The sequence below is a fragment of the Eupeodes corollae genome, chromosome 1 (genome assembly GCF_945859685.1).
Source record: "Eupeodes corollae chromosome 1, idEupCoro1.1, whole genome shotgun sequence".
Classification (NCBI taxonomy): domain Eukaryota; kingdom Metazoa; phylum Arthropoda; class Insecta; order Diptera; family Syrphidae; genus Eupeodes; species Eupeodes corollae.
Window position 1 is genome coordinate 171,754,560 of NC_079147.1, and position 53,439 is coordinate 171,807,998.

The following is a 53,439-nucleotide window of genomic DNA, read 5'->3' on the forward strand; positions in this document are numbered from 1 at the left end:
AGATTTGAAAATGCTACTTTTTCGGCAATGGGTTAGCCCACGATTTTCTCGAAAAACTGAAAAAAAATCATTTTTGTGATTTATGCATCAATTGAAAGGTGGGTCGATGCTCTGTATTTTAGTGAAAACCGCATCATGTTTGGAGGCTTGGTTGAGGAAATAGAGCAACCGAAAGATAATTTGTGATGAGCTGGGTCGAAATTCTGTAATTTTACTTTTTGACTATTTTTTCGGAACGAGCGATTGTATAACATTTTGGTTTGCAGTTGTGGGTAGAGCATTTAAATACCTTTCTTTTGATGTGCATTTTGATTGGGTGGGAAATAGTTTTGAAAATACTACTTTTTTCGGCAAGGGTTATCCCACGATTTTCTCGAAAAACTGAAAAAAAATCATTTTTGTGATTTATGCATCAATTGAAAGGTGGGTCGATGCTCTGTATTTTAGTGAAAACCGCATCATGTTTGGAGGCTTGGTTGAGGAAATAGAGCAACCGAAAGATAATTTGTGATGAGCTGGGTCGAAATTCTGTAATTTTACTTTTTGACTAATTTTTCGGAAAAGAGAGATCGTATAACATTTTGGTTTGCAGTTGTGGGTAGAGCATTTAAATACCTTTCTTTTGATGTGTATTTTGATTGGTTGGGAAATAATTTTGAAAATACTACTTTTTTCGCCAAGGGTAAGCCCACGATTTTCTCGAAAAACTGAAAAAAAAATCATTTTTGTGATTTATGCATCAATTGAAAGGTGGGTCGATGCTCTGTATTTTAGTGAAAACCGCATCATGTTTGGAGGCTTGGTTGAGGAAATAGAGCAACCGAAAGATAATTTGTGATGAGCTGGGTCGAAATTCTGTAATTTTACTTTTTGACTAATTTTTCGGAAAAGAGAGATCGTATAACATTTTGGTTTGCAGTTGTTGGTAGAGCATTTAAATACCTTTCTTTTGATGTGCATTTTGATTGGGTGGGAAATAGTTTTGAAAATACTACTTTTTTCGGCAAGGGTTATCCCACGATTTTCTCGAAAAACTGAAAAAAAATCATTTTTGTGATTTATGCATCAATTGAAAGGTGGGTCGATGCTCTGTATTTTAGTGAAAACCGCATCATGTTTGGAGGCTTGGTTGAGGAAATAGAGCAACCGAAAGATAATTTGTGATGAGCTGGGTCGAAATTCTGTAATTTTACTTTTTGACTAATTTTTCGGAAAAGAAAGATCGTATAACATTTTAGTTTGCAGTTGTTGGTAGAGCATTTAAATACCTTTCTTTTGATGTGCATTTTGATTGGGTGGGAAATAGTTTTGAAAATACTACTTTTTTCGGCAAGGGTTATCCCACGATTTTCTCGAAAAACTGAAAAAAAATCATTTTTGTGATTTATGCATCAATTGAAAGGTGGGTCGATGCTCTGTATTTTAGTGAAAACCGCATCATGTTTGGAGGCTTGGTTGAGGAAATAGAGCAACCGAAAGATAATTTGTGATGAGCTGGGTCGAAATTCTGTAATTTTACTTTTTGACTATTTTTTCGGAAACGAGCGATTGTATAACATTTTGGTTTGCAGTTGTGGGTAGAGCATTTAAATACCTTTCTTTTGATGTGCATTTTGATTGGGTGGGAAATAGTTTTGAAAATACTACTTTTTTCGGCAAGTGTTATCCCACGATTTTCTCGAAAAACTGAAAAAAAATCATTTTTGTGATTTATGCATCAATTGAAAGGTGGGTCGATGCTCTGTATTTTAGTGAAAACCGCATCATGTTTGGAGGCTTGGTTGAGGAAATAGAGCAACCGAAAGATAATTTGTGATGAGCTGGGTCGAAATTCTGTAATTTTACTTTTTGACTAATTTTTCGGAAACGAGCGATTGTATAACATTTTGGTTTGCAGTTGTGGGTAGAGCATTTAAATACCTTTCTTTTGATGTGCATTTTGATTGGGTGGGAAATAGATTTGAAAATGCTACTTTCTCGGCAATGGGTTAGCCCACGATTTTCTCGAAAAACTGAAAAAAAATCATTTTTGTGATTTATGCATCAATTGAAAGGTGGGTCGATGCTCTGTATTTTAGTGAAAACCGCATCATGTTTGGAAGCTTGGTTGAGGAAATAGAGCAACCGAAAGATAATTTGTGATGAGCTGGGTCGAAATTCTGTAATTTTACTTTTTGACTAATTTTTCGGAAACGAGAGATCGTATAACATTTTGGTTTGCAGTTGTGGGTAGAGCATTTAAATACCTTTCTTTTGATGTGCATTTTGATTGGGTGGGAAATAGATTTGAAAATGCTACTTTTTCGGCAATGGGTTAGCCCACGATTTTCTCGAAAAACTGAAAAAAAATCATTTTTGTGATTTATGCATCAATTGAAAGGTGGGTCGATGCTCTGTATTTTAGTGAAAACCGCATCATGTTTGGAGGCTTGGTTGAGGAAATAGAGCAACCGAAAGATAATTTGTGATGAGCTGGGTCGAAATTCTGTAATTTTACTTTTTGACTAATTTTTCGGAAACGAGCGATCTTATAACATTTTGGATTGCAGTTGTGGGTAGAGCATTTAAATACCTTTCTTTTGATGTGCATTTTGATTGGGTGGGAAATAGATTTGAAAATGCTACTTTTTTGGCAATGGGTTAGCCCACGATTTTCTCGAAAAACTGAAAAAAAATCATTTTTGTGATTTATGCATCAATTGAAAGGTGGGTCGATGCTCTGTATTTTAGTGAAAACCGCATCATGTTTGGAGGCTTGGTTGAGGAAATAGAGCAACCGAAAGATAATTTGTGATGAGCTGGGTCGAAATTCTGTAATTTTACTTTTTGACTAATTTTTCGGAAAAGAGAGATCGTATAACATTTTGGTTTGCAGTTGTTGGTAGAGCATTTAAATACCTTTCTTTTGATGTGCATTTTGATTGGGTGGGAAATAGTTTTGAAAATACTACTTTTTTCGGCAAGGGTTATCCCACGATTTTCTCGAAAAACTGAAAAAAAATCATTTTTGTGATTTATGCATCAATTGAAAGGTGGGTCGATGCTCTGTATTTTAGTGAAAACCGCATCATGTTTGGAGGCTTGGTTGAGGAAATAGAGCAACCGAAAGATAATTTGTGATGAGCTGGGTCGAAATTCTGTAATTTTACTTTTTGACTAATTTTTCGGAAACGAGCGATTGTATAACATTTTGGTTTGCAGTTGTGGGTAGAGCATTTAAATACCTTTCTTTTGATGTGTATTTTGATTGGGTGGGAAATAGTTTTGAAAATACTACTTTTTTCGGCAAGGGTTAGCCCACGATTTTCTCGAAAAACTGAAAAAAAATCATTTTTGAGATTTATGCATCAATTGAAAACTGGGTCGATGCTCTGTATTTTAGTGAAAACCGCATCATGTTTGGAGTCTTGGTTGAGGAAATAGAGCAACCGAAAGATAATTTGTGATGAGCTGGGTCGAAATTCTGTAATTTTACTTTTTGACTAATTTTTCGGAAACGAGCGATCGTATAACATTTTGGTTTGCAGTTGTGGGTGGAGCATTTAAATACCTTTCTTTTGATGTGTATTTTGATTGGGTGGGAAATAGTTTTGAAAATACTACTTTTTCGGCAAGGGTTAGCCCACGATTTTCTCGAAAACTGAAATAAAATCATTTTTGTGATTTATGCATCAATTGAAAGGTGGGTCAATGCTCTGTATTTTAGTGAAAACCGCATCATGTTTGGAGGCTTGGTTGAGGAAATAGAGCAACCGAAAGATAATTTGTGATGAGCTGGGTCGAAATTCTGTAATTTTACTTTTTGACTAATTTTTCGGAAAAGAGAGATCGTATAACATTTTGGTTTGCAGTTGTGGGTAGAGCATTTAAATATCTTTCTTTTGATGTGTATTTTGATTAGTTGGGAAATAATTTTGAAAATACTACTTTTTTCGGCAAGGGTTAGCCCACGATTTTCTCGAAAAACTGAAAAAAAAATCATTTTTGTGATTTATGCATCAATTGAAAGGTGGGTCGATGCTCTGTATTTTAGTGAAAACCGCATCATGTTTGGAGGCTTGGTTGAGGAAATAGAGCAACCGAAAGATAATTTGTGATGAGCTGGGTCGAAATTCTGTAATTTTACTTTTTGACTAATTTTTCGGAAACGAGCGATCGTATAACATTTTGGTTTGCAGTTGTGGGTAGAGCATTTAAATACCTTTCTTTTGATGTGCATTTTGATTGGGTGGGAAATAGTTTTGAAAATACTACTTTTTTCGGCAAGGGTTAGCCCACGATTTTCTCGAAAAACTGAAAAAAAATAATTTTTGTGATTTATGCATCAATTGAAAGGTGGGTCGATGCTCTGTATTTTAGTGAAATCCGCATCATGTTTGGAGGCTTGGTTGAGGAAATAGAGCAACCGAAAGATAATTTGTGATGAGCTGGGTCGAAATTCTGTAATTTTACTTTTTGACTAATTTTTCGGAAAAGAGAGATCGTATAACATTTTTGTTTGAAGTTGTTGGTAGAGCATTTATATACCTTTCTTTTGATGTGCATTTTGATTGGGTGGGAAATAATTTTGAAAATACTACTTTTTTCGGCAAGGGTTATCCCACGATTTTCTCGAAAAACTGAAAAAAAATCATTTTTGTGATTTATGCATCAATTGAAAGGTGGGTCGATGCTCTGTATTTTAGTGAAAACCGCATCATGTTTGGAGGCTTGGTTGAGGAAATAGAGCAACCGAAAGATAATTTGTGATGAGCTGGGTCGAAATTCTGTAATTTTACTTTTTGACTAATTTTTCGGAAAAGAGAGATCGTATAACATTTTGGTTTGCAGTTGTTGGTAGAGCATTTAAATACCTTTCTTTTGATGTGCATTTTGATTGGGTGGGAAATAGTTTTGAAAATACTACTTTTTTCGGCAAGGGCTAGCCCACGATTTTCTCGAAAAGCTGGAAAAAAATCATCAATCCTTTCTTTTGATGTGCATTTTGATTGGGTGGGAAATAGTTTTGAAAATACTACTTTCTTCGGCAAGGGTTAGCCCACGATTTTCTCGAAAAACTGAAAAAAAAATCATTTTTGTGATTTATGCATCAATTGAAAGGTGGGTCGATGCTCTGTATTTTAGTGAAAATCGCATCATGTTTGGAGGCTTGGTTGAGGAAATAGAGCAACCGAAAGATAATTTGTGATGAGCTGGGTCGAAATTCTGTAATTTTACTTTTTGACTAATTTTTCGGAAACGAGCGATCGTATAACATTTTGGTTTGCAGTTGTGGGTAGAGCATTTAAATACCTTTCTTTTGATGTGTATTTTGATTAGTTGGGAAATAATTTTGAAAATACTACTTTTTTCGGCAAGGGTTAGCCCACGATTTTCTCGAAAAACTGAAAAAAAAATCATTTTTGTGATTTATGCATCAATTGAAAGGTGGGTCGAAGCTCTGTATTTTAGTGAAAATACTACTTTTTTCGGCAAGGGTTAGCCCACGATTTTCTCGAAAAACTGAAAAAAAATCATTTTTGTGATTTATGCATCAATTGAAAGGTGGGTCGATGCTCTGTATTTTAGTGAAAACCACATCATGTTTGGAGGCTTGGTTGAGGAAATAGAGCAACCGAAAGATAATTTGTGATGAGCTGGGTCGAAATTCTGTAATTTTACTTTTTGACTAATTTTTCGGAAACGAGCGATCGTATAACATTTTGGTTTGCAGTTGTGGGTAGAGCATTTAAATACCTTTCTTTTGATGTGCATTTTGATTGGGTGGGAAATAGTTTTGAAAATACTACTTTTTCGGCAAGGGTTAGCCCACGATTTTCTCGAAAAACTGAAAAAAAATCATTTTTGTGATTTATGCATCAATTGAAAGGTGGGTCGATGCTCTGTATTTTAGTGAAATCCGCATCATGTTTGGAGGCTTGGTTGAGGAAATAGATCAACCGAAAGATAATTTGTGATGAGCTGGGTCGTAATTCTGTAATTTTACTTTTTGACTAATTTTTCGGAAACGAGCGATCGTATAACATTTTGGTTTGCAGTTGTGGGTAGAGCATTTAAATACCTTTCTTTTGATGTGCATTTTGATTGGGTGGGAAATAGTTTTGAAAATACTACTTTCTTCGGCAAGGGTTAGCCCACGATTTTCTCGAAAAACTGAAAAAAAATCATTTTTGTGATTTATGCATCAATTGAAAGGTGGGTCGATGCTCTGTATTTTAGTGAAAACCGCATCATGTTTGGAGGCTTGGTTGAGGAAATAGAGCAACCGAAAGATAATTTGTGATGAGCTGGGTCGAAATTCTGTAATTTTACTTTTTGACTAATTTTTCGGAAACGAGCGATCGTATAACATTTTGGTTTGCAGTTGTGGGTAGAGCATTTAAATACCTTTCTTTTGATGTGCATTTTGATTGGGTGGGAAATAGTTTTGAAAATACTACTTTTTTCGGCAAGGGTTAGCCCACGATTTTCTCGAAAAACTGAAAAAAAATCATTTTTGAGATTTATGCATCAATTGAAAGGTGGGTCGATGCTCTGTATTTTAGTGAAAACCGCATCATGTTTGGAGGCTTGGTTGAGGAAATAGAGCAACCGAAAGATAATTTGTGATGAGCTGGGTCGAAATTCTGTAATTTTACTTTTTGACTAATTTTTCGGAAACAAGCGATCGTATAACATTTTGGTTTGCAGTTGTGGGTAGAGCATTTAAATACCTTTCTTTTGATGTGCATTTTGATTGGGTGGGAAATAGTTTTGAAAATACTACTTTTTTCGGCAAGGGTTAGCCCACGATTTTCTCGAAAAACTGAAAAAAAATCATTTTTTGAGATTTATGCATCAATTGAAAGGTGGGTCGATGCTCTGTATTTTAGTGAAAACCGCATTATGTTTGGAGGCTTGGTTGAGGAAATAGAGCAACCGAAAGATAATTTGTGATGAGCTGGGTCGAAATTCTGTAATTTTACTTTTTGACTAATTTTTCGGAAAAGAGAGATCGTATAACATTTTGGTTTGCAGTTGTGGGTAGAGCACTTAAATACCTTTCTTTTGATGTGCATTTTGATTGGGTGGGAAATAGTTTTGAAAATACTACTTTTTTCGGCAAGGGTTAGCCCACGATTTTCTCGAAAAACTGAAAAAAAATCATTTTTGTGATTTATGCATCAATTGAAAGGTGGGTCGATGCTCTGTATTTTAGTGAAAACCGCATCATGTTTGGAGGCTTGGTTGAGGAAATAGAGCAACCGAAAGATAATTTGTGATGAGCTGGGTCGAAATTCTGTAATTTTACTTTTTGACTAATTTTTCGGAAACGAGCGATCGTATAACATTTTGGTTTGCAGTTGTGGGTAGAGCATTTAAATACCTTTCTTTTGATGTGCATTTTGATTGGGTGGGAAATAGTTTTGAAAATACTACTTTTTTCGGCAAGGGTTAGCCCACGATTTTCTCGAAAAACTGAAAAAAAATCATTTTTGTGATTTATGCATCAATTGAAAGGTGGGTCGATGCTCTGTATTTTAGTGAAAACCGCATCATGTTTGGAGGCTTGGTTGAGGAAATAGAGCAACCGAAAGATAATTTGTGATGAGCTGGGTCGAAATTCTGTAATTTTACTTTTTGACTAATTTTTCGGAAAAGAGAGATCGTATAACATTTTGGTTTGCAGTTGTTGGTAGAGCATTTAAATACCTTTCTTTTGATGTGCATTTTGATTGGGTGGGAAATAGTTTTGAAAATACTACTTTTTTCGGCAAGGGTTATCCCACGATTTTCTCGAAAAACTGAAAAAAAATCATTTTTGTGATTTATGCATCAATTGAAAGGTGGGTCGATGCTCTGTATTTTAGTGAAAACCGCATCATGTTTGGAGGCTTGGTTGAGGAAATAGAGCAACCGAAAGATAATTTGTGATGAGCTGGGTCGAAATTCTGTAATTTTACTTTTTGACTATTTTTTCGGAAACGAGCGATTGTATAACATTTTGGTTTGCAGTTGTGGGTAGAGCATTTAAATACCTTTCTTTTGATGTGCATTTTGATTGGGTGGGAAATAGTTTTGAAAATACTACTTTTTTCGGCAAGGGTTATCCCACGATTTTCTCGAAAAACTGAAAAAAAATCATTTTTGTGATTTATGCATCAATTGAAAGGTGGGTCGATGCTCTGTATTTTAGTGAAAACCGCATCATGTTTGGAGGCTTGGTTGAGGAAATAGAGCAACCGAAAGATAATTTGTGATGAGCTGGGTCGAAATTCTGTAATTTTACTTTTTGACTAATTTTTCGGAAACGAGCGATCGTATAACATTTTGGTTTGCAGTTGTGGGTAGAGCATTTAAATACCTTTCTTTTGATGTGCATTTTGATTGGGTGGGAAATAGTTTTGAAAATACTACTTTTTTCGGCAAGGGTTATCCCACGATTTTCTCGAAAAACTGAAAAAAAATCATTTTTGAGATTTATGCATCAATTGAAAGGTGGGTCGATGCTCTGTATTTTAGTGAAAACCGCATCATGTTTGGAGGCTTGGTTGAGGAAATAGAGCAACCGAAAGATAATTTGTGATGAGCTGGGTCGAAATTCTGTAATTTTACTTTTTGACTAATTTTTCGGAAACAAGCGATCGTATAACATTTTGGTTTGCAGTTGTGGGTAGAGCATTTAAATACCTTTCTTTTGATGTGCATTTTGATTGGGTGGGAAATAGTTTTGAAAATACTACTTTTTTCGGCAAGGGTTAGCCCACGATTTTCTCGAAAAACTGAAAAAAAATCATTTTTGAGATTTATGCATCAATTGAAAGGTGGGTCGATGCTCTGTATTTTAGTGAAAACCGCATTATGTTTGGAGGCTTGGTTGAGGAAATAGAGCAACCGAAAGATAATTTGTGATGAGCTGGGTCGAAATTCTGTAATTTTACTTTTTGACTAATTTTTCGGAAACGAGCGATCGTATAACATTTTGGTTTGCAGTTGTGGGTAGAGCATTTAAATACCTTTCTTTTGATGTGTATTTTGATTGGTTGGGAAATAATTTTGAAAATACTACTTTTTTCGGCAAGGGTTAGCCCACGATTTTCTCGAAAAACTGAAAAAAAATCATTTTTGTGATTTATGCATCAATTGAAAGGTGGGTCGATGCTCTGTATTTTAGTGAAAACCGCATCATGTTTGGAGGCTTGGTTGAGGAAATAGAGCAACCGAAAGATAATTTGTGATGAGCTGGGTCGAAATTCTGTAATTTTACTTTTTGACTAATTTTTCGGAAACGAGCGATCGTATAACATTTTGGTTTGCAGTTGTGGGTAGAGCATTTAAATACCTTTCTTTTGATGTGTATTTTGATTAGTTGGGAAATAATTTTGAAAATACTACTTTTTTCGGCAAGGGTTAGCCCACGATTTTCTCGAAAAACTGAAAAAAAAATCATTTTTGTGATTTATGCATCAATTGAAAGGTGGGTCGATGCTCTGTATTTTAGTGAAAACCGCATCATGTTTGGAGGCTTGGTTGAGGAAATAGAGCAACCGAAAGATAATTTGTGATGAGCTGGGTCGAAATTCTGTAATTTTACTTTTTGACTAATTTTTCGGAAACGAGCGATCGTATAACATTTTGGTTTGCAGTTGTGGGTAGAGCATTTAAATACCTTTCTTTTGATGTGCATTTTGATTGGGTGGGAAATAGTTTTGAAAATACTACTTTTTTCGGCAAGGGTTAGCCCACGATTTTCTCGAAAAACTGAAAAAAAATAATTTTTGTGATTTATGCATCAATTGAAAGGTGGGTCGATGCTCTGTATTTTAGTGAAATCCGCATCATGTTTGGAGGCTTGGTTGAGGAAATAGAGCAACCGAAAGATAATTTGTGATGAGCTGGGTCGAAATTCTGTAATTTTACTTTTTGACTAATTTTTCGGAAAAGAGAGATCGTATAACATTTTTGTTTGAAGTTGTTGGTAGAGCATTTATATACCTTTCTTTTGATGTGCATTTTGATTGGGTGGGAAATAATTTTGAAAATACTACTTTTTTCGGCAAGGGTTATCCCACGATTTTCTCGAAAAACTGAAAAAAAATCATTTTTGTGATTTATGCATCAATTGAAAGGTGGGTCGATGCTCTGTATTTTAGTGAAAACCGCATCATGTTTGGAGGCTTGGTTGAGGAAATAGAGCAACCGAAAGATAATTTGTGATGAGCTGGGTCGAAATTCTGTAATTTTACTTTTTGACTAATTTTTCGGAAAAGAAAGATCGTATAACATTTTGGTTTGCAGTTGTTGGTAGAGCATTTAAATACCTTTCTTTTGATGTGCATTTTGATTGGGTGGGAAATAGTTTTGAAAATACTACTTTTTTCGGCAAGGGTTATCCCACGATTTTCTCGAAAAACTGAAAAAAAATCATTTTTGTGATTTATGCATCAATTGAAAGGTGGGTCGATGCTCTGTATTTTAGTGAAAACCGCATCATGTTTGGAGGCTTGGTTGAGGAAATAGAGCAACCGAAAGATAATTTGTGATGAGCTGGGTCGAAATTCTGTAATTTTACTTTTTGACTAATTTTTCGGAAAAGAGAGATCGTATAACATTTTGGTTTGCAGTTGTTGGTAGAGCATTTAAATACCTTTCTTTTGATGTGCATTTTGATTGGGTGGGAAATAGTTTTGAAAATACTACTTTTTTCGGCAAGGGTTATCCCACGATTTTCTCGAAAAACTGAAAAAAAATCATTTTTGTGATTTATGCATCAATTGAAAGGTGGGTCGATGCTCTGTATTTTAGTGAAAACCGCATCATGTTTGGAGGCTTGGTTGAGGAAATAGAGCAACCGAAAGATAATTTGTGATGAGCTGGGTCGAAATTCTGTAATTTTACTTTTTGACTAATTTTTCGGAAACGAGCGATTGTATAACATTTTGGTTTGCAGTTGTGGGTAGAGCATTTAAATACCTTTCTTTTGATGTGCATTTTGATTGGGTGGGAAATAGATTTGAAAATGCTACTTTCTCGGCAATGGGTTAGCCCACGATTTTCTCGAAAAACTGAAAAAAAATCATTTTTGTGATTTATGCATCAATTGAAAGGTGGGTCGATGCTCTGTATTTTAGTGAAAACCGCATCATGTTTGGAAGCTTGGTTGAGGAAATAGAGCAACCGAAAGATAATTTGTGATGAGCTGGGTCGAAATTCTGTAATTTTACTTTTTGACTAATTTTTCGGAAACGAGAGATCGTATAACATTTTGGTTTGCAGTTGTGGGTAGAGCATTTAAATACCTTTCTTTTGATGTGCATTTTGATTGGGTGGGAAATAGATTTGAAAATGCTACTTTTTCGGCAATGGGTTAGCCCACGATTTTCTCGAAAAACTGAAAAAAAATCATTTTTGTGATTTATGCATCAATTGAAAGGTGGGTCGATGCTCTGTATTTTAGTGAAAACCGCATCATGTTTGGAGGCTTGGTTGAGGAAATAGAGCAACCGAAAGATAATTTGTGATGAGCTGGGTCGAAATTCTGTAATTTTACTTTTTGACTAATTTTTCGGAAACGAGCGATCTTATAACATTTTGGATTGCAGTTGTGGGTAGAGCATTTAAATACCTTTCTTTTGATGTGCATTTTGATTGGGTGGGAAATAGATTTGAAAATGCTACTTTTTTGGCAATGGGTTAGCCCACGATTTTCTCGAAAAACTGAAAAAAAATCATTTTTGTGATTTATGCATCAATTGAAAGGTGGGTCGATGCTCTGTATTTTAGTGAAAACCGCATCATGTTTGGAGGCTTGGTTGAGGAAATAGAGCAACCGAAAGATAATTTGTGATGAGCTGGGTCGAAATTCTGTAATTTTACTTTTTGACTAATTTTTCGGAAAAGAGAGATCGTATAACATTTTGGTTTGCAGTTGTTGGTAGAGCATTTAAATACCTTTCTTTTGATGTGCATTTTGATTGGGTGGGAAATAGTTTTGAAAATACTACTTTTTTCGGCAAGGGTTATCCCACGATTTTCTCGAAAAACTGAAAAAAAATCATTTTTGTGATTTATGCATCAATTGAAAGGTGGGTCGATGCTCTGTATTTTAGTGAAAACCGCATCATGTTTGGAGGCTTGGTTGAGGAAATAGAGCAACCGAAAGATAATTTGTGATGAGCTGGGTCGAAATTCTGTAATTTTACTTTTTGACTAATTTTTCGGAAACGAGCGATTGTATAACATTTTGGTTTGCAGTTGTGGGTAGAGCATTTAAATACCTTTCTTTTGATGTGTATTTTGATTGGGTGGGAAATAGTTTTGAAAATACTACTTTTTTCGGCAAGGGTTAGCCCACGATTTTCTCGAAAAACTGAAAAAAAATCATTTTTGAGATTTATGCATCAATTGAAAACTGGGTCGATGCTCTGTATTTTAGTGAAAACCGCATCATGTTTGGAGTCTTGGTTGAGGAAATAGAGCAACCGAAAGATAATTTGTGATGAGCTGGGTCGAAATTCTGTAATTTTACTTTTTGACTAATTTTTCGGAAACGAGCGATCGTATAACATTTTGGTTTGCAGTTGTGGGTGGAGCATTTAAATACCTTTCTTTTGATGTGTATTTTGATTGGGTGGGAAATAGTTTTGAAAATACTACTTTTTCGGCAAGGGTTAGCCCACGATTTTCTCGAAAACTGAAATAAAATCATTTTTGTGATTTATGCATCAATTGAAAGGTGGGTCAATGCTCTGTATTTTAGTGAAAACCGCATCATGTTTGGAGGCTTGGTTGAGGAAATAGAGCAACCGAAAGATAATTTGTGATGAGCTGGGTCGAAATTCTGTAATTTTACTTTTTGACTAATTTTTCGGAAAAGAGAGATCGTATAACATTTTGGTTTGCAGTTGTGGGTAGAGCATTTAAATACCTTTCTTTTGATGTGTATTTTGATTAGTTGGGAAATAATTTTGAAAATACTACTTTTTTCGGCAAGGGTTAGCCCACGATTTTCTCGAAAAACTGAAAAAAAAATCATTTTTGTGATTTATGCATCAATTGAAAGGTGGGTCGATGCTCTGTATTTTAGTGAAAACCGCATCATGTTTGGAGGCTTGGTTGAGGAAATAGAGCAACCGAAAGATAATTTGTGATGAGCTGGGTCGAAATTCTGTAATTTTACTTTTTGACTAATTTTTCGGAAACGAGCGATCTTATAACATTTTGGATTGCAGTTGTGGGTAGAGCATTTAAATACCTTTCTTTTGATGTGCATTTTGATTGGGTGGGAAATAGATTTGAAAATGCTACTTTTTTGGCAATGGGTTAGCCCACGATTTTCTCGAAAAACTGAAAAAAAATCATTTTTGTGATTTATGCATCAATTGAAAGGTGGGTCGATGCTCTGTATTTTAGTGAAAACCGCATCATGTTTGGAGGCTTGGTTGAGGAAATAGAGCAACCGAAAGATAATTTGTGATGAGCTGGGTCGAAATTCTGTAATTTTACTTTTTGACTAATTTTTCGGAAAAGAAAGATCGTATAACATTTTGGTTTGCAGTTGTTGGTAGAGCATTTAAATACCTTTCTTTTGATGTGCATTTTGATTGGGTGGGAAATAGTTTTGAAAATACTACTTTTTTCGGCAAGGGTTATCCCACGATTTTCTCGAAAAACTGAAAAAAAATCATTTTTGTGATTTATGCATCAATTGAAAGGTGGGTCGATGCTCTGTATTTTAGTGAAAACCGCATCATGTTTGGAGGCTTGGTTGAGGAAATAGAGCAACCGAAAGATAATTTGTGATGAGCTGGGTCGAAATTCTGTAATTTTACTTTTTGACTATTTTTTCGGAAACGAGCGATTGTATAACATTTTGGTTTGCAGTTGTGGGTTAGAGCATTTAAATACCTTTCTTTTGATGTGCATTTTGATTGGGTGGGAAATAGTTTTGAAAATACTACTTTTTTCGGCAAGGGTTATCCCACGATTTTCTCGAAAAACTGAAAAAAAATCATTTTTGTGATTTATGCATCAATTGAAAGGTGGGTCGATGCTCTGTATTTTAGTGAAAACCGCATGATGTTTGGAGGCTTGGTTGAGGAAATAGAGCAACCGAAAGATAATTTGTGATGAGCTGGGTCGAAATTCTGTAATTTTACTTTTTGACTAATTTTTCGGAAACGAGCGATCTTATAACATTTTGGATTGCAGTTGTGGGTAGAGCATTTAAATACCTTTCTTTTGATGTGCATTTTGATTGGGTGGGAAATAGATTTGAAAATGCTACTTTTTTGGCAATGGGTTAGCCCACGATTTTCTCGAAAAACTGAAAAAAAATCATTTTTGTGATTTATGCATCAATTGAAAGGTGGGTCGATGCTCTGTATTTTAGTGAAAACCGCATCATGTTTGGAGGCTTGGTTGAGGAAATAGAGCAACCGAAAGATAATTTGTGATGAGCTGGGTCGAAATTCTGTAATTTTACTTTTTGACTAATTTTTCGGAAAAGAAAGATCGTATAACATTTTGGTTTGCAGTTGTTGGTAGAGCATTTAAATACCTTTCTTTTGATGTGCATTTTGATTGGGTGGGAAATAGTTTTGAAAATACTACTTTTTTCGGCAAGGGTTATCCCACGATTTTCTCGAAAAACTGAAAAAAAATCATTTTTGTGATTTATGCATCAATTGAAAGGTGGGTCGATGCTCTGTATTTTAGTGAAAAACCGCATCATGTTTGGAGGCTTGGTTGAGGAAATAGAGCAACCGAAAGATAATTTGTGATGAGCTGGGTCGAAATTCTGTAATTTTACTTTTTGACTAATTTTTCGGAAAAGAGAGATCGTATAACATTTTGGTTTGCAGTTGTTGGTAGAGCATTTAAATACCTTTCTTTTGATGTGCATTTTGATTGGGTGGGAAATAGTTTTGAAAATTACTTTTTCGGCAATGGGTTAGCCCACGATTTTCTCGAAAAACTGAAAAAAAATCATTTTTGTGATTTATGCATCAATTGAAAGGTGGGTCGATGCTCTGTATTTTAGTGAAAACCGCATCATGTTTGGAGGCTTGGTTGAGGAAATAGAGCAACCGAAAGATAATTTGTGATGAGCTGGGTCGAAATTCTGTAATTTTACTTTTTGACTAATTTTTCGGAAACGAGCGATCGTATAACATTTTGGTTTGCAGTTGTGGGTAGAGCATTTAAATACCTTTCTTTTGATGTGCATTTTGATTGGGTGGGAAATAGTTTTGAAAATACTACTTTTTTCGGCAAGGGTTAGCCCACGATTTTCTCGAAAAACTGAAAAAAAATCATTTTTGTGATTTATGCATCAATTGAAAGGTGGGTCGATGCTCTGTATTTTAGTGAAAACCGCATCATGTTTGGAGGCTTGGTTGAGGAAATAGAGCAACCGAAAGATAATTTGTGATGAGCTGGGTCGAAATTCTGTAATTTTACTTTTTGACTAATTTTTCGGAAACGAGCGATCGTATAACATTTTGGTTTGCAGTTGTGGGTAGAGCATTTAAATACCTTTCTTTTGATGTGCATTTTGATTGGGTGGGAAATAGATTTGAAAATGCTACTTTTTCGGCAATGGGTTAGCCCACGATTTTCTCGAAAAACTGAAAAAAAAAATCATTTTTGTGATTTATGCATCAATTGAAAGGTGGGTCGATGCTCTGTATTTTAGTGAAAACCGCATCATGTTTGGAGGCTTGGTTGAGGAAATAGAGCAACCGAAAGATAATTTGTGATGAGCTGGGTCGAAATTCTGTAATTTTACTTTTTGACTAATTTTTCGGAAACGAGCGATCGTATAACATTTTGGTTTGTAGTTGTGGGTAGAGCATTTAAATACCTTTCTTTTGATGTGTATATTTTGATTGGTTGGGAAATAATTTTGAAAATACTACTTTTTCGGCAATGGGTTAGCCCACGATTTTCTCGAAAAACTGAAAAAAAATCATTTTTGTGATTTATGCATCAATTGAAAGGTGGGTCGATGCTCTGTATTTTAGTGAAAACCGCATCATGTTTGGAGGCTTGGTTGAGGAAATAGAGCAACCGAAAGATAATTTGTGATGAGCTGGGTCGAAATTCTGTAATTTTACTTTTTGACTAATTTTTCGGAAACGAGCGATCGTATAACATTTTGGTTTGTAGTTGTGGGTAGAGCATTTAAATACCTTTCTTTTGATGTGTATATTTTGATTGGTTGGGAAATAATTTTGAAAATACTACTTTTTCGGCAATGGGTTAGCCCACGATTTTCTCGAAAAACTGAAAAAAAATCATTTTTGTGATTTATGCATCAATTGAAAGCTGGGTCGAGCTCTGTATTTTAGTGAAAACCGCATCATGTTTGGAGGCTTGGTTGAGGAAATAGAGCAACCGAAAGATAATTTGTGATGAGCTGGGTCGAAATTCTGTAATTTTATTTTTTGACTAATTTTTCGGAAACGAGCGATCGTATAACATTTTGGTTTGCAGTTGTGGGTAGAGCATTTAAATACCTTTCTTTTGATGTGCATTTTGATTGGGTGGGAAATAGTTTTGAAAATACTACTTTTTTCGGCAAGGGTTAGCCCACGATTTTCTCGAAAAACTGAAAAAAAATCATTTTTGTGATTTATGCATCAATTGAAAGGTGGGTCGATGCTCTGTATTTTAGTGAAAACCGCATCATGTTTGGAGGCTTGGTTGAGGAAATAGAGCAACCGAAAGATAATTTGTAAGAGATAATCTAGGAATAATGAAAACCGATCACCCTGTACACATTTCTCATTTTTAGTACACAATTTATATTATTTATGTACACAACGTTCTCATATAAATCCATTATATATTACTGCTACTGTAAAATCGAATGATTTATATTGTATATAATATTGTACGTATTAATATGTTATGTACTCTCTTTGACAGAACTGTTAATTTTTAAATAAGAAAAGATCACTTGTAATAAAGCTTTCTCCAAGACAAGACGTGTCTTTTAATTTTCATGAAAACTTATTTTTAATTGTGCATGGTTTTTTGTGTTTGCATGATAATTTTTAGTATATGTACCTATATTAATCGGTTATAATATTCAGAAGTGAGATAAAAAACCTACTAAGTTGTGCATGCTGTAAAAAGTAGATTTTGCTGTTGGTTCGATTTAATTGAAAAATAATTATTTCAAATCACATGATGGATGCAAGTGCTCGTGCCGCTAAGTTTGTTCAGAGTGCGACTGTACCTAGCCTGAAAGCTAAGCTTGATGAGATGGGCTTATCTACAGTGGGATTGAAATCTGTGCTAGAATACGTTTAGAAGAGGGAATAGTTCTTCTCGATGATGGTCGATTAGAGGAGCTGTTCACACATGACGAGGTTTGTGCTGACGTGAATGATGATGAAAGTTTGTCAGGTTTGGAGGAGGAAAGTAGGGCTGTGTCTCAAAGATTGGAAAATTTGAGAGAGCTGGTTAAAAAGAAGGAAGAAATAGCGTTGCTAGAAAAAAGGCTGTCTGAATTGTGTCAGCCCCAAAAAATTGAACAATCGACATCATGCACGTTTCGTGATTTGGAAGACACGATTCCAACATTTTCTGGTGATGATAACTATCACGTAAAAAAGTGGATCAGTGGTTTTGACGATGCAAGGGTTTTGTACAAGTTTACTGATTCTGAAAGTTTTATATATGCCAAGAGACTTCTTCGTGGTACTGCAAAACTATTTTTGAGGTCAACATCACTGCGTTCTTGGGATGAGCTAAAAGCAGCTTTACTGGCTGAGTTTCACAACCATGCTTCAGCCACAGATGTCCACAACATGTTGAGAGGTCGTAAGAAACGTCGAGATGAAACCTTTCAACAATACTTATTGGCAATGCAGGAAATAGCATCACAAGTCGACATCGAAGAGCAAGATGTTATAAGCTATATAATCAAGGGAATTCCTGATTCTATTTTCAATAAACAAATTTTGCTAACTGCAAATAACATCGTTGAACTTAAAATAATATTACGAAAATACGAGAAGATGAAATATGAACCGCAGGCATTTGTTCAATCAAAAACGTCGCATCCAAAAAATATTTCAAATTCCAATTCGAAACCCACTGTGAAGTGCTTCAACTGTAATGAGGTTGGACATGTTTCCACTAGTTGTCCAAAACCTCCTAGAGAAAAAGGGTCCTGTTTTCGCTGTGGACAAAAAGGCCATGTCATAAAAGACTGTCCACAGTCATCATCAGTTCTTGTGGTCCAAAATGATGCAAAACATGAGTCACAAGAAGGAAATAAAAACTCATCTTGTTCCTACAAGGGCGACTTTCAAGAAGTGTTCGAGTATGGGTTCCAGACAGATGAATCTAGCCCTGTGTGTTTGACTATGCACGCAATGACATTAATCGATACAGGAAGTCCCATCAGTTTCGTGCAGCAGCGATACATTCCACAATTTTTGATGACATCGGTACAAACGCTTTATCAGGATTTTGTAGGTATTAATAATTCAAAGCTTGTTTTATATGGTAGTGTTTTATGTAAAGTTAAGGTTAAAAATGATTCTGTTAAATTATGTTTATTAGTTGTAAAAAATGATTCAATGCATAATGCCATAGTTTTAGGGCGAGACTTTTTACAAAAAAATAATATTAAGCTTGCTTTTGAAGATCAAAATAGTATTGAAAATAAGTGTTTGAACAAAACTATCGAAGTAATTGATAAAAATACTGATTTAGAAGATTCTGTTTGTGAAGGATTTAACAAAGAAATTTTAAGTATTGATATCGAAAGCGAAAATTCGGTGTGTTTAAAAATCAATGAGAATTTAAATTTTAGTGACCAAGATTTAGTTAGAAGTATAGTTATGAGAGATATGCCTACAGAAACGGAGTTTAAAGATAATTTTGAAATGAAAATCACAATGACAAATGAAAACAGTTTTTTTAATTGCACGCCTCGACGTTTACCATATACGCATAAGTTAGAACTTCAGAGAATTATTGATGATTTGCTAAAAAATAAAGTTATTCGGGAAAGCAACTCCCCCTTTGCCTCACCAATTGTCTTAGCAAGGAAAAAATCCGGTGAATTGCGACTCTGCATTGATTATCGTCAATTAAATAAGCTAACTATAAAAGATAATTTTCCAATTCCTCTTATTGAAGATCATCTTGATAGATTACGAGGTAAAAAGTATTTTTCATTGTTGGACATGAAAAGTGGATTTCATCATGTCAAGATGGCGGAAAACTCTGTGAAGTTTACGTCGTTTATAACTCCTTTAGGGCAATACGAATATTTGCGTATGCCCTTTGGCTTAAAAAACGCACCATCTGTTTTTCAACGATACATAAATTCACTTTTCAAGGATCTAATTAATGCAGGAAAATTGCTTGTATACATTGATGATTTGCTTATAGCAACCGAATCAAAGGAAAGTCATTTTGAAATTTTAAGAGAAGTTATGGATGTTGTTTTAAGACACAATTTGCAATTGCGCTATGATAAGTGTTTCTTTATGTTTGAGAAAATCACTTATTTAGGCTATGAGATTTCTGCTAACGGTATAGGGCCAAATGTAAGTGGTTTGAAAGCTATAGATGAGTTTCCGGTTCCTTCAAATGTAAAAAATCTGCATTCATTCTTGGGGTTAACTTCCTATTTTAGAAAGTTTATAAAGGACTTTTCCACCATTGCTAAGCCTTTATATGATCTCCTTAAAAAAGATGCAAAATTTATTTTCGGTGAAAAAGAGCTTTTAGTTTTTGAGTGCCTTAAACAAAAGTTATTGAATGCACCAATTCTAAGTATTTATAATCCTAATGCAGAAACGGAATTACATTGCGATGCGAGTAGTTTAGGGTTTGGTGCAGTGTTGATGCAACGCCAAGATGATAAGCATCTTCATCCCATTTTCTTTTATTCCAAGCGTACAACACCACAAGAAGAAAAATATCACTCATATGAGTTAGAAACTTTAGCTATTATATCTACTTTAAGAAGGTTTAAAATATACTTAACTGGTATTCGGTTTAAAATCATTACCGACTGTAAATCTCTCACTCTTACCCTTAGTAAAAAAATGCTAAACCCAAGAATTTCTAGGTGGGCTTTAGAGCTTCAAGATTTTGATTATGTTATTGAGCATAGGGGTGGGGAGAGAATGAAACATGTCGATGCTTTAAGCCGATGCCATAACGTTTTGATAATTGAATCAGATTCCTTTGAGAATGTTCTTGCAGCTTCACAACAAAAAGATCCTGTTGTGAAGAATCTAGTCAAAATGTTGGAAAAACGAGAAAGCCCGACTTATGAACTAATAAACGGTTTGGTGTACCGGAAAATCAACAAAAAAGTGTATTTCTTTGTTCCATCGCAAATGGAGAGAAATGTAATACAGACCCATCATGACGCATTGTGCCATGTCGGTGTTGAAAAATGTTACGATTTTTTAAGGAACACGTATTGGTTTCCCGGCATGAAAACCAAAATTAAAGCCTATATTAATAATTTTCTAAAATGTGTGCACTTCTCTCCACCATATGGTAAAAAGGAAGCTATTTTACATAGCATTCCTAAAGGCGATAAGCCATTTCATACGATACATGTCGACCATTATGGCCCATTACCATCATCCGTTCGTAATTCAAAAAAACATATTTTTCTAATTGTCGATGCATTTTCAAAGTATACGAAATTGTATGCAGTTAAAAGTACAAGTTCAAAGGAGGTGATCCAATGTCTTGAAACTTATTTTTCCAGCTATAGTAGGCCCAATCGTTTGATTTCGGATAGAGGTAGCTGCTTTACATCCGATGAGTTTTCCTTATTTTGCAAAAATAATAACATTCAACATATCAAGGTGGCTACTAGTTCCCCGCAGTCAAATGGACAAGTCGAACGTATCAATCGATGCCTCACTCCAATGTTGTCCAAGGAAAGTGACCCTGAACCAGGTGACTGGACTAAGCATTTGCATAAGGTTGAATTTGCGTTAAATAATACAATTAATAAGGGTACTGGTTTTTGTCCAAGTGTTTTACTTTTTGGTGTGGAGCAAAAGGGGATTGTTACTGATAACATAAGAGAGTTTTTAAATAATAGCATTATACCCGATAAACCCAGAGATTTGGAAACGTTAAGGCAAGAAGCAAATAAAAACACAGTTCAAAGTCAAGATAAAAATAAAGAATATTATGATAAGCATCATAAAAAACCAAATATTTATAATGTTGGTGATTTTGTAATGGTCAAAAACGTAGTAACGACTCCAGGTGTTAACAAAAAACTTCTTCCTAAATTTAAAGGTCCGTTTGAAGTTGTAAAAATTCTCCCAAACGATAGATACTTAATTAAAGATCTAGAAAACCTTCAGATTTCTAGAATTCCTTATGAAGGAGTTTCATGTCCTGAAAATATGAAACCATATGTTTCAACTTGATAAAAAAAAAATTTCACTCAATAATCAATACTTATAATCGAATGCCTATTTATCGTGTAAGAAAAATATAAATTATTAATTATGAAAAAAATATGTATATTTATGTATTATTCTTTTTATTAAAAATGACGTTCTTTAAACAATTCATTGTATTACTCATTGACTTAACATATAATACATTTAAAACTCTATGTTAATAGTTTGTTATAATTTCAAAGTTTTTGCTAATCGATATGTTATATTTATGTATATGTATGTTAAATTCGTATATAAATTTTTGTAAAAGAAAGAAATTCAGAAATATGTATGTAGTGCAAACAAAAAAAAAAAGAGATATCTAAATCGAGGACGATTTGTATTCAGGATGGTCGAGTTGTAAGAGATAATCTAGGAATAATGAAAACCGATCACCCTGTACACATTTCTCATTTTTAGTACACAATTTATATTATTTATGTACACAACGTTCTCATATAAATCCATTATATATTACTGCTACTGTAAAATCGAATGATTTTATGTTGTATATAATATTGTACGTATTAATATGTTATGTACTCTCTTTGACAGAACTGTTAATTTTTAAATAAGAAAAGTTCACTTGTAATAAAGCTTTCTCCAAGACAAGACGTGTCTTTTAATTTTCATGAAAACTTATTTTTAATTGTGCATGGTTTTTTTGTGTTTGCATGATAATTTTTAGTATATGTACCTATATTAATCGGTTATAAATTTGTGATGAGCTGGGTCGAAATTCTGTAATTTTACTTTTTGACTTATTTTTCGGAAAAGAGAGATCGTATAACATTTTGGTTTGCAGTTGTGGGTAGAGCATTTAAATACCTTTCTTTTGATGTGCATTTTGATTGGGTGGGAAATAGATTTGAAAATGCTACTTTTTCGGCAATGGGTTAGCCCACGATTTTCTCGAAAAACTGAAAAAAAATCATTTTTGTGATTTATGCATCAATTGAAAGGTGGGTCGATGCTCTGTATTTTAGTGAAAACCGCATCATGTTTGGAGGCTTGGTTGAGGAAATAGAGCAACCGAAAGATAATTTGTGATGAGCTGGGTCGAAATTCTGTAATTTTACTTTTTGACTAATTTTTCGGAAACGAGCGATCGTATAACATTTTGGTTTGCAGTTGTGGGTAGAGCATTTAAATGCCTTTCTTTTGATGTGCATTTTGATTGGGTGGGAAATAGTTTTGAAAATACTACTTTTTTCGGCAAGGGTTAGCCCTCGGAAACGAGCGATCGTATAACATTTTGGTTTGCAGTTGTGGGTAGAGCATTTAAATACCTTTCTTTTGATGTGCATTTTGATTGGGTGGGAAATAGATTTGGAAATGCTACTTTTTCGGCAATGGGTTAGCCCACGATTTTCTCGAAAAACTGAAAAAAAATCATTTTTGTGATTTATGCATCAATTGAAAGGTGGGTCGATGCTCTGTATTTTAGTGAAAACCGCATCATGTTTGGAGGCTTGGTTGAGGAAATAGAGCAACCGAAAGATAATTTGTGATGAGCTGGGTCGAAATTCTGTAATTTTACTTTTTGACTAATTTTTCGGAAACGAGCGATCGTATAACATTTTGGTTTGCAGTTGTGGGTAGAGCATTTAAATACCTTTCTTTTGATGTGCATTTTGATTGGGTGGGAAATAGTTTTGAAAATACTACTTTTTTCGGCAAGGGTTAGCCCACGATTTTCTCGAAAAACTGAAAAAAAATCATTTTTGTGATTTATGCATCAATTGAAAGGTGGGTCGATGCTCTGTATTTTAGTGAAAACCGCATCATGTTTGGAGGCTTGGTTGAGGAAATAGAGCAACCGAAAGACATTTTTTGATAGTCGTCGGAGAGAATAGACGTTGTTTTGTTTAGCTGAATAAATTTCTTTTCTTTTTAATATCATAATGGTTGAAAAATGTGCGAAATGTGAAAACATTATTTCGAACAATTTCGTAATTTGTGGCGGAATGTGTTCATTAAAATTTCATGACAATTGTACATTATTACCAGAAAATGTCTTAAAGATTATTAAATCTAGTTTGAATTGTTTTTGGAAGTGCAATTCATGTGCTAGTAATTCTTCACTCGCACTTGTGTCAAAAATAAGTGATTTAAACAAAATTGTCTTGAATTTGGCTGGTGAAATTCATAATCTTAAAGCTCTATCTGAAAATAAAAACCCTGAAGAAAATCGTCAAAATGTTGAAATTGAAAAAAGCCAACTTAATAAATTAAATATAAAAGATCATGGTGAGAAAAAGTGTGAAAATTCTATCTCGCTTCATGATAATGACCCTTGCTCTTCAAACGTCTTATTGAAAAATGCAAAGCCCTTCGCGCCCCGCAAAAACGCAAAAACAAAAAACAAAAATAATTTGTGCGTGATAGGTAGTGATGACTCTTCATCGGCGCTAGAAGTATTGCCCTCTTTAAAATGGATTCAGTTGTCTCGTTTTACCCCATTAACGACACCTGATGCTATAATTACTTATGCATCTAATAAACTAAATTTAGCTAAAAACACTCTGTCTTGTTTTCCCTTGTGTAAACAAAATACTGATGTGACTAAATTAAAACATATAACTTTTCGGCTCGGGATTCCTACAACAGCATTGGAAAATGCTTTGAAAGGAGAAAACTGGCCCACGAATGTAAATGTGAAAATGTTTCATTTTTTCCCAAAAAAAGAAATTGTACAATTAGCAAGTGTCAACAATTAAACTATGCAAATAATAAACAACTAATCCCTCAAGATAAAAAACAACAACATAATCTTCAAACTCCCTCTCCATTCTCTACATCTCTTTCTTATTCGTCATTACCATTATAATTCGCACAACCGTCGTCGTCATCGCTATCACTGTTACCCTCGCCATCGGTAACATTGCCATCGCTGCAGCCACCGAAACCACCATCATCACTTCATCCTTCTTCATCATCATCATCATCATCGCCGTCATCTTGTTCTCATGAAAAAAATACACTCTCAGAATGCTGGTGGTATTAGAACAAAAACTAAAGAAATTTTTCTCGCTTCATCGTTGCATGAATATGACGTCATTATCTTTACTGAGACTTGGCTCCATGGTCACATTCAATCAGCTGAGCTCTTTGATCACTTTTTTGATGTTTACCGCTCTGATAGATGTGAATTTTCAACTCAGAGAGGAGGAGGTGTACTTATTGCTGTGAATACAAAATTCTCAAGTAAGACTGTCAACCTGCGATTCAATGATAAAAAGGTTGAACAATTATGTGTCTTGGTTGGTGTACGTAATGAAGTAGGAATATTATACAGAAATTGTTTTTGTTGTAAGCTACATTCCTCCTAAGAGCTCTACGTTTATTTATGAAATGCATTTAAATAATATTTTTCATTTCATTTCATTTTGTTTTTTATTCATTCATATAAATTAATTAAAGCTAGATACAATTATACAAATTAAATTAAATTGAATGAAGTAAAAAATAGTAATCATTCTTTAACTTATTAAGTTAGTGTTGAATGACACGTTTCAATAAATAATTTCAATAAAGGTCTGATGTGGGGTGACAATCAGTACAAAGTAAATTCGTTATTATAATTATAATAAAAGAACACAATATTTTAATCATTATACAATTATTTAATTTAAGATACAAAAGTAGAATTAAAAGATAAAAATGAAGAAGAAAGATAAAAATGAAGAAAAAATCAAAAAACGTAGGAAGAAATAGAAAAAAATTAACTTAACAATTTCAAAAGGTAAATTAATTATTGTTATTTTGTGCTGATAATTAATTTGGGATTCTTAAAATGGATTCAATATGCTCAGTTTCAACAGTGAATAGCCAGTCCTTGACTTTTTTCAAAAAAGAACTCAACCGGGTAGTGTTTCTGATAAAAACAGGCAGTTTATTGAAAAATTTAGGTGCTGTAGCAATGTAAAAAAGTGAAAAATGTGTTCTACGAGTGAAAGGTTCATTCATAAGGTGCAAGCTGTTTGTGCGTAGATCATAAATTTCTGAGTTTCTACTGGGGATGTTGCCACTTTGTTTAAAAAATTCTTTGAGTACTTTAAAAACATAGAGATGTCTCATTGGTAGTATTTGCAATTCCTTGAATAGGGGCCAACTTGAAGCTAATCGATTTTTGTTAGAAATAATCCTTATCAAGTGTTTTTGTGCTATCAATAGAGGTCTCAAATTATTAGCATAGCACCCACCCCAACTGGTTATACCATATTGAAGTTTTGACTGTGCAAGACCGTTATAAATACATTTTAATACTTTTTTTGAGCAAAATGGTTTTATAAGATACATTTTCCGAGAAACCAACATCAAATGCGATTTTAAAGTGCGAGTATGTTGCTTCCAGTTCAAATTTGAATCAATTAAAACCCCTAAATATTTAAAATGCAATACTGATTCGATTTTAAAACAACTATTGGAGCATTGAAATCTAGGATTAAAGTTGCTCCTACCACACTTGTGAATAGGTAGACAAAATTTTTTGCAGTTATGAGCATGAAAGTATAGGTTGTAATCAGGAAGCCTATTTCCAGATACTTTGAAGGTCACCAATTTTGTTTTTTCGCTGATGATAAGCTTATGAGCAGTAAACCATGTCCTTAGTGTTTCTAGATCTTCTTCAATTTTTGTTATACAATCAAATAACGTGCTAAATTGATAAGTAAAGGCTATATCATCTGCAAAAGCAGTAGATGATCCATTAAGTTTTAACTCGAATATTGAGTTTATATAAATTAGGAAAAATAACGGACCAAGGACAGATCCTTGTGGAACACCATTTTTTAAATAACGCGAATCGCTATAAGTCCCATTTACAACAACTTTTTGTTCCCTTTCTATCAAATAGGATTGAAGCCATTCAAAAGTTTTTCCTCTAAAACCTGCACTGTAAAGTTTATCGAGAAGAATGCTGTGTTCAACCATGTCAAATGCTTTTGTCATGTCAACAAAAAGTGCAATGGTGGACTTATTTGCATTAAGGCTGCCATATAATTCACTACATAATCGTAGAATAGCATCTTCTGTAGACATGTTTTGTCTAAAACCAAATTGGTTTTTACTAAAAAAGTTATTTTTATCCAAAAACGACATGATTCGCACCTTCATAAGTTTTTCGAAAACTTTGGAGATAGTTGGAAGCAAAGATATCGGTCTATAGTTTGATATATTATTTTTTTTACCTTTTTTAAACAGCGGAATAACTTCGGCTCTTTTTAAATTTTTAGGAAAACAACCGCTTTCAACACTTGCATTAAATAAGTACATCAAAACATCCACAACATAAAATGCAATTTTTTTAAGAAGAGTACTAGAAATTCCATCAGAAGTACTTGAATTTTTGTTTTTAAGCGATAGAATAACTTTTAATATTTCTTGTGATGTTATAGAATTATAGACAAAACTATTACATTGTATACCAGACATTAAAATTGAACTCATCGAGCAATCACAACTACAGTAAGAATCAACTCTAGGCTTAATTTTATCAGATATTTCAGTGAAGTATTCATTAATTTGATTAGAAATTGAACTTGGATCAGTAAAGGAAACACCATCAACTTCTAAATTTTTTATTTCAATTGGTTGCCTTTCTTTACCTAAAATGTTATCAACAACTCTCCATTCCTCTCTGACATTTCCTCTAGCTTTTAAAAACGCATCCGTATAGAAATTATTTCGAGCTACCTCAATATGTTTCTTAACAGTTTTACAGAGAGAAATATAGTGTTTTCTAAGATTTTCATTAAGCGGATGTTTTTTACATTTTTTACTAAAAGCATTCTTCCTATTTATGAGTTTGAGGAGCCCTTTATTCATCCAAGGCTTTAAATGCTTTAACCTTGAACTTTTGGTTGACGAAGATGTACAAGATTTGATATGCTTTTCTAAGATTGAAAAGAATACATCAAAAGCTTCAGAAGGGTCACTTTCTAAAAACACTGGATCCCAGAATTCATATTTTAAGCACTCATTTAGTAAAAAGTAATCAATATAATTAATGGTTTTTTTGAGATTTTTTTGACGTGGCGTTAAGTCCGAATTCAAAAAATTAATCATCGCTATCATTCTGTGGTCTGTTATCATTAGATCATACACTTTTCCATTTGAAGATTTCTTGTAATTTTTAAACCTAGCAAATATGTGGTCTATACAAGTACTAGAGGAGTCTGTCACACGAGTTGCTTCGTTTATGTAACTTTTAAGACCATTAGCTGCCATAAGTAGTAAATAATTTTCAGAATCTTTATCCGTTTCATTTAAAATGTCAATATTTATGTCACCTAATAAGATTAAGTTCTTAGCCTTAGTTATACTCAAGACATTGCTCAATTCGTCAATGAAAATACTTTTACAAAAACTATGCAGCCTATATATACAATACATGACATAGCTATCATTTTTATAACAAAATGATAACTTCAATACATCCGCACTTGTAATTTCAACTTTTGAGCTTTCACAAAAAATATCATCTCTTACATAAACAGCTATACCACCTGAGGCATATACTTCATTGCAATTAGCAAACATTGAATAACCTTGAATATTATATAAACTTAATTCATTTTCGTAGATCCAAATCTCACTCAAAACAATAACAACAGGTAAGCTATTAAACGTTTCAATATGCGCTAAAAAAGATGAAAAATTTTTTCTTAAACTACGAATATTTTGATGTAAACAAAAACAATTATCAACAAAATTAGATGCAATGACTGGATAAACACATATTTCAGGGACTGAAGGAGGGACAGAAATAGAACTATTAATATTCATATTTTATCAAAATCAGCAGCACAAAATATTCTTACTGGTTTGTCACCCTCACTCCTACGCATATAAACTCTCCCATTCTTAGTCCAAACATATTTAAATCCCATCTCAGTTTTCAGTGATAATGCCTTGTTAAGCAATTGGCGAGTCTCATATGTTAAGCAATCGTTCACAAAAATATTTTCTGATTTTCTTTTCGCATCAAACAGATTAGTTGTAAGCTGATCTCTTCTTTCTCTTTTTGTTTTCATGATCTTTTCCTTCATCAGTTGTGAAACCAATTTTACACGAAGAATGTTGATGTTGGTGCTCTTTACATTTTTGTTAGTAGCATTAGCATTAGAAGATGGTTTTGTTGTTATTTTTTTCATATAACATTGATCGATGTCTGCTTTGTTTATGTTTACGTTTAAACCATCGCACAAGACTTTGAGAGCGATATCAACGTTCGTTAAGGTGTTGTTGTTATTTGGAACGTTATAAATTTCAATGCAGTTCGCAAGAAGCTGTTGCTCTAGGTTGTTGACCTTTTCTTCTAATGCAAGTATTTTTTTATCACTTTCAATGTTTTTGGCGACAAGTGCATCGATTTGTGTCTTGTGATATTGTTTCATCAAGACAACTTCAGAATAAATCATTTCTAAGGTCACAGCTTTTATTTCTTCTTCAGGCAATGGTGTGGTGATGAACTCGGTATTGGCGGGGGTTGCGGTGTTGGCGGTGTTGGCGGGGTTGGCGGTCTTGGTGATATTGGCGGTGATGGCGGTGTTGGCGGTGTTGGGGGGGTTGGCGGTGTTGGTGGTGTTGGCGGGGTTGGCGGTGTTGGTGGTGTTAGTAGTGGTGCTGGTAGCAGTAGCTGTGGTAGTAAAGGTTGATGATGAACCAGATTGTTGTGTTGAAGCAGAATTTGCAATAACAGTGGACGACAAGGTGGAAGGTGGAGAGTGCTGAGTACATGGGAGAGGTGACTCACATGACATAGAAGCTCGACGCTGTTTGCAGCAGGAAGGGCACCTATATGCTATTTTTTCTTTTGTCAGAAAGTCAATTTCGTTGGCTGTTAATTTAACGCATTTTGCATGAAAAAACTTTTGACATTCGGTGCACTCCACTTTCACTTCAGAACCACTGGTTTTTTTTGCGGCAAATTCGGCACGACATTGTTGTTTAATTAAGGTTTAGTTTATTTTTATAATTATAGTTGCTTAGATAAAGAATAATTACAAAGTACTAATGAAAAGCTCTCGACATGAGTGTACCCCACAACGTCACGTTTCAAACTGAATTTTTATTGGAAAGGTTACATGATTACCAACTGCCTTGTATTTTAGGAGATTTCAATTTATGTGATATTCATTGGAACTATTCCGGAGATGATAAATGCTTAATTCCTTATAATGTTAAAAAAGATTTTGAAATTTTATTTATTGATTCAATATTGTCTCTTAACTTAATTCAAGTAAATTGTATAAGCAATTCTATGCAAAGATATCTAGATTTACTCTTTTTGTATAATAACCTAGCTTATGAAGTTAAAGAATCTTTATTTCCAATTGTAAAAAATACTATTTATCATAAAGCGATATGCTTAAGTTTACGAATGTATAATAATAATGTTTCTAGTTCAATTAAACAATTCCGTTGTAATGATTTTAATTTTTTAAAAGGAGAATATGATAACTTGAATGATTACTTTTTATCAATAGATTGGTCATTATATCTTTTTGGAACAAATTTGGATGCTATTTATAAAAATTTTTTAGAATGTCTATTTGATGGTTTTTGTCGATTTATTCCAAAAAACAAAAATAGGTGTAATTCAAAATTGCCTTGAAGCAACAAAAGACTCCATAATGTTAAAAATATAAAAAATAAAGCTTTTAAAAAGTTTAAGAAAACCAAGTCTGATATTGATAAAGATCGATACTGTCAGATGCGACGTGAATACGATTTCTTAAATAAATTTTTATACAATATATCTTGGATACTCAATCAAAGATATCAAGAGACCCAAAATCATTCTGGGCTTTCATAAATTCTAAGAAGCAGAACTCGGTTATTTTCAATAATATGGAGTATGACGATCAATATTCTTCAGATTTAAATACAACATGTGATTTATTCGCGTCATTTTTTGAGAATGTTTATGTGGATCATTCACCTGTAATTATTTCAGACAGTTTAAATTATCAGTTACCTGTTTCCAACTTGGATTTAGGGCACCTTTTTTTGTCATTAGACGACGTTAAGGAAGGGATTTTGAATGTTAATTCAAGTCTAACTCCAGGTCCTGATGGTATTCCATCCTATGTAATTAAAAAATGTTTGTCTTTAGTTGAACCTCTTCAAATTATTTACAATTTGTCTCTTTCAAAAGGAGTTTTTTTAGATGACTGGAAGTTTTCGTTTATAAATGTAGAATCCTCTTGATCCCAACTGCTTATCAACAACAAAGAAACAAATCACTCTTAATTTCAATTTATACTTTTACTTTATTTATCTTAAAATTACAAAAGCACTAATCGTGTCACACATTCGTCTACTTCGATGGCGCAAATCAGACTGACTGGATGTTGGATGTGTTTTTGGTTACTGTCCGTTTTGTATGTGTATGATAGTATTCGTATGTTCATGTCATAGTATGTGTGTGATGGTATTCGTGTGTTAACGTCGTAGTATCGCTATCCCACATTCGGCTATCCTGACCTTTCGTTCGACCCGAACGACTGACCCCAAGCTTTCATGAACTCGGCTACGGTACTCGTTTTTTTAGGACCCTCATGGTTTCCCACCTTTTCTACCTCATACCTATCATGACTCAGCTCCTGAACAACCCTATATGGTCCTAGAAACTTTGGTCTTAGTTTCATCCCTGTCCCAAACTGTATGCGCTTAATGGCGACTAACTCTCCTACCCTATACTTTCTCGCTACAATTCTCGGTTTGTCAAAAGACTTTTTATTTTCCCGCTGAACCTCTTGAATGTTATTTCCAGCATCTGCTTTAGATCCGGATTATCTGGAATTCTCATCTCTAAACCCGTCAAAATCCTGAAAGGACTTATCTTGGTGCTTCTAGGAGGTGAACTGTTCAACGTCTGCTGCACCTTGTCTACGTGTTTATACCACCCTTTTGGATCGTTTGCACATAGTTTGGCCATCATAGAAACAACTATTTTGTGGATCCTCTCCACCTGTCCGTTCCCTCTAGGAACTCCAGTAGCATTCAACAGATGATTTACCCCTTCAGTTTCACAGTAATTCTTAAAACTGTTCGAGGTGAAAGCTACCCCTCTGTCGGAAATAATTCTTTTCGGATTCCCGAAAATAGCTGCTTGTTTCGTCAACCTTTGGATCGCCTCATCGGTACCTGTACTCTTTGTCGGATAAAGCCAAACAAATTTAGAGAAGGCATCGACTACTACTAATAGATAGTTATACAACTTCTTGGTGTCTTCCATTGGACCCACGTGATCAATATGATAGGTCTCTAGCGGTACATCTCCCTTGTCAATAGGAATGAGTAGTCCTTCTTTTCGCCCCTTCTTCGCCTCTATGATAATGCACGACAAACAACTCCGTACGCATTCTGTAACCTTCTTTGTCAGGTTGGGAATATAAAATGACTTCTCTACTATGTCTTGAGTTTTCTTGACTCCAAAATGTCCTTGCTGGTGTGCCATTTCAATAATTTCTCGTTCCATGAGCTCTGGTACAACAATGAGCTCTCGCACTGGATCTTTAAATAGAACATCTGCTTTAAAGAAATAATCTTCATACTCTTCTCTTTCGAGAACCTTTCGCACCGCTCTAGTCCATGAATCCCTTATCTGCGCCTCTTTGATTCGAAGGTTTAGCGACTCTTCTATCATCATTGAATAGACTCTACTCAAAGCGTCCACGTGTTTCATCTTTGTTCCGGAACGGTGTTCCACCTCATAATCAAATTCTTGCAAGAACATAGCCCAACGAGCTACTCTTAACGGAACATCACGCTTCTTCAAAGTCATCGTAAAGGCGTTGCAATTAGTTACGATTTTAAATCTTGTACCCATTAAATACATCCTCCATTTCTTAAGTGCTTCTATCACCGCTAGAACTTCCTGTTCGTAGGAATGGAATTTCTCTTCGGATGCTGTTGTCTTCCTGCTCATGTATTGAATGGCATGGAAAACTCCGCTCTCTGTATCTTGTTGAAGCAACACTGCTCCGTAGCCATACTTACAAGCGTCTGTATGTACCTCCGTAATTGCTCCGACTTTGAACAGCTTCAATACAGGTGCTTTGACGAGCATAGACTTCAGTTGCGTAAACGCGAGAGGACTGTTCGTTTCCAAACGTAAACCGTACGTCTTTCTTCAACAAATCTGATAATGGCTTAGCTGTCAACGCAAAATCTTTGACAAAACGTCTAAAATAGGAAGTAAGTCCTAAAAATCTTTGTAATGCCTTTTTATCCTTTGGTATCGGATAGTTTTCGATGGCCTTAGTCTTCTCTACTGATGGCTGTATACGCCCATTCTCAACAATATATCCTAAGAAGTCAACACGTCTCTTCAGGAATTGACTTTTTTCCCATTTAAACCTTAACCCATACTCTGCTGCTGTACCTAGTACTTGTTTAAGCTTTCTTATTCCTTCAGCTTCATCTAAAGATGGTATGATCATATCATCCATATAAACGATGACTACACCGGCTTGAATTAATGTTCTGAACACGGCGGACACAAACCTATAGAATACTGCTGGGGAATTTGAAATACCGAAAGGCACAAATAAAAATTCAAACTGCGAGTCTTGAGTGACAAAAGCAGTGTATTTTCTCGACTCTGGGTGCATAGGAACATGAAAGAAACCATTCCTCAAATCCAACGTACTAAATACCTTAGCTGCCTGCAGTTTGTCGACTACGTCATCAATGACTACCATAGGAAAACTGTCCCTAACGATCTTCTCATTCAATCTTCTATAGTCGCAACAAAGTCTCTTTGAACCATCCTTTTTCCCTACTAAAACAATCGGAGACGCGTATGGTGACACGCTCGGTTGTATGATCCCTTCCTCGAGCCACTTCGCGACTTGCTCATCAACGATCTTCTGATCCGGCCTAGTCATACGTCTAGGTCCTTGCCAAATAGGAATTTCGTCCCTTAGGACAAGCTTCATTTCCATTGGCGTCTTACAACCCATCTTCGGAGAATACTCCTCAATAATACACTGAACCTCCTTTTGCAAATCCATGCAAAGGTGACTTAAATCAACCTTGGAACAATCTTGAAATTCGCCATTACTGGCCGACAAACAAATATCTTGGAATGCTTCATCTAGGACAAACACATCTTTGGTTTTCCTACAAACCCAACTATGATCCTTGACTTCAACCTTAGCCAACTCACTAGGTTCAACAAAAATCGACCTACCGGATCCCACTTCAACCTTAGCTAACTCACTTGGTTCAACATTTGTCCTACCTGCATCCGCAATACTTTTGCCCGAAACCTTACATTCTATTGGTTTCCTCTTAGTACCTTTCATACTAATTTCAACTTCATCTCCTTCGATAAAAAGATCAACTTTCCTAAGTATATCATTCCCTATCACTGCAGAATATGGCATATCGGCCTCACCTAGAACATGAAAAGTCATTTCTATCTCACAACTATCGATGCTTACTGACACCGTAAAACTTCCTTTTGTAGCGACCTCCTTCTGTCCAATACCAAACAAACTTATTTTGGAAGGTTTCAACTCTACACCACTCATGAGGAGCAAAAAATCATTTCTGATTAGGCAAAGGTCACTGCCAGTATCGACAAGAGCAGATACAACTAGTCCCGCTACTTGAATAGTTATAAAAATTCTATTCGATCCAGTTGCGAAACATACCTTGGCCTCACCCTTTCCAGAAATACCTGTGCTTGTTGAAGCAATTTGCACACTACTTCTTTCTTTCTTTACTTGAGTTTGGCTCGACCTACAATCAGATGCTTTATGACCCGGTTGCCCACATTTAAAGCATTTGAAAACCCTTGCTTCGCACTCTTTAGCGAGATGATCAGCACTGCCGCATTTAAAGCATTTCCTTGTTTCAGTTTTGCTTTGGACATTACCTACTACATAACTAGTCGACTGACTTTGGACACTACTAGATTTAGTACTTCCTCGAATTTTCTCGTATAGCCTAATTTGTTCTTTTAATGTCTTCAACGTTTTCGCCTGATATAAGCACAACTTATTTTGTCTTGAATCAGGTATACTATCGGCGAAGTACTCTATCAAGCTCTCCTCATCGAGGTCTATTGGCTTGGACAGTTCCAAAAGAGAATAAAGGTATTCGTGATTAGTTTCACTACTCCTTTTCTTTCTCATCCTCAGTTGCCTATGGATTTCTATTGCCGAGAAACTTTTAGCGAATTCCTCCCTAAGCTCCCTCTTGACACCTTCCCAACTGTTAAGCCCTTTAATGGATTTTAAGAATTTCTGAGCTACGCCCTTAACCAATTGCTTCCCAAAAATGTATTTTTGGACCTGATTCCAACCCAAAATTTCTGCATTTTCTTCGAACTCAGTGATCCACTGATTAATGTCAGTAAATCCTGTGCCATCGAAAGTTGGTAATGAGTTTTCTACATCTTTAAGTGTGAATCGGTTACCATTCGGGTATGTCCTACGATTGCTAGACTCCGCGTCCGTCATGTAATCTTCACTTTCTTCGTCCTGGTCTCTCTCAGGCCTGGACAACCGAAAGTGTTCAAGCAGTCTGTCTTGTAAAACCATCTTTCGTCCCACTGTCGATAGTCCAACTATTCTTAATTTATCCTTCAGTCCCTCGACTGACAATTCCAAAATCTCACCAACATCCATTACAATAATTATAATAGTTAAACTATAAAATAATTTAAATTTAATGATTTAAAATAAGTAGATTAATTTAATTAAAATATTTATATAATCCAAAAATTTTAAAAGAATTTCAAACTACTATTTTTCGACGCTACTGTTACCAGTTTACTTGTTTCTCTCAAATTTGTTTCTACAAAAAAGTTTAGTATACTCTTCGGCGTAGAATAGGTTGTATATCACTGCATAAATTTTCGTCCAACGCTGCTGTCACTCCAGATCGATTTTGTACACCACTGTAGACTTTTGCAAGCTTCCAGAACTTTCTGCTTTTCACCACTGTTGGGACAACTACCACGATGGTCTTCGTGATTCAACTGTATGTGTTAAGTTATTTGCTGCACATATTGTGTTGTTCACTCACATCGCTTGCGGTTGATACCACTTTTATTCAATTTTCTGTCTCTGCACTTCGGCACACATACACCTTTGTTCGTTGCTTTATATAAAATGTTATGTATCGTATACGATGTTTCGGTCCACTGTTGTTGTAAGCACCGTTTACTTTTTGTGTACCGACGCGACGCTTAGACTTTATTATTTGCAAAAATTGGCGTCACTTTGCGTTTAGGTTTTTTTTTATATTAAATAACTATGATAGGGATGATGCCCGATTTAGTTTTAAAGTTATAGTTTTTGCACAATAAAAACCATGCACATACGATTTCCTAGAACGCACTATATTAGGGATGATGCCCGATTTTAGTTCCAGATTTCAGTTTTTGCACAATAAAAAAAACAATGCACATCACCCACGATATCTCGCTCTTTCAAATCCACGGATGAGTCCCCAAATGTAGAATCCTCTTGATCCCAACTGCTTATCAACAACAAAGAAACAAATCACTCTTAATTTCAATTTATACCTACTTTTACTTCATTTATCTTAAAATTACAAAAGCACTAATCGTGTCACACATTCGTCTACTTCGACGGCGCAAATCAGACTGACTGGATGTTGGATGTGTTTTTGGTTACTGTCCGTTTTGTATGTGTATGATAGTATTCGTATGTTCATGTCATAGTATGTGTGTGATGGTATTCGTGTGTTAACGTCGTAGTATCGCTATCCCACATAAATCCCATTTTTAAATCAGGTCAAAAACATAAAATTGAGAATTATCGTGCAATCACCAAACTTTCTGCTATACCGAAGCTTTTTGAGTTGATTGTAAAAAACAAAATTTATTTTCATGTTAAAGAATTTATTTCTCCATGTCAACATGGATTCGTGAGTGGTAGATCTACTACAACTAATTTGACACTTTTTACTCAACATTTGTCAAATGCCTTGGAATCTGGTTTTCAAGTTGATGTAATTTATACTGATTTCCGGAAAGCGTTTGATAGTATTTGTATACCACTTCTTGTTCAAAAACTCAATAAATTCGGTTTCCATTCAAATTTTCTCAAGTGGATTTCAAGCTATTTGGTTAATAAAAAACAAGTTGTGAAAATTTTGAACTCGCTGTCAACAAAAACAATATATGTACCATCTGGTGTTCCACAAGGGAGCCATCTTGGTCCATTGTTGTTTTTGATTTTCATAAATGAATTACCATTATACTTGAATTTTACAAATGGTCTATTATTTGCGGATGATTTTAAAATATTTGCAACTGTTAAGAATATCAATGATTGTATATTAATACAGAATGATATTGATACTATAAACGATTGGTGTAAAAGTAATCATCTTTCGCTTAACATCAATAAATGTAGTTGTATGTCTTTTTCCCGATGTCATACCATTATTAATTATAATTATAATATTTCAAACGTCGTCTTAGGTAGAGTTTCGGAGATTAAGGACCTCGGTGTAATATTCAATGACAAATTAAATTTCTCCGGGCATATGGATTATGTTATTGCTGAAGCGAATTCAATGTTAGGTTTTCTTAAAAGAAACTGTGCCGAATTTTCGAATCCATATGCAATAAAATCCGTCTATATGTCTCTTGTACGTCCTCATTTGGAATATGCTTCAGTTGTATGGGATCCTCATTATACAGTTTCAAAAAATCGTATTGAGAAAGTTCTTTTACAAAATTTGTAGTTCGACAACTTAAATGGAATTTAGATTCAATGCCTTGTTATTCTACAAGATGCGCTTTAATTGGTCTGAACTCTTTAGAAAATCGGCGAATTGTTAATTGTGTAATGTTTGTTCATGATATATTGTCTTACCATATAAAATGTTCCGATTTACTTAATCTATTAAATTTGTATGTTCCTCAAAGATATATAAGACCAAGACAATTGTTTTATATACCATATCATAGATTTAATTATGGTTTAAATGAACCAATTTCAAGATGCATGAAATCATTTAATGAATTTGAATTATATTTAGATATAAGCCTAGAAAGGAATGTTATTAAGCAATATTTAAATGATAAATTAATTAATTAGTATGAAGTTAAAAGCAATCTGTAAGAGTTAACTCGATAGATGAAGTAAATAAATAAATAAATAAATAAATAAATAATTTGTGATGAGCTGGGTCGAAATTCTGTAATTTTACTTTTTGACTAATTTTTCGGAAACAAGCGATCGTATAACATTTTGGTTTGCAGTTGTGGGTAGAGCATTTAAATACCTTTCTTTTGATGTGCATTTTGATTGGGTGGGAAATAGTTTTGAAAATACTACTTTTTTGGCAATGGGTTAGCCCACGATTTTCTCGAAAAACTGAAAAAAAATCATTTTTGTGATTTATGCATCAATTGAAAGGTGGGTCGATGCTCTGTATTTTAGTGAAAACCGCATCATGTTTGGAGGCTTGGTTGAGGAAATAGAGCAACCGAAAGATAATTTGTGATGAGCTGGGTCGAAATTCTGTAATTTTACTTTTTGACTAATTTTTCGGAAACGAGCGATCGTATAACATTTTGGTTTGCAGTTGTGGGTAGAGCATTTAAATACCTTTCTTTTGATGTGCATTTTGATTGGGTGGGAAATAGTTTTGAAAATACTACTTTTTCGGCAATGGGTTAGCCCACGATTTTCTCGAAAAACTGAAAAAAAAATCATTTTTGTGATTTATGCATCAATTGAAAGGTGGGTCGATGCTATGTATTTTAGTGAAAACCGCATCATGTTTGGAGGCTTGGTTGAGGAAATAGAGCAACCGAAAGATAATTTGTGATGAGCTGGGTCGAAATTCTGTAATTTTACTTTTTGACTAATTTTTCGGAAACGAGCGATCGTATAACATTTTGGTTTGCAGTTGTGGGTAGAGCATTTAAATACCTTTCTTTTGATGTGTATTTTGATTGGTTGGGAAATAATTTTGAAAATACTACTTTTTTCGGCAAGGGTTAGCCCACGATTTTCTCGAAAAACTGAAAAAAAATCATTTTTGTGATTTATGCATCAATTGAAAGGTGGGTCGATGCTCTGTATTTTAGTGAAAACTGCATCATGTTTGGAGGCTTGGTTGAGGAAATAGAGCAACCGAAAGATAATTTGTGATGAGCTGGGTCGAAATTCTGTAATTTTACTTTTTGACTAATTTTTCGGAAACGAGCGATCGTATAACATTTTGGTTTGCAGTTGTGGGTAGAGCATTTAAATACCTTTCTTTTGATGTGCATTTTGATTGGGTGGGAAATAGTTTTGAAAATACTACTTTTTTCGGCAAGGGTTAGCCCACGATTTTCTCGAAAAACTGAAAAAAAATCATTTTTGTGATTTATGCATCAATTGAAAGGTGGGTCGATGCTCTGTATTTTAGTGAAAACCGCATCATGTTTGGAGGCTTGGTTGAGGAAATAGAGCAACCGAAAGATAATTTGTGATGAGCTGGGTCGAAATTCTGTAATTTTACTTTTTGACTAATTTTTCGGAAACGAGCGATCGTATAACATTTTGGTTTGCAGTTGTGGGTAGAGCATTTAAATACCTTTCTTTTGATGTGCATTTTGATTGGGTGGGAAATAGTTTTGAAAATACTACTACTTTTTTCGGCAAGGGTTAGCCCACGATTTTCTCGAAAAACTGAAAAAAAAATCATTTTTGTGATTTATGCATCAATTGAAAGGTGGGTCGATGCTCTGTATTTTAGTGAAAACCGCATCATGTTTGGAGGCTTGGTTGAGGAAATAGAGCAACCGAAAGATAATTTGTGATGAGCTGGGTCGAAATTCTGTAATTTTACTTTTTTGACTAATTTTTCGGAAACGAGCGATCGTATAACATTTTGGTTTGCAGTTGTGGGTAGAGCATTTAAATACCTTTCTTTTGATGTGCATTTTGATTGGGTGGGAAATAGTTTTGAAAATACTACTTTTTCGGCAATGGGTTAGCCCACGATTTTCTCGAAAAACTGAAAAAAAAAATCATTTTTGTGATTTATGCATCAATTGAAAGGTGGGTCGATGCTATGTATTTTAGTGAAAACCGCATCATGTTTGGAGGCTTGGTTGAGGAAATAGAGCAACCGAAAGATAATTTGTGATGAGCTGGGTCGAAATTCTGTAATTTTACTTTTTGACTAATTTTTCGGAAACGAGCGATCGTATAACATTTTGGTTTGCAGTTGTGGGTAGAGCATTTAAATACCTTTCTTTTGATGTGTATTTTGATTGGTTGGGAAATAATTTTGAAAATACTACTTTTTTCGGCGAGGGTTAGCCCACGATTTTCTCGAAAAACTGAAAAAAAAATCATTTTTGTGATTTATGCATCAATTGAAAGGTGGGTCGATGCTCTGTATTTTAGTGAAAACTGCATCATGTTTGGAGGCTTGGTTGAGGAAATAGAGCAACCGAAAGATAATTTGTGATGAGCTGGGTCGAAATTCTGTAATTTTACTTTTTGACTAATTTTTTCGGAAACGAGCGATCGTATAACATTTTGGTTTGCAGTTGTGGGTAGAGCATTTAAATACCTTTCTTTTGATGTGCATTTTGATTGGGTGGGAAATAGTTTTGAAAATACTACTTTTTTCGGCAAGGGTTAGCCCACGATTTTCTCGAAAAACTGAAAAAAAAATCATTTTTGTGATTTATGCATCAATTGAAAGGTGGGTCGATGCTCTGTATTTTAGTGAAAACCGCATCATGTTTGGAGGCTTGGTTGAGGAAATAGAGCAACCGAAAGATAATTTGTGATGAGCTGGGTCGAAATTCTGTAATTTTACTTTTTGACTAATTTTTCGGAAACGAGCGATCGTATAACATTTTGGTTTGCAGTTGTGGGTAGAGCATTTAAATACCTTTCTTTTGATGTGCATTTTGATTGGGTGGGAAATAGTTTTGAAAATACTACTTTTTTCGGCAAGGGTTAGCCCACGATTTTCTCGAAAAACTGAAAAAAAATCATTTTTGTGATTTATGCATCAATTGAAAGGTGGGTCGATGCTCTGTATTTTAGTGAAAACCGCATAATGTTTGGAGGCTTGGTTGAGGAAATAGAGCAACCGAAAGATAATTTGTGATGAGCTGGGTCGAAATTCTGTAATTTTACTTTTTGACTAATTTTTCGGAAACGAGCGATTGTATAACATTTTGGTTTGCAGTTGTGGGTAGAGCATTTAAATACCTTTCTTTTGATGTGCATTTTGATTGGTTGGGAAATAATTTTGAGAATACTACTTTTTTCGGCAAGGGTAAGCCCACGATTTTCCCGAACAACTGAAAAAAAAATCATTTTTGTGATTTATGCATCAATTGAAAGGTGGGTCGATGCTCTGTATTTTAGTGAAAACCGCATGATGTTTGGAGGCTTGGTTTAGGAAATAGAGCAACCGAAAGATAATTTGTGATGAGTGGGGTCGAAATTCTGTAATTTTACTTTTTGACTAATTTTTCGGAAACGAGCGATCGTATAACATTTTGGTTTGCAGTTGTGGGTAGAGCATTTAAATACCTTTCTTTTGATGTGCATTTTGATTGGGTGGAAATAGTTTTGAAAATACTACTTTTTCGGCAATGGGTTAGCCCACGATTTTCTCGAAAAACTGAAAAAAAATCATTTTTGTGATTTATGTATCAATTGAAAGGTGGGTCGATGCTCTGTATTTTAGTGAAAACCGCATCATGTTTGGAGGCTTGGTTGAGGAAATAGAGCAACCGAAAGATAATTTGTGATGAGCTGGGTCGAAATTCTGTAATTTTACTTTTTGACTAATTTTTCGGAAACGAGCGATCGTATAACATTTTGGTTTGCAGTTGTGGGTAGAGCATTTAAATACCTTTCTTTTGATGTGCATTTTGATTGGGTGGGAAATAGTTTTGAAAATACTACTTTTTCGGCAATGGGTTAGCCCACGATTTTCTCGAAAAACTGAAAAAAAATCATTTTTGTGATTTATGCATCAATTGAAAGGTGGGTCGATGCTCTGTATTTTAGTGAAAACCGCATCATGTTTGGAGGCTTGGTTGAGGAAATAGAGCAACCGAAAGATAATTTGTGATGAGCTGGGTCGAAATTCTGTAATTTTACTTTTTGACTAATTTTTCGGAAACGAGCGATCGTATAACATTTTGGTTTGCAGTTGTGGGTAGAGCATTTAAATACCTTTCTTTTGATGTGCATTTTGATTGGGTGGGAAATAGTTTTGAAAATACTACTTTTTTCGCAAGGGTTAGCCCACGATTTTCTCGAAAAACTGAAAAAAAATCATTTTTGTGATTTATGCATCAATTGAAAGGTGGGTCGATGCTCTGTATTTTAGTGACAACCGCATCATGTTGGGAGGCTTGGTTGAGGAAATAGAGCAACCGAAAGATAATTTGTGATGAGCTGGGTCGAAATTCTGTAATTTTACTTTTTGACTAATCTTTCGGAAAAGAGAGATCGTATAACATTTTGGTTTGCAGTTGTGGGTAGAGCATTTAAATACCTTTCTTTTGATGTGCAGTTTTGATTGGGTGGGAAACAGTTTTGAAAATACTACTTTTTTCGGCAAGGGTTAGCCCACGATTTTCTCGAAAAACTGAAAAAAAATCATTTTTGTGATTTATGCATCAATTGAAAGGTGGGTCGATGCTCTGTATTTTAGTGAAAACCGCATCATGTTTGAAGGCTTGGTTGAGGAAATAGAGCAACCGAAAGATAATTTGTGATGAGCTGGGTCGAAATTCTTTAATTTTACTTTTTGACTAATTTTTCGGAAACGAGCGATCGTATAACATTTTGGTTTGCAGTTGTGGGTAGAGCATTTAAATACCTTTCTTTTGATGTGCATTTTGATTGGGTGGGAAATAGATTTGAAAATGCTACTTTTTCGGCAATGGGTTAGCCCACGATTTTCTCGAAAAACTGAAAAAAAATCATTTTTGTGATTTATGCATCAATTGAAAGGTGGGTCGATGCTCTGTATTTTAGTGACAACCGCATCATGTTTGGAGGCTTGACTGAGGAAATAGAGCAACCGAAAGATAATTTGTGATGAGTTGGGTCGAAATTTTGTAATTTTACTTTTTGACTAATTTTTCGGAAAAGAGAGATCGAATAACATTTTGGTTTGCAGTTGTGGGTAGAGCATTTAAATACCTTTCTTTTGATGTGCATTTTGATTGGGTGGGAAATAGTTTTGAAAATACTACTTTTTTCGGGAAGGGTTAGCCCACGATTTTCTCGAAAAACTGAAAAAAAATTATTTTTGTGATTTATGCATCAATTGAAAGGTGGGTCGATGCTCTGTATTTTAGTGAAAACCGCATCATGTTTGGAGGCTTGGTTGAGGAAATAGAGCAACCGAAAGATAATTTGTGATGAGCTGGGTCGAAATTCTGTAATTTTACTTTTTGACTAATTTTTCGGAAACGAGCGATCGTATAACATTTTGGTTTGCAGTTGTGGGTAGAGCATTTAAATACCTTTCTTTTGATGTGCATTTTGATTGGGTGGGAAATAGTTTTGAAAATACTACTTTTTTCGGCAAGGGTTAGCCCACGATTTTCTCGAAAAACTGAAAAAAAATCATTTTTGTGATTTATGCATCAATTGAAAGGTGGGTCGATGCTCTGTATTTTAGTGAAAACCGCATCATGTTTGGAGGCTTGGTTGAGGAAATAGAGCAACCGAAAGATAATTTGTGATGAGCTGGGTCGAAATTCTGTAATTTTACTTTTTGACTAATTTTTCGGAAACGAGCGATCGTATAACATTTTGGTTTGCAGTTGTGGGTAGAGCATTTAAATACCTTTCTTTTGATGTGCATTTTGATTGGGTGGGAAATAGTTTTGAAAATACTACTTTTTTCGGCAAGGGTTAGCCCACGATTTTCTCGAAAAACTGAAAAAAAATCATTTTTGTGATTTATGCATCAATTGAAAGGTGGGTCGATGCTCTGTATTTTAGTGAAACCGCATCATGTTTGGAGGCTTGGTTGAGGAAATAGAGCAACCGAAAGATAATTTGTGATGAGCTGGGTCGAAATTCTGTAATTTTACTTTTTGACTAATTTTTCGGAAACGAGCGATCGTATAACATTTTGGTTTGCAGTTGTGGGTAGAGCATTTAAATACCTTTCTTTTGATGTGCATTTTGATTGGGTGGGAAATAGTTTTGAAAATACTACTTTTTTCGGCAAGGGTTAGCCCACGATTTTCTCGAAAAACTGAAAAAAAATCATTTTTGAGATTTATGCATCAATTGAAAGGTGGGTCGATGCTCTGTATTTTAGTGAAAACCGCATCATGTTTGGAGGCTTGGTTGAGGAAATAGAGCAACCGAAAGATAATTTGTGATGAGCTGGGTCGAAATTCTGTAATTTTACTTTTTGACTAATTTTTCGGAAACGAGCGATCGTATAACATTTTGGTTTGCAGTTGTGGGTAGAGCATTTAAATACCTTTCTTTTGATGTGCATTTTGATCGGGTGGGAAATAGTTTTGAAAATACTACTTTTTTCGGCAAGGGTTAGCCCACGATTTTCTCGAAAAACTGAAAAAAAAATCATTTTTGTGATTTATGCATCAATTGAAAGGTGGGTCGATGCTCTGTATTTTAGTGACAACCGCATCATGTTTGGAGGCTTGGTTGAGGAAATAGAGCAACCGAAAGATAATTTGTGATGAGCTGGGTCGAAATTCTGTAATTCTACTTTTTGACTAATTTTTCGGAAACGAGCGATCGTGTAACATTTTGGTTTGCAGTTGTGGGTAGAGCATTTAAATACCTTTTGTTGGAGCTCAAATCATCATAAATTACTTTATTTTTGAATTAAATTTTGAATAATTAACTTACTCTTAAATTGAATAAATTCTACTACTTTTATTACATTTATTTTTGAATTTGGCGCTTCATTTATACCATTCGCCATAATAACTTATTGTTGAATTCGCCTTAAAAATGTTACTTAAAAATAACGTAATTTCTCTCTCTAAAAATTTGCAATAAAATGTATGTATAAATAGAAGCTTTCAACTTTAATAAAATCTCTTTTCTTGTTCAAAAACCCTTAGGGGAAAAATCGCTGCATTTTCATTTCGTCGTTCGCTACAAGTTTATAGTTTCGCTTTTATAGTATATCGGCTATAATATAGTAATTTAAAAGTTATAGGATCTAAAGTAATTTCGCTTAATTTATCTCAACCAGGATCTACCTATCTTTTTCATAGAAAAGACAAAATAGAGTTCCCAGGTTGACGGTCAAAGTTGTTTGATCGTACATTTTTGGCGCCCAAACGTGTTTAAAGTGGTAATCCACATAAATTCCTATACAAAATTTAAAAAGAAATAAATTCTGTGTGAAAACTTATATATTTCTTGCACTAAAAGTGACTATAAAAACTATAAACTTAATCAAAAAACTATAAATTAGTGCATTAAAAGTGAAAATTTCATCGGTTACGTCGCGCTATCGGTTTCGTGTCGCGAGTGCATGGTGTTGGTGCTAAAATCCAGGAGAAAGGAGAACAAAATCCAAGGAGAAAACTCTCATCAATCATCCCAGAAGAAGACGAACCAGCAGGTTAAAAAGCCAGAGAAAATTGTGGGAAATAAGTATAAAAATTCCCACCCAGGTATGTCCGGTCTGAATTTTATTCAAATGTGCGTTGTTCCAGCATCATAATTCATAATTTTAAAGCTAATTACAACATAAAAGCTAAATACAAAAAAAAAAAAAAAAAAAACGCACATTCGACATACAAAAAAGACCATTAACTTGCTATTACCTAAATCTTCAAATGTACATTATATATATATCTAAACTATATACATACATAAAATATATTCTAACTATATTTAAATAAAACTATGAACAACATATCCTGCTTTATAAATAAATTCCATAAATAAATATTTAAATATAAAACTACATAAACTAAATAACATATATCGAACATAAATTCATTCGCTAACCATAATCAGCATCCGCATAATTTATGGTGCTTTCATCACGTAAAAATTGATAAAATCCACAAAAGTGTAATTACGATCCACTTTTGGGCGAAACACACACACACATTCACACAATATTAAAAAGCTTTCGTTTCCAACATATTTTCGAAAACTAACCCATTGACGCACTCACCACACCATTGCATAATATCGTTTCGCTCTATTCGCTCGTTCTCTCGTTACTTACAATCCACAAATAGGATCCATAGTATACACACCTGATTTCGATTTCAGTGCACAGATCAACATTTCGGCACACAACATCATTGATTTCATTTATCGCTTTGCTCTATTCGCTCGTACTCTCTTATCGTAGCCACATAACATCTCCATGGTAAACACACCTGATTCGATTTCAACTTGATATCAGTGCATCGATCTTCATTTCGCCAATACATCATCACCCAGGTCGTCAACGTTGTCATCATCGTCATCATCGCCATCATCGTCGTCGTCGGGGGAGATTTTTGCTTCATGATCAATTCACTGATAGAGCTTTTTTGAATAGCATTTTTTTGTCGTTGAAATGCATTAAACAACTTTTGCCTTTTCGTAGGTTTAACCTTCAATGCTTTGAAAAGAAATTCTTAGTACAGAATAAATTCGCTTGTTAAAATTGGATTTTGGATTAATCTCAATTCTCACAATCTATCTTTGAATTCAACTCGCCGTGAGATTTTATTTGTTGGGACAGTTTTTTGTTGGGAAATTTTATTCTTTACAACAGGGTTGCCACCTAGCATTTTTGATTTGTTGAATAAATTTAATTGAATTTTCAATAAATTATAATCGTTTTTGTTTTTACTGTCGCTGTTTAAAGAATAATAGAAAATTAAAAATCTAAAATGGCTGAACCAACACTTGATGAATTAAAACAACAACGAGCTTCTACTAAAGGAAGTATATCTCGGATAAAGAATATCGTGGAATCCAATTCTAACGCCCTAACTTCAACTGAACTTGAATGTCGTCTAGGAATTTTGGAGTCGTATTTTAAACAAATATTAGCATATCAAACCAAAATAGAAGTTTTATTACCAACAGATACTAGTAGAGGTGAAATAGAAGATTTGTACATCACCGCAAAAACTAAAATTCTTTCGCTTTTGGGTACTGGTAGACGAAGTAGTATCGCAGACATGACAGTTTCTACTGTCCCACATACAATTAGTCATCTTCCAAAACAACGTTTACCAAAGTTTAGTGGAAGATATTCAGACTATAAAAATTTTATAAATTCGTACAACAATTTGGTAGAAAATGATTTAAGTTTGACAAAAATAGAAAAATTTAATTACTTGCTTTCTTGTTTGAGTGATCAAGCTCTTGGCACAGTTAAGGCTTTTCAAGTCACGGAAGCCAATTATCCCAAGGCACTTCTTAGTTTGAAAGAGCGCTATGATAATGATTGCCTCATTTTCTTAGAATATATCTCACAGCTGATCGAATTACCTAAGGTTCAAAAAGCTTCTTCTGTTTCTCTACGGAGCTTGGTAGACAATATTTCGGCGTTGATTAGTTCGCTACTTTCTATAGGATCGCATGAGAATATTTGTAACGCAATAATAATTCATATTGCGATGTCGAAGGTTGACACAGATACACAATCGAAGTGGGATGAACAACTGGACTATAAGAAGTTGCCGGATTGGAAGGATTGTGCAAGCATACTCAATAAACGGTGCCAATATTTGGAAGCAAGAGATAGCAAGCAGATTCGTTCGGAACAATGCGTGAAGACATTCAACAAACATTCATCAACAAAGCCAACAATAGTAAATCCTCATCGCCCACAAACTTCGCTTGCTGCAAACCAACGATCCTGTATCTTATGTCGAGACCTTAACCATTCAATTACAAATTGTAAAAAATTTCTTGAGCTTTCGGTTATGGATAGATTTTGGAAAACCAAAAAACTAGGCTTGTGTCTGAATTGTTTAGGGAAGGGTCATAGTGTATTAAGATGTCCATCGTCTTATAAGTGCAAGACTTGCAAACAAGCACATCATAGCCTTTTGCATAGGACTCAACCTGCAGACACCAATTCTGGTATTAATCCTCCCTCAGATACATCTGGTCAAAGCACATCAGCTGCAACTCATTCCGCAATGGAAAAAGAGCAAGTTCCTGAAGCACAAGTTATTTTAGCAACAGCATTAGTTCTTATCAAGGACTCATCGGAAGGCTTTCAACTCGGTAGGGTTCTACTAGATTCTGGTTCACAAGTCAATTTTATTAATGAAAAGTTCGCCAATTCACTTGGTCTAAGGAAACATCGTAAGAATGTTGACATCGTCGGAATAGGAGTGACTGAAACAAAAATAAAATATCAAACTCAATCAACAATCCGTTCACGATATAGCAACTTTGAAATTTCTCTCGAGTTTTTAGTTGCACCTTCCATCACTGGGTATCAGCCTGAAGCATCTCTCAATGTAAGCAGTTGGAATCTACCTTCTAATTTAGAGCTTGCTGATGAGAATTTTAATCAACCGTCACAAATCGATTTATTATTAGGGGCTGAAGCTTTCTTCGATTTATTAGAATCAGGTCAGATAAAACTCGGAGAGGGTCTTCCATCATTGCAACAAACTGCATTAGGATGGATTGTATCTGGAAGATACAAATCAAAATACAACACTACAAAGAAAGCATCGTGCGTAGCCAATACACTTGAAGTTGGTCTTGATAAATATTTTGAAAAATTCTTTGAATTTGAAGAAATTCAAGGTCTACGGTCAATATGGTCTGAAGAGCAGAATGAATGCGAAAAGCATTTCATAGACACAATTAAGGTGCTTCCTAGCGGTCGGCTTATGGTACAACTACCTTTCAAAAAACATCCTAGCTGTCTTGGAGGCTCTTACGATATTGCTTTTAGAAGATTTTTGTCGCTTGAGCGTAGGTTATCCAAAAATGCATCAATAAAAAGTCAATATTCTGATTTCTTAAAAGAATACGAACGTTTAGGTCACATGTCTCTAGTTCCCAATCCAAACCTTGATGAAGATCATTATTATCTTCCGCATCAATATGTATTAAGGCCTGATAGCGTATCAACAAAGTTACGTGTAGTCTTCGACGCATCTTGCCGCACATCATCACAAATTTCTTTAAATGGAATACTAATGGTGGGTCCTACTATACAGGATGAGCTTTTGATTATTTTGCTACGTTTTAGACTTTATCGATACGCGCTAACTGCAGATATCGTTAAGATGTATAGGCAATTCCTTGTGCATCCATCGGATAGGAAATTCCAATTCATCTTATGGAGAGAAAACGAACATACCCCAATACAAACTTACCAGCTCAATACCATAACTTACGGCACATCATCTGCACCCTTTTTAGCAATTCGCTGTCTTCAGTATTTGGCTGAAATTAACGTCGAACGTTTTAGTCAAGGTGCTGCTGTTCTTAAGTCGGACTTTTACGTTGATGACATGCTAACTGGGGCAGACGACTTGGATACTCTTTGTCAAAAACGGAATGAAGTCGTTTCAATTTTGAGTACAGCTGGCTTAGAACTTTCGAAGTGGAACAGCAATCATATCGCTTTAATTGAAGAAGCTACACCAAAGGACATCAAATTGACTGAATCCAATCTCACCAGTACGTTAGGTATTTCTTGGAACCCTCGTGCTGATGAATTCATTTTTTCATACAAACCTAATCGGGTCTATACAAAATACACAAAAAGATCTATTCTCTCGCTTTCGTCGTCTCTTTTTGATCCAATGGGCTTGCTTAGTCCAATAATTATCCGGGCTAAGATACTGCTACAACAGCTTTGGATAGAAAAATTCGATTGGGACGAAAATATTTCTCCAAATCTCGAGACAGAGTGGCGTCAATTCATGACAGATCTCAACTCAATTCAAAATCTTCCAATTCCTCGATACGTTTTTCTAGAAAACAATATCAGATTCCAGATACATGGGTTCGCAGACGCATCTATGAAAGGGTATGGCTGCTGCATTTATCTGCGGAGCATTGACAATAGTGGGTCCGTAGGAGTGAAACTTTTAGTCGCCAAATCCAGAGTTGCTCCTGCAAAGAAGAGAACACTTCCCCGCCTAGAGCTCTGCGCAGCACATCTCTTATCCAAACTTTGGGTAACAATACAAAGGGTCATCGTCAAGCACTACAATGAAACTTACTTTTGGACTGATTCGTCAATAGTTCTGCACTGGATATCCACACATTCTTCGAAGCTAAATACTTTCGTTGGTAATAGAGTAGCTGAAATCCAGGACACAACAAAGGAGGTGGTCTGGAAACATGTTCCAACTTCTGACAATCCAGCAGATATAGTTTCTCGAGGATGTACAGCGGAAGAGCTTAAAAGTTCAATTTGGTTCAGGGGTCCAGATTTCTTGATCGAGGATGAAGAAAGGTGGCCATGTTCATTAGGAGCTTCTCCTCCTCCAGAAGATTTATTGCTAGAACACAGGAAAACTGTTTTAGTTTGTCAAAAAGACAAAAACTATTATCTCAATTTAATTGAAAAGGTTAGCTCGTACACCAAAGTTTTGAGAATCTTTGCTTACGTAAAAAGATATCTCAATTTACGATTACTGAGGATTCCATTCCCAGGTCGATACCTTACAGCTGGGGAGTTAGATTATTCGTTACTCACCATAGTTAATGTCATACAAATGGAGTATTTTGCGAAGGAGATCCAGGCAGTAAAATCAAACTCAAAACTTCAAGGATCGACAAAATGGTTATGTCCTTTTATCGAGGACAGAAATGGTCTTTTGTTGTTGAGAGTAGGTGGCAGATTGAAACATGCTGACATTCCAGAGGAAAACAAACATCCGATGTTGCTTCCAAAAGATTGCAATTTCAGCAAAGAACTTATTCGACATTTGCACTATTCTAACTACCATGCAGGTCCAAAGGCTCTTGTGGCGCTAACGAGACAAAGATTTTGGATCATCAATGTTCGACAGTTGGCACGCAGCGTTATTCGAAGGTGCACTCATTGTGCAAGATATCGACCGAAGTTATATGACCAAGTAATGGGAGATTTGCCTGCAGAAAGATTAACATCTTCACGTCCATTTTTATGCTGTGGGGTTGATTTCTGTGGTCCTATTTACACATACTACAAAATCAGGGGGAAGGTGCCTTATAAAACCTATGTGGCAGTTTTTGTCTGCTTCGCTTCGAAAGCGGTTCACTTAGAAGCTGTATCAGACCTTTCAGCAGACGCTTTTATAGGAGCATTAAAAAGAATGATAGGTCGTAGAGGTATTCCCAAAGACATCCACTGTGACAACGCGACAAATTTTGTTGGCGCACAGTCAAAACTAAGCGAGTTGCGAGATATGTTGTTCAAAAAATCCAACCAAGAAAATCTCATTAATTATTGTACTAATTCCAATATAAATTTTCATTTTATACCCCCCAGGGCACCCAATTTTGGTGGAATTTGGGAAGCTGCAGTTAAAGTCGCTAAGGGTCATTTGTATCGCAGCCTTGGAAACGCCAAATTGTCATTCGAAGAGCTGTCAACTGCACTTGTCGAGATTGAGGCCATCATGAATTCGAGGCCTATTACTTCTATATCAACAGATCCAAACGACTTCGAAGCCCTAACACCAGCACATCTCCTGATCGGGTCCTCTCTCAAGGCGATTCCCGAACTATTGACTGAGGTATCCGACATAAGCTATCTCGAAAGGTGGCGGCGAATTAACGCTGTCAAAACTCATTTCTGGAAGCGATGGTCCAACGAGTACGTCACTGAACTGCAAGGTCGTGGAAAGTGGACAACATCAAGTCCAAATATCGCTATCGGCAGCTTGGTCATCATTCACGAAGACAATTTACCACCCCAAAAATGGCTCTTGGGAAGAGTCACCAAAGTCATCGAAGGTCCTGATGGGCGAGTAAGAGTCGCCGATGTTAAAACTCAACGAGGAACATTTCGAAGACCTATTCGCAAATTGGCGGCGATTCCGTCTTGAAAGGTGATCCTTTCAAAGGGGGCGGAATGTTGGAGCTCAAATCATCATAAATTACTTTATTTTTGAATTAAATTTTGAATAATTAACTTACTCTTAAATTGAATAAATTCTACTACTTTTATTACATTTATTTTTGAATTTGGCGCTTCATTTATACCATTCGCCATAATAACTTATTGTTGAATTCGCCTTAAAAATGTTACTTAAAAATAACGTAATTTCTCTCTCTAAAAATTTGCAATAAAATGTATGTATAAATAGAAGCTTTCAACTTTAATAAAATCTCTTTTCTTGTTCAAAAACCCTTAGGGGAAAAATCGCTGCATTTTCATTTCGTCGTTCGCTACAAGTTTATAGTTTCGCTTTTATAGTATATCGGCTATAATATAGTAATTTAAAAGTTATAGGATCTAAAGTAATTTCGCTTAATTTATCTCAACCAGGATCTACCTATCTTTTTCATAGAAAAGACAAAATAGAGTTCCCAGGTTGACGGTCAAAGTTGTTTGATCGTACACCTTTCTTTTGATGTGCATTTTGATTGGGTGGGAAATAGTTTTGAAAATACTACTTTTTTCGGCAAGGGTTAGCCCACGATTTTCTCGAAAAACTGAAAAAAAAATCATTTTTGTCATTTATGCATCAATTGAAAGGTGGGTCGATGCTCTGTATTTTAGTGAAAACCGCATCATGTTTGGAGGCTTGGTTGAGGAAATAGAGCAACCGAAAGATAATTTGTGATGAGCTGGGTCGAAATTCTGTAATTCTACTTTTTGACTAATTTTTCGGAAACGAGCGATCGTGTAACATTTTGGTTTGCAGTTGTGGGTAGAGCATTTAAATACCTTTCTTTTGATGTGCATTTTGATTGGGTGGGAAATAGTTTTGAAAATACTACTTTTTTCGGCATTTTCTCGAAAAACTGAAAAAAAATCATTTTTGTGATTTATGCATCAATTGAAAGGTGGGTCGATGCTCTGTATTTTAGTGAAAACCGCATCATGTTTGGAGGCTTGGTAGAGGAAATAGAGCAACCGAAAGATAATTTGTGATGAGCTGGGTCGAAATTCTGTAATTTTACTTTTTGACTAATTTTTCGGAAACGAGCGATCGTATAACATTTTGGTTTGCAGTTGTGGGTAGAGCATTTAAATACCTTTCTTTTGATGTGCATTTTGATTGGGTGGGAAATAGTTTTGAAAATACTACTTTTTTCGGCAAGGGTTAGCCCACGATTTTCTCGAAAAACTGAAAAAAAATCATTTTTGTGATTTATGCATCAATTGAAAGGTGGGTCGATGCTCTGTATTTTAGTGAAAACCGCATCATGTTTGGAGGCTTGGTTGAGGAAATAGAGCAACCGAAAGATAATTTGTGATGAGCTGGGTCGAAATTCTGTAATTCTACTTTTTGACTAATTTTTCGGAAACGAGCGATCGTGTAACATTTTGGTTTGCAGTTGTGGGTAGAGCATTTAAATACCTTTCTTTTGATGTGCATTTTGATTGGGTGGGAAACAGTTTTGAAAATACTACTTTTTTCGGCAAGGGTTAGCCCACGATTTTCTCGAAAAACTGAAAAAAATCATTTTTGAGATTTATGCATCAATTGAAAGGTGGGTCGATGCTCTGTATTTTAGTGAAAACCGCATCATGTTGGGAGGCTTGGTTGAGGAAATAGAGCAACCGAAAGATAATTTGTGATGAGCTGGGTCGAAATTCTGTAATTTTACTTTTTGACTAATTTTTCGGAAACGAGCGATTGTATAACATTTTGGTTTGCAGTTGTGGGTAGAGCATTTAAATACCTTTCTTTTGATGTGCATTTTGATTGGGTGGGAAATAGTTTTGAAAATACTACTTTTTTCGGCAAGGGTTAGCCCACGATTTTCTCGAAAAACTGAAAAAAAATCATTTTTGTGATTTATGCATCAATTAAAGGTGGGTCGATGCTCTGTATTTTAGTGAAAACCGCATCATGTTTGGAGGC

The 53,439-nt window shown here is 35.0% G+C and overlaps 3 protein-coding genes across 3 annotated transcripts; 1 reads left to right on the forward strand and 2 right to left on the reverse strand.

The window, feature by feature from the left end:
• Positions 1-28,216: 28,216 nt before the first annotated feature.
• LOC129947027 (uncharacterized) lies at positions 28,217-28,855 on the reverse strand. Its single transcript, XM_056057437.1, has one exon. The coding sequence runs from the start codon at positions 28,853-28,855 to the stop codon at positions 28,217-28,219; it is 639 nt and encodes a 212-aa protein (XP_055913412.1).
• Positions 28,856-28,872: 17 nt separating this feature from the next.
• Positions 28,873-35,080, reverse strand: LOC129947034 (uncharacterized). Its single transcript, XM_056057451.1, has 3 exons — positions 32,442-35,080; positions 31,459-32,362; positions 28,873-29,073 (listed from the first exon to the last, which is right to left on the reverse strand). The coding sequence occupies exons 1-3, from the start codon at positions 35,078-35,080 to the stop codon at positions 28,873-28,875; spliced, it is 3,744 nt and encodes a 1,247-aa protein (XP_055913426.1).
• Positions 35,081-46,317: 11,237 nt separating this feature from the next.
• On the forward strand, positions 46,318-51,450 carry LOC129947035 (uncharacterized). Its single transcript, XM_056057467.1, has one exon. The coding sequence runs from the start codon at positions 46,318-46,320 to the stop codon at positions 51,448-51,450; it is 5,133 nt and encodes a 1,710-aa protein (XP_055913442.1).
• Positions 51,451-53,439: the final 1,989 nt, after the last annotated feature.

Coding starts and splice junctions, on each gene's coding strand:
- LOC129947027 (XM_056057437.1), bottom strand. CDS start 28,855: ATGATTTATTCTGAAGTTGTCTTGATGAAACAATATCACAAGACACAA.
- LOC129947034 (XM_056057451.1), bottom strand. CDS start 35,080: ATGGATGTTGGTGAGATTTTGGAATTGTCAGTCGAGGGACTGAAGGAT. Junction 32,363..32,441: donor GGAGGTACATACAGACGCTT/GTAAGTATGGCT, acceptor ATACATGAGCAG/GAAGACAACAGCATCCGAAG. Junction 29,074..31,458: donor ATTACTGTGAAACTGAAGGG/GTAAATCATCTG, acceptor TTACTACCACAG/CTACTGCTACCAGCACCACT.
- LOC129947035 (XM_056057467.1), top strand. CDS start 46,318: ATGGCTGAACCAACACTTGATGAATTAAAACAACAACGAGCTTCTACT.